The 63,875-nt window shown below is 30.1% G+C and overlaps 3 protein-coding genes and 1 long non-coding RNA gene across 7 annotated transcripts in view; 1 reads left to right on the plus strand and 3 right to left on the minus strand.

Moving 5' to 3' along the window:
* Positions 1-188, minus strand: part of LOC147808251 (uncharacterized) — a 1,587-nt gene extending 1,399 nt beyond the window's left edge. The window contains exon 1 of the mRNA XM_087166953.1: positions 1-188. This exon is cut by the window's left edge and continues 1,399 nt beyond it. Within this exon, the coding sequence (XP_087023079.1) occupies positions 1-188 (188 nt within the window).
* Positions 189-4,698: 4,510 nt separating this feature from the next.
* On the minus strand, positions 4,699-8,926 carry LOC147808252 (uncharacterized). Of its 2 annotated transcripts, XR_015434804.1 has the most exons (3): positions 8,207-8,913; positions 5,608-5,757; positions 4,699-4,822 (listed from the first exon to the last, which is right to left on the minus strand). It is a non-coding gene; the product is annotated as an uncharacterized LOC147808252 (long non-coding RNA). The 2 variants fall into 2 exon arrangements; XR_015434803.1 differs by having other exon boundaries at positions 5,608-8,926.
* Positions 8,927-18,413: 9,487 nt separating this feature from the next.
* LOC107449359 (E3 ubiquitin-protein ligase RNF13) lies at positions 18,414-38,648 on the minus strand. 3 transcript variants are annotated; one of them, XM_087166300.1, is made up of 10 exons: positions 38,592-38,648; positions 36,567-36,698; positions 33,873-33,953; positions 32,948-33,076; positions 31,403-31,484; positions 29,790-29,883; positions 25,147-25,270; positions 23,091-23,184; positions 21,785-21,865; positions 18,414-20,209 (listed from the first exon to the last, which is right to left on the minus strand). In XM_087166300.1, exons 2-10 carry the CDS (start codon positions 36,657-36,659, stop codon positions 19,665-19,667), a joined length of 1,323 nt encoding a protein of 440 aa, XP_087022426.1. In that variant the 5' UTR covers positions 36,660-36,698; positions 38,592-38,648; the 3' UTR covers positions 18,414-19,664. The 3 variants fall into 3 exon arrangements, with proteins under 3 accessions (XP_087022426.1, XP_015920350.2, XP_042903433.2); XM_016064864.5 differs by having other exon boundaries at positions 38,471-38,641; XM_043047499.3 differs by lacking the exon at positions 36,567-36,698 and having other exon boundaries at positions 38,471-38,612.
* Positions 38,622-58,679, plus strand: STUB1 (STIP1 homology and U-box containing protein 1). The gene is made up of 7 exons (XM_087166301.1): positions 38,622-39,037; positions 40,623-40,821; positions 41,609-41,774; positions 46,696-46,765; positions 51,282-51,338; positions 53,737-53,853; positions 58,337-58,679. The coding sequence occupies exons 1-7, from the start codon at positions 38,936-38,938 to the stop codon at positions 58,460-58,462; spliced, it is 837 nt and encodes a 278-aa protein (XP_087022427.1). The 5' UTR covers positions 38,622-38,935; the 3' UTR covers positions 58,463-58,679.
* The last annotated feature ends 5,196 nt before the right edge of the window (positions 58,680-63,875 follow it).

Genomic DNA, 63,875 nt, shown 5'->3' on the forward strand with positions numbered 1-63,875 from the left:
TTTAAACATTTCTTTTTTAGGTATTGAAAATGACCGAGGAAAGAAATGTTTGCAGTGTAATGGATGCCGAGAATTTTGATGGAATTAACTTGGGGAATTCGTTCGTTAAAAATTGTTAACTGAATCGTAGGTGACAGACGTTTGTTAGAGAAATTAATAGTTGCACTTTTTGAGGGTGAAATAGCCATTTTCCACTCTGTGCACCAAGTTTGAATGGTGATGAGGGCATCTTGAAGTTTAGCAATAACCCTGTCAAAAGATTTTGCAGCATAGTAAATGTAGATGTCATCAGCGAACACAAGAATTTGAACTCCAGTGGGAAGGTGTTAGTGAATGTCTTTAAGGTAAAACATAAAAAGAAGGGGGGAGAGGACACTGCCCTGCGGAAGGCCCTGGGGTTGCTGGAAATCTTTAGACCGGGTGTTGCGCCAAGAGATGTAGAAGGTTCTATCGGAGAGAAAGTTTTGTAAGAAAAGTGCTGTTTTTCCAGATATGCCGACCGAGAGGAGTTTGGTGAGGAGACCATCAATCCATACGTTGTCGTATGCCGAGACTAGATCGAGTGCAACACAAACGATAAATTTTCTCCGTTCACGTGCTTCTCGTATGTCATGGTAGAGTATTGAGTGAGTTGTATTACAGTCACGAAAGGGGAGGAAGCCAGTGTGGGAGGGGGGGAAGATATTTTGCTGAAGGCAAAAATTAAGGAGCCTTTGTAAAAGCATACGTTCGTAGACCTTGGCGAAAGTCGAAGTGAGAGCAATAGGTCTGTAGCTGAGAATTTCTGATGGGTTTTTTCCTGGTTTTAAGATCGGAACGATTTTTGCTTGGGTCCATGAACATGGAGGTTGGGCTGTATCTTGAACGACATTAAAAAAGTTAAGGAGCTTAGTTGGGTAACGGGAGTGAATAAATTTAATGAGAATAGCCGGAATGCGGTCTGGCCCGGGTGCCGTGTTCTTTGTTCGACGAATAGCTGCTTCCAGTTCGGTAGACGAGAAAGGGGTATCCAAGTGGCTGTAGCCTGTACCCCAGAATGAGAAAGGGATTGGACAGGGGCTTTGAGCATGAAAAAGGTGCTCCCCAAAAAGGTTCGCTTGGGCGAGTGGGCAGGTGATAGCTGTCGCTTGGTGGGTTAAAATCAGGTTTTCGGAGGGAGCAGAGGAATTTCGAGTTGAGATACTTTTTAAGATTTTAAAAATGTTTTTTGAGGAACCTAAATTGGAACAAATTTTGTCCCAATAGATTCTTTTTCTGATTTTAATGTATTGGCGGAGTTGAGCGGAGTAGTGTTTGTATTTAAGCCAAAATGAGGATGAGACTTGTTTTTTAGCCTTACGCAAAAATTTGCGCTTTTGACCTAGCAGAAACGCGCATTTTTTATCCCACCACGGGGTCGTGGGATGCGGGGAAAATTTTGTAAATCGGGTATTATCTTTGACTACGGAATTGCAAGTATCTTCTATGTTCTTTGCGTTGAAGTTGTTATTTGACAGAGCTTGAGTGATTTCATTTTGTGCGTTTTGCAAATGGAGGTACGGGCGTGGGATGTTAGGGTTGTTTAAGGAGAATTTAACTTTGGTAATAATTGGAAAATGGTCACTATCAAAAGGGTCTGGGAAGACAGAGTAAGAAGATTTCTGGTAAAGTTCAGGGGAAACTAGGGTAAGATCTAATAATGACTGTTGATGATGTGGGCCGCCAAAGTGGGTGGGAGTATTTGTATTCAAAATAGTAATATTATTTGTTAGGATCCAGTCGAGAAAGATGTCAGCAGTTTGGGAGCAAGAGGCAGAGCCGAGGGCTCGGTGTCTTACGTTAAAATCTCCGACGATGATGAAGGGTTTTTCAATATTGGGAAGGAAATTTTCCAACCATTGTGAGGAGTAATTACCGTCTGGTGAATAGATATTAACTACCGTGATTTGTCTATTGTTAACTTGAATTTTTACACCGAGGGTCTCAATTCGGGAAGGGGGGAGATTATGGAAATAAATTCTTTGAAATGGGATATGTTTTGAAATAGCTAAGAGGGTGCCACCACCTCTATGGTTAGGGGGGTCACGATCTTGTCGGAGAGTAATTTTATTTTTAAAGTTAATTTGATCATCGCTTTGAAGGAAGGTTTCCTGAATTGCGATAATATCGGCTTCTGAAAAGATGTTTTGACTCAGCCAGTAGCGTTTATTTCTAAGACTGCGAGCATTCCATTGCACTATATTAAATATCGGAATTGACATAGTTTATAAGAAATAAAAATAAAAGTTGTTTTTTTTTTTTAAAGTTTTTCTAAACGCCTGGGACAGAGTATGTATGTAGTAAGGTAAGAGTTTTTTTTTTTTTTTTTTTTTTAAATTAAAGCCTTTTCTTAAGGCACAAGAGATAATTCATCCTCATCGTTGTTCAACGGTATTAGAGGCATTGATAAGGAGTTGTCCATAGGCATAGGCAGATCTTGGACTATAGGGTGATCAGCTGTTAGGAGAGGATTTGTAGTGAATTGCACATAAGTTGGGGGTGAGTTCGATTTCTTCTTCTTTTTTGCCCGTTCTGGAGAGAAGTCGGACGAGTAGGATGAGATTTTTGTTTCTGTGATTGCACCCTGGGCAGTGGTGCTTCGTTGGATGTTAGTTATCGCGGGGATAAGAATATTATTTATGGAAGCAGTCAAATTCTCAATTTGGGCTGCCAGTATAGAAACTTGTTTTGCGCAGGTATTCTCGACTAGCTGTTGCATGGAACCCGCGAACTTGTTAAGTTCCGATTTTAGCTCTGCTCGGGTAATGTATTCTCCTGGCACAGACTGAGTTATTTCTGCGTATGAGGGCTTTTTCAAATAAGCTATTCTTCTAGCTTCACTCATCGGAACATGAAGGGTAGACTTAATTCTCATTAGTTTCTCAAAATTTAAAAATGCAGGACAATCACGCTGAATTGGATTATGGTTGCCGTTACAATTTCTGCAGCACTGGACCCTAGTACACGGGCCCTGATGTTCGGAAGAAAGGCCTCCACAGTTGTGGCATCTGGTTGGGGATTTACAGTATTTATCGGGGTGGCCGAGACTCCAGCAGTTTTTGCATAGGGTAACGCTATCTTGGAAGAGTTTAGTCTCATAGTATTGATACCACCCTTATGAAAAAATCGAGGTATAAATGAGGTATAAACAAGGTATATTTTAAAGGTATAAAGGAGGTTGTTATTTAAAGACGTCGTTGAGGTTGAAAAGGGTGCAAATGAATACCTCAAAACCAACCTCAAATATACCTTAATATATACCTCCAGAGGTATATATGTTTCAACTTGAGGTGTTTAATTTTACATCTTGGGAGAGGTAGATATTTACTACTTTAAAGTGTTTCATTTTCAACCTTAGGTTATTACTTATCAGCTTGAAGTAAATTTATTTACACTTGTGGAAGTATTTATTCAACAACCTAAAGTGTGTCATTTTACACTTCAGGTTATTATAAATCAACCTCAGGTGTATTTTGTTCCACTTCAGGTAATTATTTTTCAACCTCAGGTATCTAATTTTATGCTTGTAGAGATATATATTTTTCAACGTATGGTGTGTCATTTTACACTTCAGGTTATTTCAAATCAACCTCAGGTGTATTTTGTTCGACCTTAGGTTATTACTTATCAGCTTGAAATATATTTTTTTGCACTTGTGGAAGTATTTATTCAACAACCTAAGGTGTGTCATTTTACACTTCAGGTTATTATAAATCAACCTCAGGTGTATGTTGTTCGACCTCAGGTAATTATTTTTCAACCTCAGGTATCTAATTTTATGCTTGTAGAGGTATATATTTTTCAACCTGAGGCATGTCATTTTACTCTTCAGGTTATTTCAAATCTACTTCAGGTGTAATTTTTGATAGTTGGAAAGGTGATTTTTTACTAACGTAAGGTGTATTATTTTTCACCTCAAATATAAGTTTTTATGCTTGTAAAGGAAATTTTTTTAATCAAACTAAAATATGCCATTTTTCCCTTCAGGTTATATTTTTTTATGCTAATGCTGGTAATTAAATATAATTAAAATGTTTCTCCTTAGACTGCTAATTTTTAACCTAAAATATATATCTTTTCACTTGTAGAGGTATTTATCACTCTGATGGAGTTTTTAATGTTACACATTAGGTGGTAATTACTTATTAACTTTTTACGGTCTGTCTTAATTTTCACTGCTAATCCTGATGCTAAGAAACTATTTTCTAAACACATAGGCGGAATACGGATGAATCTTTCTTTCGAAAGAATTTTCGACTGATTTCCATGTATTGTGTGAAGAAAAGTAAAATGCAATGCAAAGAATATATCTTCCTTTAATTTTGAAATACAACCCATTGGAATGTATTCTTCCTCACACAATTCAAAATAGGAATTTTCACTTAACGCCTTTAATTTATAGTTTGTGAACCTTGTGCTAATTTGCAATTAAATAGTTCATAAAATTTATTAATCTTGAATTAACATGTAGAGTTGAATAATGTTAAGTATGCTGACTCATAAACCTTAAAAGAACATTTCAAATGTTTCTGTAATTTTAATAATTTCAATTAAACTATCGTGAAAAGAGGATACATTTGTTTCAGAAAAATGTGGGAACTCATTTATATAGAACAGATGTTAAAGGCGCTAATTTTTTGTAAAAGCGAAATAACAGCAAATTTAAATAATTTAGCCAGCTTACAAATAAAAACTTTTATTAACAAAAAAAAATTAATTTTTCGTTCAAGAAATCAAAATTCTTGACAATTACTCTGCTTCTTCTGCAAGTTTGCTGTGCTTACGTTATTTGGAGCATTGGAACCTATAAATAAAAAATTTGAATTAGCGAGAGTCATATTTACATTGATAATGACAAATTTTAAAAGATTAGAATAATATTTTAAAGCTTATTTCGTTGCATAAATCACCTTTTATTATTATTTCTATTCAATTTTGAATAAATAAATGGTTTCTTTAGTAACAGCAGATGAATAATAATAATGACCTGCAAAACTCTCCTCCCAGTATATTTCAATTCTTTATTTTGACTGTTTAAACATATCACTTAAAAAAGCTAATTTTTCTATAAGATGCATATAAAAACTGCTGTAGAAATAACACGCTTATTGAAATTCTTAATTTTCCAATAATTCAACCGACCATTTTTAATTATGGATTGTTATGCTGATATTTAAATTTTTTTCTCAGCAAATTTTGAATAAATTCAATTACACTGGCCTGCTTGTTTAAATTTTTAGTCCAATTTCGCAAAAGAAATTGTACTAAAACCAATTCTCAATGCTGCTGATTCCGAAAATAATTGTCTATCACGTAAGGTTTTTAAAAACAAAAGGTCATTTTCAACCTTTTATTTAATGTGATCAAGAATCAATCATCTTTTAATAAAAGAATGTAGAACATCAATGTTTTGTGTTTTTCATGCCCCATCGAAATAAAAGCAACATTAAGTTTATATGTTTACTTGCCTGAGGGAATAATTTAAGATAATGCTATAAAATAATGTTTTCAAAAATCAAAGATCATGCAAACTTTATCAGTAATTTTTTAGGTGAAAAGATTTCATTGAATCAAAGGAGAATAATTTACTTGTCTTTTTTCTTTTTGGTGTATATTTAGAGTTACTCCCAGGGGAAGGCTCTCCAGTTACTAGTCTCCACTTCCTCCTAGCTGCAGAGCACGTATTATTGACAGCCTTATTCAAACCTTGAAATTCTGGATGCCATTTACGGAGCAGCTCTGTAAAAGTTGCATGTTCAAGTTGAGTAAAATCAAGTTATATAAAAGTTGCATAGCAAGTTTCATTTGGAAATTTTCAGATGAGATTTTTTTTTAAGAAATTGAAGGAAATTGAAATATATATTTATATAACTTTGATAAGTTACTAATGTTGACAACAAAAATCCAGAGTCAATAATACTTTTAAACTTTTTTAACTACAATATAAGCAGATTAAGTATAGGTTCACCAAAATGATTTTAATATTTAATTGAAATAATAAAATTATTTTTTTGGAATAGCTGTCTCAGTAAATTTGTTTTATACAATATTCTTTGTGGATTAAAGATAAAAACTATTTTATTAGAGCACACTATTTATACGAAAAGTTTTCATGTTCTTTTAGTCTCTTTACGAGTCTTATTAAAAATAAATTGAAAATCATTCCAAAATATTAAACTGCATCATGTTGATCTAGAATAATATTCAAGATTTTGCCTTAGCGGACTAAAAACTAAAATAAAACTAAACACAGTGGCGCGACAGCCCATAGAGGGCCAAGGTCTACTGTGCCCATTTCAGTTTTCTTGACCTTGGGCTCTGGGATGCAGGAGCAGATGTTCCGGTTAGGTGGTCAGCCGAACGCGGAACCCCCAGTGTTTAGTTCCCAAGCATGCTTGGTACTCATTTATCGACCCACTGAAGGGATGAAAGGCTGAGTCAACCTTGCCCGGCCCAAGGATCGAACCCAGGACCTGTGGCACGGAAGAGCGGGGCGTTGCCTTAGTGGACTAAACGGACAAAAAGTTTGAATTTTGCATGAGAATTTTTTAAGTGGATGCCAGTTTTCCTTTACCTATAGTTGCCTTTTTGCTAACTAACTTCAGATATTATTTAATAGGTGATACACATACAAATACTTTTAAGATACTCAACTAAACCAAGCTTATGTATAAAAGGGCAAGTAAACTTAAACTAGGCTGCATTAATTTCTTCATAAAAATTTTAGTAACTTGTACTTGTCAGAATTCAATATGCTGTTGCTGGAATTATTATGGTGTTATTGAAGAAATGATTTCTGGTGAAAAGATGCGTTCTCTTAATCTTAATTTTAATGTTGAACTAAGCCATATTACACAAGTAACTAATTCTGGCAACTTTAACTTAATTCCTGTGACAAATATATCTTCTGTTTGTATTTCCATCCAGTGCGATGACACTGGAAAAATTTATTTTGCTAATGTGGTGAACAATCTAGAATTAGAATAACTTTTTTCTCTCTAGAGGCAATGTATATGTAAGTTCAGTAATCCCCGCTTATATATAATGTAATCGCTGCTAATATCAATCACTTATTATTACCGAAATTATTCGGTTCTGATTTTTTTTCATTGATATTATAGTTTTCTGTGATCCTTACATAATTTAATGTTATTAGAATTTAATTTTCAAAATTCTTTATTTATTAGCGTTATATTTTTATTTACTCTGCACATTTAAAAATAAAAAAAATTCTTTTCTTTCTCTGCGATAATGTTAGAATTTCCAATTTCTCATCATTTCTGGAGTTTAAAAACAAAATATTTTTCAGATTATGAAAATTTATGAAGTTTGCTTTATTAATTTGTGAGGGGGGTTAAAAAATTAGTTCACTAAAATTAGCTTGAATCTTATCTCATATTACATATATTTTTATTAAAAAAAAATTTCAGATTTTATTAGGAATTCTCATATATTTTTTAATGAAATTTGTTGATTTGATATGGTAAACTTGTTTCCTACCTTAGAATCACCTGTTAATAGTAAACATTAATTTAAAAAAATGAATATTTACTTCGAAAAACAGGATTGTTTTTTTTCTTCATGTTTGTAAATATATATTTTTATGAAAATGCAACTTTTGAAGAAATATTAAAATTTTTGTGTGATGTATTTACCCTGATTGCAATTTTTATTGTATATGTTTATTTTATTAGTTAAATATGTATGTTAGATTTTTGTTGAAGGCAACAAATATGCATTTCGTTCCTTACAATAGTATTGTTTATTTGTTTTATTACCTGCAATATATAGAAACTGTTAACTTTCAATTTTCAGTGATTTATTTATAAGAGAAATTATGAACCTTTTACTCAATCAGCTTGCATACTGCTACGTTAAAACATATACATTTAAGCAAAACAAAAAGAATAGTTATATTTGAATAAATTACAAACAATAAAATATACTGTGCGTAACCTGCTGTAACGATTCACCAGTAACGTTACCCTAAACAGCGACGAGAAATATTTAGATTGATCTGTCTTATTGCTAAGCCTACAACAATAGCCTCAAAGAATATCCTCCGACTTAAATAATGTAAGATCAGGACGCGTCTTTAAAACAAAAATAATGAAATTTAAGTTTGAAAGTTGAGGCATATTTGATTAAAAGTGACAAAGCTAAATTAATAAATGTCAAGCACACTTACCGAATTTTAAAGAAACTTTCGATTGTAAACACACACGCCATTTGCCGGCTAGCACGGAACTCTGGGAAGTGAGCTAGTTGATATGAAGTGTACTTTAAACAACCTTAGGTATAAATAAAATGACTTCATACATCTCAATAAAGACCTCACTCTCTTTAGTTGAAAAAAATTATATTTTTTATACCTCGTAAATACCTCTTTTGTTACAAGTGTAAAAAAAACAACCTGGTGAACCTTAAAAACTGCCTCATGATTCTGGTTGATATGAAGTGAATTTTAAACAACCTCAAAATAAGCTTAGGTATAAATAAAAGGACTTCATATACCTCAATAAATATCTCACTCTCGTTAGTTGAAATAAGGTCAATTTTTTTATACCTCAAAAATACCTCTTTTATTACAAGTATCAGAAAATCAACTTGATATACCTTAAAAATCACCTTATCAGTCTGGTTGATTTGAAGTGAATTTAAAACAACCTCAAAATAAGCTTAGGTATAAATAAAATGACTTCATATACCTCAATAAATATCTCACTCTTTTTAGTTGAAATAAGGTAAAAAATTTTACACCTCAAAAATACCTCTTTTGTTACAAATGTAAGAAAATAAACCTGGTATACCTTAAAAATCACCTTATCAGTCTGGATGATTTGAAGTGAATTTTAAACAACCTCAAAACAAGCTGAAGTATATATAAATCAACCTCGTACACCTTAATTACAACCTTTACGAGGTATAATTTTTATTTGTTTTCTCTGCAACCTTAAATATACCTCAAAACAACCTTAATACCTCAAAAATACCTCAAATCAACCTTAAATATACCTTAAATTTTCATAAGGGCAGAGACGTATTTTCTCAGGGACAACAGTACCTAAGACATTGAAAAGGATTGTGGTTGTCGGTTTCCCTTGTTTTAAGAACCGACGAATTTCTAGAGCTTGTGTCTTGTTTTCAAAATTGAACTCCCGACTAATGTCCGAAACCGAAGTTTCAACAGGAAAGTTCCCGAGAATGAATTTGGAGGAAATGCATTCTAGAAGGCATTCAACTGCTACAGGAATCTCTAGGATTGTTTTTATCTTTAAGATGTATTTTGCAGTTTCTAAGTCGTCACATTGAATAAGGAGCGACCCGCTTTTTTGGAATCTAATACTTTTAATTTTTTTTGTCGGTACAGAAGCATTTAGGTCTGCTTTAAGGCGTACTGGTGAGGTCTGAGGTATAGCACTAGATTTTTCTTTTGCTTCAATATTAAACCAAAAGTCTGCTGAGCCGTTGTTTTTAGCATGAGCCAAAATATCTTCTATGGGCTCCTTGGAGCACCACTGGTAGTCTAGGAGATTGGTCATTTTGACCAGATGGCCCCCAAAAGGTAAAGAGTAAAAGTGGCTTACCTGTTTTTTGGTAATCCTGAAATAAGGAGGGAGATTTTTAACATCTAACTATAAATGCATGGATGTTCGCTTATTATCCAACAAAAAAAAAATGATATTCAGAAAATAATAAAAATTCGAAATAGAAACTTAAACGTGGCTTTTCTTTAGTCACATTACTCTCGCTAAAACCTAGTTATTAACCAACTGACTTCATGAAAAAGCTTCGGAAAACATCAATCTCCAACTCTAACACTACTACGATCAACCTGCAAACGCTCTCGTGAGAACTCTGTGTCGAGTGTTGACGAGCAATGAAAAACGTACTTTTTCTCTAGAAGAAAAAAACCAACTTCTTTGCGATTTCTAAACCTTCAAAATATTAGCAATAAAGCTGCAATCTGGGTATATAAGACAGCGGTTAAAAGTTAAGTCTGTATAACATTTATATTTAATTATTGCCATGTCCATGTTCATTCACGTCGCACTAGAGCTGCACAATGGGCTATTGGCGACGGTTTGGGAAACATCCCGGTGGATGATACGTTGACATGCCATCACAATTTTGATCCTCTGCAGAGGGGATGGCACCCCCGCTTCGGTAGCCCGACGACCTGAAAGCGAAGTTGAGCACTGTACGGTAGAACAGTTTAACGAGGACCAATACCGCGCACCCTCGGTCCCAAAGCAGACTTATCCAAGCGGTCACCCACCCGCACACTGACCGCAGCTAGAGATGCTTGACTTCGGTGATCTGCTGGGAACCGTGTCTTAACGATCAGTCCACTGCGGGACGAAATATCTGTGCAACTAATTGCGTAAATCAATAACTTCTTGCCAACAATTACCTTGAACCTTGTTAACCCAGAGACATTTAGGTACAAAGAGTATTTCTAAGAAATACCTATTATTTAATTTAAGCATTATTGTTTGGAAAAAATGTTCAATTGATTCACGAATCATTTCTCCCTACCTGTGTCGGTCCCGCAATGGACTGATTGTAAAGACACGGTTCCCAGTAGAACACTGAAGTCAAACATCACTAGCTGCGGTCAGTAAGCGGGTGGGTGACCACTTTGATCAGCCGACATAGATACCGAGGGTGTGCGGTATCGGTCCTCGTTGAACAGTTCTATCGTACAATGCTTGGTTTCGCGAGCTGGTCATCAAGCTAACAAAGCAGGGGAGTCACCCCCTCGTCAGAGTATTAAAATTGCGATGGCGTGTCTTCGGATCATCCTCAGGGATGTTTCACAGACCGTCGCCAATAGCCCATTGTGCAGCACTAGTGCAACGTAAATAAAGTACCAACCTACCTAATTGTGTCGAGCTTGAACAGAGTTAAATGCCACAAAAAGTCGAAATTATAGCACGCCAAGAGAAAATTCAGATACGCAAATCAAACGATTGTATAAACTAAATTTAACGGAACGGAAATTTCGAAATTTATGTTCAAAACTTTAGTTGCTAAAAATCGTTAGTTTTATACTAAAAGACAAATCGTTAGTCAGTCATTAAGTGCTATAAGCATTTCGGCAGCATAAATCATAAAAGAATTTCGTCTTAAATACGTTGCGTGAAATTTTTTTGCGGATAAACGAATTTCATAATTTGTGAGAAAGAATTTCTGGATCTTCTTCATTTAGATTTAGACCTGCAGAAATAATACACACACAATCAAAACAATTGGAAAGAAAGAACACAGATATTTTTGATAGTTCTCCTAATGAGCTGCAGAACGGAGCTGGATGTTGCAAGTTCAATCTGACAGTCGACTCAGAAACCTGCGTATAAGCACAGCAAGTGTGCCATGGATAAATCTATCATGATCTTGGATAGAGGGGTGCCAGCTACGGCGCTGCCCACGTTTGACCGAGGTAAAAATTACGTGTCTTTTCTACCATGCCTTTAAAAGATTCCTAAAAAAACGAGGTTCTTTCCCATGTTTAGAAATTCTTATATTATAATTCATTCACGCCGCACTAGAGCTGCACAATGGGCTACAGGCGACTGTCTGGGAAACATTTCTGAGGATGATCCACAGACATGCCATCGAAATTTCGATCCTTTGAAGAGGGGACGACCTGCACGCGCAATCGAGCCCTTTACGGTAGAACAGTTTAACGAGGACCCATACCGTACACTCTCGGTCCCTACGCAGACTGATCCAAGTGGTCACCCACCCGCAGCCAGTCATGCTTGACTTCGGTGATCTGCTGGGAACCGTGTCTTAACGATCAGCCCACTGCGGGACGGAATTTCTTATAAGTTTCATGCATCAAAAATCATATTGTTTTGTAATGACTAGTCTTATTTACTTTATAAAATTCTTTGGTCTAATTATAGCACAGAATACAGTAAAAAAGATAGAGAAAAAAAAGCTCCTTTAGATTGATTACATAATATATTAACGGCCCCTACTGGAAAGGAATCAATTCATACAAAGTAAAACTCAGTAATTCATCATATCATCCACAGTTTCAGAGATGAAAACGCTAGCTCTTCAGTTTTCCCCATGGTGGAGCAGTATCACAAGGCGTTTTACTACAGTTAGCCTCCATTTCCTCAAACATAATTTCAGTGGCTTGCATGTGAAAAAACAAGGTTACAGATTTAAATAGGCATCCTGTATTTTAACCAATTATTACTGATATCATTTATTAAGGTTACAACATCCTCTGTTTTCACCCATTGCCTTTTAAGAGATTTTTTTATGGTCATTCCCAATCATTCGGGAAAAAAAGGTTTATGTTGTTTATGGGAAATATGACTATAAAAGTTTATTTGAATAATTAGTTGTTTTCTATTCCCGCAGTGGACTGATCGTAAAGACATGGTTCCCAGTCGAACAACGTCAAAGCCTCACTGACTGCGGTCAGTAAGCGGGTAGGAGACCACTTTGATAAGCCTGCGTACGGACCGAGGATATCGGTCCTCGTTAAACTGTTCTACCGTAAAGAGCTCGACTTTGCGCGCAGGCCATCAGGCTAACAAAGCCATCCCCTCTACAGATGATCAAAATTGCAATGCCATGTTTTCGGATTGTCCCCAAAGATGTTTCCCAGACCGACACCAATAGCCCATTGTACAGCTCTAGTGCGACGTAAATAAAGTTCCTACCATTATTAATTAAAATAGAAATGTTGTATCAAAAAACCTAATCTTTCAAAAGTCCTCTTGGTTGCCATGTGATCAAGTTAGGTGATAGGGGTTCCAGCTCCTGTCCACGTCGGTCAAAATGATGTGGCATTCCTATCATGGCTGTTAATAAATAGGTCGGTGGATGTGAGTGTGCGTGTAAATAAAAAAATCATTTACATAAATCCTCATTTCTTCAATTTCGACAACTTTTTGTTTTTGTGAAATAAAATATTAACCATTACTTGTTATTATGAACTACAATTATCTTTGAACCAATCTGAAAATAAAGAAAAGAAAATTCCAGTTAATACTGTGATCATAAAAAAAATTCTTTGATTATCTAGGGCAGGGGTTTCCAACTTACATGAGGCCGGGGACCGCAATTAAAAACACCAATCAAATTACGGGCTGCAACTTTATCAAAAAAAGTTTTTTCAACTTATAAGGAATTACAGCAACAAAAAAATTGAGCATCTGAAATTAATTTTTTTTTTCTTTTCTGCTCATGTCATATTCAATTAGAAGAATTTAAATAAAACATGATATTCATTACCTCCTTGATGCGTTTTAAAATTTACAAATGTAAATAATTTCGTCCAAAATGAGTGGTTTCAAAAAGTTAAATCGGAGAATTTCTTCGAGAAAATTTCTGATACGCACATGCTGAATTATATTCACAAAATACAAAAAAAAAAAAAAAAAACGAAATAAAAAAGAGCAAAACATACACGATTATTTTTGTCTTTGAATAAATATTTTCTTGGATGCAAGACCTGAGAAATAAATTTTTTTTGCACCGTTGGTATGTTAAATTTCGCAGAAACGAAGAAATTCGTTTTTTTAATTTTTTTTTTAACGAAAGAAAAGTTAATTAAGCCCATATATATTTGTTACGAAAATTGTCCACAAAAAAATGGCAATTAATATACTTTAGTTCGCGGGCCGAATGCAGCCCCCCAGTTGGTAACCACTGATCTAGAGCAGTATTTATCAACCCGATTGATTCGAAAGACTGGTAAAGTATTTAGTCTTTTATTGATGGTAAACTAGGTTAATAGTTGGGACTGTTGGCAGAATATTTACGTATACGTTCGAACTCGCTTATAACGAGTGCTATACTTGTTCGTATTAGTGCTATGGTAATATAGTACTTTATATATTTTTTTTTATTTCTGTTCAGTACAAAAGAAGTTAATATGCTTTGAACTTTATTATTATATAACCGTTATTGAACAGCCGACCCAATTTTGGGTTTACGACTACTAATGTTCAACTCCGTAGCCTTGTAATTTTGAACCAATCTAGAAGACAAGGAAACTCCAGGATCAGTACCCCCAGTGATATTGATTTGTTATGGGAACATGGAGGACTTTACAACTCGACAGATTTCAGTAATAGTTACACATGTACTGATTTGAGTAATAGCTATCTTTTAAGATAAATCGCTCTAGGAATGATGTTTTTTCTTTTATTTTTTGAAAGAACATGATAAAAACATTTTGCATTTTAATAAAATATGACTGTGAGTGAGGATCTTGTTACAAATTCGGATATTCGTAACACCATGAAATGGTGTGTGTGGGGGGGATTCCGTTTTAACACTAAGATTTTTTCGGCAATCTAAATCCATGACTTGCCAAGATTTCTTAAAAAAATAGTTAAAATCTTGACATTTCACAACAAATTTTGTTCAATACCAAAATTCATGAATTTCCAGGAACGTAGATACCCTGTTAATAGCTACACATGACTACCATTAAAGGTACTGCATCAAAGGTAACATTGACCTCATGACACATTAGGTCAATTAAATGGGGTTTAACAATTTTGAGTGAGCCAAAAAAATGTGATTTTCTTTCGGAAAAATACCCTAAGTCATATGAACCTTGTAATAATGAAACTCATTATTTCAATTCATAATAACAGTCAAAGCTCCAATAAATGGTTATTTATTATAAAATATTTAAAATAAAACGACATAAGCATACAAAGCATGTATAATATAGAACAATATTGCATTTATTATAGAGCTAAAAAAAAATAATTTGATTATCAAATAAAAGATTTTACGAAACAAACATACATTGTAGCTAAAACTTGCTTCTTTTTTAAGCAAATAAATAAGGCAAGACTTAACACAAATAGTGTTAAATACAAGAAAATTCAAATCTAACTACATATCTCAGCAGTCTCATATTGAGATAAAAATATCGGATTGTTTGAAATTACATATTTTAGAAAAATAATAATAAAAAAAAGAGTACTGAATACAAATCTACTACACCCACTTCGCTTTCGGGGATGGATTAATCATATATTTACATATTTTCATTAAAAAATCTAATTATATATACATACATTTGACTTCATTTACAAAAAAAAAAAAAAAAAAAAAATGAAGGACTCATTGTGATATAATGATAAGCCACCTGAAAATGTATAGAAATTGTGTTTCAAAGTTTTTAAAAAGCTAATCATTGTAACATAAATACATTTATTGATGTCGTATACATTGTATTTTTTTCATAAATAGAGAATTTTGTTCAACAAAAATTAATTCTTAAAGATAATTAGGATATTATGAGAACATTGTTATACATTATGTACAGTTTGCATGGTACATGATCTTTCAAAGTTGAAACTAATTTATTTTACTTTAATGGTATATTTAAAGGTATAGATGCATTCAAAAAAATAATTTTTATCTGGATTTATATACATATATACATGTATATATACGGTAAATTTTGTTTGATATTGAAAATATAAAATTGAAGAGCAGCAGAGATGCACTGGTGGTATTATAAAGCAACAATGACTTTTTTTAAACTGTTTAGTTTCTTTTTTGTTGTTGCTTGATTTACTATCAATAGGACTAAAAGCAATCTGATTTGAAGAGTTAATTATCAAGGTGCATAGCCAGATTTTTTTTTTAAAAAAAATAAGCACCTTTTAAGTACTTTTTAAGCACTCAAAAATATTTTTAATCACTTAAAAAAAATCATAATTAGGATCTGTGCAGAAGTAAAAGTTATTTTTTTCGATCATTTAAAGTTCTCTATTTATAAACATAAAATCAATAAAATTCAAAAACATTTTCAAAAACTTTACATTATCATTAAAAAGTAACTACTTTCTAATAAATATTGCAGAAAAAATCGTGAAAATCATGCATTTTTTGTAAAGTAGAATGACAATCGGCATGGTAAAGAAAAAATCTCTTTTTAACGATAGAAAATGAAGCAATTCTTACAAACCCAGAGTAAAAAAAAGTACCTTTAAGGGCTTTTAAAAAACGTAAATCAGAAATAAACAGTTTTAAGAGCGTTTTAAAAACGCTACGCACCCTGATTATGCCAATTTTACTCGCTGTGGCAGTTTTACATATCTTGCCAATTTGCTAAGAAAGTATGGCACCATCTCACAAGGATTATACAATTTTTACAGTAACTTGTTATACTGTCACTTAATTCAGAATAAGACAGTAGAAAATGTGGTACAAAAATAATGCTTTAACTTCAAGTGAAAGGATTGTCATAGACTGTAAAAGAGGTGCACGAAAGTGGAAAAACATTTTTTTAGAAGTTTGAAAAAGAGAAACATTATAAAGAACAGTAATTCTTTTTTGGATGCTGAAAAAAAGTTAGGACTGGCACTTCTAAACATGTGCTGCAATTGTGGCTAGTCATTATCTTCCAATTAGCTCTTCAAATATAGTTAAAAAAAAGAAGTCACTTTAGATAAATTCTAAAATCAAAAAATATCATACATACAACTAAATATATTAAACAACTAGCATTTTACATTTACACTTTTTTTTCATAAGGTAATTATTTTTCAATTACCTTTAATAAATTTTTTACAGGGCCCTGTAATAAATTTCAAAGCATTTATGTTTCCGCACAAAATTTGTTTAGCTTATAATTTTTTAATTATGGCTTTTTTTCTTCATAAAGAAACCTTGTTTAATATGTTCAGTGTCCAGGTGTAATAAAAACAGCAACTACAATGGGTGTAAAGAGGACAAAAGCATCACTAAGGCAACATGCATCGATAAAAACGCAAAATAAATTTCAAAAACTGGAATTACTTTCGGTTCCAAGGAAGTAGGAATATTTTTTAACGAACAGTTTTGTAAAATTTTGATTCTTGGGGTTGAATACTAAATAACTGAAGAGCTGAATAAAATGACATGTTAAGTTACATTTCAAAATGCTAGTCACAGATGGTAGTTAGTATAAAACCCAACCAAATTTGTTTCTTTCGCATGTTTTAACTATTGCTGGAAGAGCTCATTCAACAATTTCAGTCTGTAGATTGAAAATCTGTTTTGAAAAACATCCACAACTTCAGCAATAAAAACAGTTTCTGATTGATTTCATATTAAACCTAACTTCACTTTAGAACATTAAAGAAAGTTTTTTGTAAGTTAAATGTTTTAAAGATGCATCAGGGTTTATAGCAAGTATAATCAACCTCAAGGCCGAGAACCACATGGCACTGTTTCTCTTAGTCGTAAAAAACACTTGTTTTCAGAAAAGAACAGATATTTCAAGAACTTTGTGACTCAGATATTTCAATAAGTACAAAAGTATAACTTCTCAAAACACTAAAATTTATTTCCCTAAACTATTCAAAGCTTGGCATATTTGCATGACTCTTACATAAACATTAAAAAATATATATATTTTTTGGGGTCTATGTAATTTTGTAACAGGTTCTGTGTAATTTTTCAGCACTCTACCACCCATTGTGTGCCATTTTTCATTTTACAAATATAAGAACGCAAAAGCTTGAAAAAATTTTCAAAATTTTCAATTGTATGATCCTTAAGTTAACAGAAGGTATATGTTACTAAAAAACTACTGGAGCAAATTACATTAAATATCACAGACATATATTTCAGACCGTAAGAATGCATTTCCGTAAATGTAATGTTCATACCGTATATCTGTAAATGTGAGATTGATGCGCATGTAAGGTTGATACAAAAGTATTATTGTAAAAAAAAAATGCACTGAAAGATGTACATCAATTTAAACAACGAAATTTATAATGTTAAAACGTGAAGAAGTTTTTCTGATGGAAAAACCCAGACTTGATTTAATTTAAATGGTTAAAAGCAAAGAAAGAAGCCACAGCAGAAAAAATAATTACAAAGCTGAACTGCCTTCTAATAAATAATTTGCAGGAACAAAATAAAGATTTATTTAAAAACTTAATAATTGATTAAAACTTTTTATCTAACTTGAACTTTGAACAAATAAAATTTAATTTTAAAGATAAAAAAAAGAAAAAGAAAATTTTAATGTTTTAATAATAAAAATGTGTTTTAAGTTTATTTTATTTGGGTTTAAATATTGATATACAAAGATTTCCGTAATCACACTCTTTAATATATTTTTGGATTCCTTGTCATAAATATAATGAAAAAACATATGCTTAAGGTGTCGCAACTTATTATTTAAGCCTTTTGCGCCTGCTGATGTGCTGCAGCCTGTAAATGTCTCACTTCCTGATCGGTACACCAGCATGCGAGAGTGCTTTCTTGTTCACTCCTAGCCATTACATATTTTGTAACAGTGTTTTGGAATGTTTTAAGATCTATAATTTTTGGTAGAAGATGGCATTGCATTTCCATAGGATTTGAGATACATGTAGATTTAACCTTCTTAAACTGAGACATGGTTTTTGAATGTATAAATGTTGGAATGTTGCCGAATAGCAAGCTCTATGTTGGCTCTTTAAAATGAGCACAGGGTATAACTCAAATTATAAGAATATTTGAAAAAGTCAATATTAAGAAGCCTCTTACCTTATTTGTTTTTATTTTCTGTCATTTAATTACAAATTTAACAAGCCAAATCTGCATGTATCAGACTATTTTTATGCATTGAAGTAAAATTATAAAAATTGAAAGCTAAAAACATCAAAAGTCATTAAATGGTAAATAAACACTGAAAGAAATTGTTTAAATGTAATAAAACAAGAAAAAACTTAAGTAAATAAAGTATATGAGTAAAAAATATATGTAGTATAACTTGTTTATCTACTTTACAGTAAAATATTGAAAAATAAATTCATATTTCAGTAATTTTATGTATTTAGGCTTAACAGCAATAAAGGCGCAATTGCAACTCCCATTGCAAAAGGGTTAAAAAAGGAAAAACTCATCATATGTTCAATCACTAGTAAGGAAATTCCATCAGGTAATCAAACTGGTTTTCATAAAAAAAACCCATCAAAAACTGTTTGAATAACTAATGGAATTAGAATGTGTTTTGAATAGTCGCCTTGCAACTGCTCTCGGCTTCCTCAAGCAATTCACCGGTTTTGATGTTTTCAGCACCACCTTTCTCAGTACTGATAAGGTAGATTTTGATAGCGTTTTTGAAATTTCCTTCCTTAATTATTAACGTTCGACTCATAATTTGTAAACGAGCCTACTTCTTTAAATGAATTTTTAAAAAGGCTCCGAAAAATTTACAATACGAGCAGACATCATGACTCTGTATAATCAATGTATATATATATTTCTTAAGAAAAGTTGTCAGATAATTTTGAATTCAAACAATACTTATTTTAAAATTTCATTTTAGTTTTAAATTAAAACTACTTTTAACTGTACAAATCTCTATTTTTTTTACAATTTGAGATAAACAATACATTTTCAGGATTTAGCTAGTTAACAGTATTTAACTTGTTAACAATCAAATTTTTCAGATTGCATTCTCACAATGGTCTCAAATGTTCAACTACTCGATTGCACCCAGTTTGGTCCAGTAGTTTTCTAGCAAAATCCTTCCAAACACACATAATTTTTGGATCCCGACCTTTCAAATTGATTTTTGTATGACTTTAGAAGGCCTTTTTTCAATTATTTTTAAAGGCACATTCATTTTAATAATATTCAATAAGGGTCATTGCCAGAGTGAAAGATTAGACAATAAGATCATTTCCCGTAACCTGCTCCGATTCCACATTCTGGCTTGAGGTGTTATTAATAGAGAGCTGTACTGGAGGCAGCAGAGGCTCCTCATCCGAGAATGGCTGCCCGCCATCCGCAGCCACGGAAGCGACGTTAGTCGAACCAGAGGGAAATATTATGGCCAGATCCTGCAAAACTCTCTGCCTATGTATTTGTAATGCTCTTCTCACTGCAAGGCTATGAATAGCAGGAATTCCCGGAGTGTCATCAGGGTCAGTTGTGGTACCTGAATAGGATGCTGGACGTTCCGGTGCCAGTAGAGGGGTATTTTCGCCGGAGCAAAGTACCCTGTCCGACCTAGTCATGGTGGCATAAGCAGCCGAAGATGATCCAGGACGAGATGACAGCAGAGGTGTGTTTTCAGCTGGGGATGTCATCTCGGAATCGTCTGAATCACTGTCATCACCAGAGTCTCCAAACGTGATTTTTCGTTTGCACAGAGGGCAATTTCTACGATTGTGCATTAACCAAGGATCAATGCATTTTGTATGATATGCTAAAATTATAAAATAGAATTATTATTATTTAAAAAAAAATACACACAATCATCACACATAGCTGCGAACATAGATGGGAAACAAAATGCAAAAACTAGATTTATACCTGCCAACATCGGAGAATAAAATAACGGAGATTTCACTAACCTACCCAGTTCTTGGGTTTACGACTACTAAAGTTCAACTCCGCAGCCTTGTAATTTTGAACGCAATCCAGAAGACAAGGGAACTCCTAGATCAAGTATTGGGAGAAATTTACTTCATGGAGGACTTTTTGATAGAACTAGCCCGCATTTGAGTTACATGTTGAAGAAAACCACGAAAACCATCCACAGTTAGCCTGACAACAAGGGGACACTAAACTGTGATCCGTCTACCGCTGAAGATATTTCACTTTAGCACTGTGGTAGGCGCAAGCCAGATGCGGAATTCATATCGACTAGCCATCGCTGGGATTCGAACCTGGGTTCACCTCATTGGAAGGCGAATGCTCTACCCCATGAGCCATTGCAACTCGACTTAAACAATTAACACTCACCATACTGCAGTACTGGTAATTGCACCATCTGTTGAGGAATAAGAGAAGTATGTTTGCCATCAGTGGATATTTGATCACCAAAAAAAAAAAATTCTTTTTGAACTTCTTCAACAAATGCAGAGAAATTTGAGAATATGCAGGTAAACAGGAGATAGTCGTTGTTGTTGTGGCTTATCCTTATGTTGTTGTTGTGGCCTGACGAAGTCAGACAAAGTCCATCAGACGGTTGACCCTAAGGAAATCGAGGACCAGGAGGGGGGTTGAGTACATGTCCTGTCTGGAAAGTCCCAAGCAGTCGAGGATGTGTTCGGAAGAAGCCTGCTCAGTTTGACATTTGGAGCAGACCTCGAAGATTCTCCTGACTACGAAAAACGAGATACTTTTTTTGCAACTGCTTGCTAATCTGGAAATTGCAATCTAGAGATAGTCGTAAAATGCAGGAGTCTTCATTAAAAAACAGGAGACTTGGCAAGTGTGTCGATTACTCTTATAACTATACAAATTTAAAGTGACTGCAATATTTTCAGTTTATGCCTAGTTTTATAAAATATTCATGATGAATTTTGCTTAACCAATGTGGTGATACAAACAAAGTAAGTCCAGTCACACAATTAAGTGCAAAATCATCCTGACAGGAGATATCCCTACTTACTAACTATGGCAAAAACATTAAGAACAAAGTATGGCTGGTCAAAGCCAAAGAAGAATAATAGCTCCAACATTTTGTCGGAACTCTACGATATTTGTGCAAAAATAGCTAGTTTTTAGACCCAGAAGAAAGATACAAAAAAACCCGGAATTTCGGGGTACTCCTGGAATACAATGACCTCTGATTATCATCTAGTATTTCTTTTATGACTAAAAATAATTTTGCAAGTGCAATTAAATTTAAGTAATGTAGGAAAAATCTCTGTGAAATGCTTAAATTGGTACACAGAATGAAATGGATCACAGATTTAGCTTATGTTTTATGGCTTGTTTTTGAGTAGCAATCAGAACACCATGATAAACAAAATTGAAAGAATTTTGTACAAACCATGAGAACAAGGCAAGATTCTTAACTTATCTCCTTCATTGTAATCCTCTAAGCAAATTGCACAAACATCATATTGATCACCTAGGGGAAAAAATTCCTTTTAAATAAATAACTACAGTTGTTTAAACGCTGCAAAAAAATTCAAGTAATTTTTTAAAAGCACTCAAACTGTTTTTCTTTTCTATTTAGGTAAACTAAAATTACTAAAGAGATGGAAATGAACACCAATCAGTCTAGATTCGGGTGAAGATTCCCAGGTGACACCAGTTAATCTCTTAAAAGGGTTTAAGCCTATTTTTTTTACATTTTCTTGCAGTTTCTTCAGCACATGTCCTCCTTGATAATTTATTCTCAAGGAAAACACCCAGGTAGCAAAAGAACGAGAAGGACATTTTCATTTATCTTTGGATAAACAAATTTTATAGTTGTCTAAATTTTTTGATATGCATAAAAACTTTCGAAGATGTAGCAAAATATGCAAAAAGTAAAATTAATATTAAGCAGCTCAAGTTTTTGACTGCTTCACTGCCTAAACTTTAGTGGTCCTATTTTTCAGATTGAAGCAATCTCCCATATTTTAATGGTCAAAACTTCAAATCTGTTGGGGAAAAAAAGTATAGATATTGAGAGAAAGTATGTCTTTGTGTTTGATTTCAGAACTTAAATTATCGTCTGCACTAATTAGCATATTCAAGATCAATCTCCCTTTGAACTATTAAGATTTGCACTAGGTGGAAATCTGATAATTAGAACAACAAAGATTATGCGGGGAGATATCTTATTTTATCATTTATTTTTCCTTTTTTAATTTAACTTTTATTTTTGTTCCATTATACCATGAACTGGAAAACAAGTCTCAATAATCAGTTCCTTATTACTTAGATAAATAGTTTTAAAGAGAAAAAAAATTAATATGGCTCTAATTTGAATTTTATTTCTTTGAAATTATTCAGTAAATTTAGATAAAATCTTTAATTCCTTCATTTAAATTTACCCAGTTTTCAAGAGTGCAAATTTTTTATACCAAACACTAAATTTTTTTTATCATTATTCAATTATGTAACAGTTAATAGAATACACTATTTAAAAGTTATAAGAATAAGTGAGAAAAAATATTTTGATTTATACAATAAGTTCTAGAGAAGTAAAAAAAAAAAAAAGCATTAATCTATACCTAATTATTCTTATATACAAAAAACATGAGCACATGAACAAATAAGTATTAATCATAAAAATATAGCTCATATAGCTTTATTAAAAATAAATGAAAGCTTAGTGCATAGAATTAATACCATGCAAAAGTTACCTTTAGTGAATTTGGCAGTAGGTATTTGCTTTATTTGACGACTTGACAACCTATTCCGACGTCTGCGCCTTCTTTCTTGGATACACTTAATGAGCTGAAATAAGTATGAAAAGAACTAAAACTTTGCAATTGAAAAAAAATTATAATTGTTCAGTTTTACTTGAACTTTCATTAGGTATTTCAACAGTGCCCTCGGCTGAGCAACATTTTAATTAGTTAATTGAACATCAATTCTCCTCCTAGCCACTCGTAGCTTTTTGATTGTTAATTAGAGCTTACTACGATGTAATAATTTATAATTATGTAAATATTTAATAATTAAAATTTTCACAGCCATTACTTATTGCAATTGCCGTCAATAAGCAATAGATAACCAGCGCCTTTAAATTTGTATAAAAATGTTTCGGTCTATCTCACCAAAGTTAATTTCGATTTTCATAAGCAAAGGCAGTGGAATTACATAAATGCTTCAGCGGCTCAAATTAAAAATAATTAAACAGGTAGTTTTTTGTGCTTATGCATTTTTGTAAATAACTGAATAGATAGTTTTCGTGTGCATAAACATAAGTATATGAACTAAAATAACAAAAATCATCCAATTCTCTAAAAGTGAGAACATTGATAAGATATTAATAGATCTGAAATAAACACTTTAGAATTCATAAAAGTTCAACTTGAAGAATAACATGTGGACTATCATTGTGTTGTGCAAGACAACAAACTGCAAGAAATTGATGATATATAATAAACAATTGAAGAAGAGATCAAATGATTGAGAACATAGTTTTACTAACTGTTTTCAATTAACAGTGTTATTCGTTGAAGAAAATTGTAACTAGTTTTTAATGATAGAATAAATACCTAGTTTGTAAAGTTGATCCTTTAATTGATATTTCAAAAAATCAGTTATTTTCTGGGTAAAAAAAAAAAAAAATTTAATTTATACTTTCACACACACACACACACACACACATATATATATATATATATATATATATATATATATATATATATATATATATATATATATATATGTATATATATATATATATATATATATATATATATATATATATGTATATATATATATATATATATATATATATATATATAAATAAAAGAAAGAATAATTTTTATCACACCAGCTTGCTGATAAGTATAATTGACGAAGTGGGTGTTTAAAAACTGAACCAGCCTTTGCAGAGCCCCATTCTAAATCCCGTAGAACACCTTTGGGACGAATAAGAGATTAGGTAGCTAGCCAAATTGACCCTCCTCACTGCAAGCAAACACTTCAGCTGTTATGGAAGTCAATTCCAATGGTCACCTATCAAAAACTGGAGGAAAATCTTCCTAGACGTGTGCAGGCAGTCAAAGATGTAAAAGGGGAACCAACATCATATTAATATGTGCCAGGGTGCGTAGTCAAATCTTTCAACAAAAAATAAGCACCTTTCAAGTACTTTTTAAGCACTCAAAAATATTTTTAAGCACTACATGCATTAACAAAATGCAAAATAATTTTCAAAGACTTTACATGATCATGATAAAATAACTTGTTTCTGACAAAGAACTCTTTTCTTGATTATATTAGCCATTATAAAATATTCAAGAGATTTTTTGGTTTGATATGAGAGGGTGGAAAAAGAAGTCCGAAATTGAGAATGCAGCAGAGTTGCACATGAAAGTGCAACAATCTCACCGAATCCAGCTCAATAGACGTTTATGCAGACTCACAAGTATTTCATCAAACATGTAAAATAATGGGCGCTTTCATACGCTATGGACTGACAGTATGCCAAAATGGATTGTGGTTGAATGAGTTGTAAAAATGTTAAATAGACCAGTGTGAAAAGCACGCTTTTGCATAATACGTGGCAAAAATCGAAACTGTAAAAAAGAAAATATCATTTTCGAAAATTAAAAAATTAAGCACTTTTTAAAAAAGCTACAGAATTTTGATACCACTGGTTGCCCAGATAGTGTATTTCAAATTAGCAGTCATTTTCTAAGTAATATAATTGAGAGAAAAAAAATTATTCATAAATACACTCACCAGACACATCATAAAGAGCAACATGACAAAGAAACACACCCCGATGACAGCTCCAAACAAGTACATATAATAAGTTATATCAGGAGTATTGGGCTTGATTTTTAACTTAAAATTGTAAGCATAACTGAAAGTAAACAAAAACATGCAGATTTTAACACTGAATTTAGATGTTACTACAGTGATTCTACTAGACTTTGGACACTATGGGTCTTTTGAACCCAGGACTTACAAATTTCCAAGTCCGTTTTTAACTAAGAGCGAGTCCCAATTTAATAATAGAAATCTTACATTTTAAAAATAAAGATATAATACATAAAAAAGGAGATTTCGTGATTAGAAAAAAAAAATGCTATCAGCCCTGTGGCGGAATCGCAGAGACACAGCGACATTGTGGCAGAATGTCAAAGAGTTCTTGCAGAAAGATTTTTCTTTTGAAAAGTAAAAAAAAAAAGTTACTTTTCTATAGAAATTTGCATGCAATATTTGAATTATGCATTTAGATAATAATTTTTTGACGAGATCAATTAACGCCGATATTACTGTAATTTACACCAATATTATTGATTTCAGCAGTTATTCATATTTTACGTGGATATTAAACATCCTGATATGCTTCAAACAATATGGAAAAACAATATCGAGCATTTCAGAATTTACTTTTTAAGGCAATAATTCTATCGAATTTTTGGCAGTTATTGCTATTGATTTCTCTGTAGTACTTAAATCTGATACTTTTATATGATCATATTTATAACAACCTAATCTTGAAACAAAACACACGTTTGAGGAGTCGATCATTTAGGGCAATTACTACTACGGATTTCATGATTTTTTTTATTATGATTATTTACAAAATGTGAAGAAGGAAATAATTTGTGCATCCCTCCCCCTCCGAAAAAATGCGAAAATATCACGAATAATATTAGAATAAAAAATTATTACATGTTCAATTAAAAAAAATTATATGATTTTTCCTTTGTAAACACAGTTATGTTTCTTATTTTAAATTAGTAGCGTTGTTAAATTAGTAGCATATATGTTCGGTATTATTAAAAGCATATCTTGCATAAAGATACTAGTGCTAGAGAGTTTTGTCGCAGATAGTTCTGGAAAATTCTGCTACAGGGCTATTAGTAATTTATTCAATAACAGTTCAACGAAGAACAAAAAACCAAAATTGTCCTTAAAAGATCAAAATCAAGTGATCATTTTAAAAGATAGTATGACACACTATATTCTGAACTAACTCATAATGTTGACCATATCAATTAAAATAATACTTCACTAATGGTAGAATAAAACACGCAAAAGTGAAAACTGCATAGTATGTTATGTTCACATAAAGAGATAAAATAAAATTATACATTAGCATCAATAAGTTTTAATTACCATTTGTTTCTAATGAAAAATACTGCTATTAAGTTGGAAAACGTTTTTGGATCGATTCATAATGAAAATTATGCATTCCAGAGGCAGAATTTTTTCGGTCTTTCTGCAACATACCTCTCTAATACTAACATTTTTCTGCAAGATACTTTTAAAAATAACAAATATACATGTTACCAATTTAAAGTAACAAAAGCATTAACTTAAAAAAAAAAGAACTTTTCGGATTAAATAAAATAATGTTGTTAATTGAATATACAGTACAGAACCCGTTATCCAGAAATCAGAAAACCAAAAAACCGGAACAAAATTCGATACATTTTATCGCCATTTTTTTAAAAAAAATTTTCCTCATAAGATTTTACGATTTTTCTTTCTTTTTTTAAAGATGTTTACCCTAGCATCATTTTGGAAATAATCATTAGTTCATTACTTCATTGTTTTTTCTTATTTTTAAGATTAATTTTTATTTTTTTTTAGTTGGGTTTAACAATAAAAAAAACGGCTTTTTGTAGCGATTCAGAAAACCGGAAAAATCAGTTATCCGGAATACCGATGGTCCCGACCGTTCCGGATAATCGGTTCCCTACTGTACTATATTTTTTTATTCTAACCGATATAATACCGATGGTCCCGACCGTTCCGGATAATCGGTTCCCTACTGTACTATATTTTTTTATTCTAATATTATGGGCAATATTCTCGCATTTTATAGGAAAAAATCATCATCAGGAACAATCATCATCAAATTAAAAAGAATTAAAAAAATCATGAAATCCATAGCAGTAACCACCAAAAAAGGAAAAAAGATCAACTACAAAATCATGTGAATTGGACTCTTCAAAAAGAGGTTACTAAACGTGTGTTTTCATTTCGAGATTCAGTTGTAATAATATCGTATAAAAAAATATCACACCTGCAGAAAAGAAAACCAAATTTTTTACTTCATTTTACATTTTTCTTAAATGAGAATAGAAAAATCACAAGAACTTTTTTTTTAATCCGATGCGGGAGAAAGGCATCTTTTCAATATAATTCAAGAAAAGATAAAATCTTTCAAAAAATTTCTGCAGTAAAGATTATTCCCTCCTTATGATTTTTGGTGTATTTAGCATGTTAGAGCGTGTAAACAGAGTTACTGTTAACTACATATATTTACATCATTTGTGGAAGATCCCAAAACTGGAATTTTTAAAATAAGCATTCATATACAAATAAAGATGATACAAGATTTGCAATTACATTGTAATAAGTGTTATTGTAATAAGTGTTATTGTATTACATTGTAATAAGTCTATTTTAAGTATAATTTTTTCTTTTGCAATTTTTAGGACATTAAGACTGTTTTTTTTAAGGCAAAGAATATCCCTAGTAATAATTTAAAATTTAAATGTTTATCTCTGGTGGTGCAGTTTGTTAAGGCATGCTGGTGTAGAACTGATAGTCATGAGTTTTATTTCGGATGACAATTAAACAATTGGCGTGTGTACTCAACAAGGCGCACATTTCTCACGTTGGTTGTGGAAGTTCGGAGAGAGGGGTACCAGCATTGACCATGACCCCTGTGGCAGAGGTTTTTCAAAGCTTTCTGCGACATACCTCTCTAATACTAATTTCTTTCTGCAAGACACTTAAAAATTACAAATATACATGCTACAAATTTGAAGTAACAGAAGTGTTAACTTAGGAGACAAGAAATTACAAGAAATAAAATTTAAAACATCGGATCAAATAAAATAATTTTTCAAATTGAGTATGCAATATTTTTTTCTTATTATTATAATATCATGGGCGATATTCTCCCATTTTGTCGGAAGATAACACAAGAATTATTTTCTTTTTCGTATTTTGCAAGGATTCCTTTTTCACCCATTAAAAATATATATAAAAAATCGTGAAATCTATAGCAGCAACTACCAGAAAAAGTTTCAGCACTTTGTTTCGAGATACGGTTGTTCTAAAAAATAATGTGTTAAAGATATCGGAAAAATCTACGTGGAAATCAGTAGTGAAAAACCGCATGAAAAAATAGAACAAAAATTTCTACAGAGAAGAAAACCAATTTTTTTTCTTTATCATTCTTTATTTTTCATTATTCTCAAATGATATCAGAAAAATCATAAGCATTTTTTTACACTCCGATGCGTGAGAAACGCAACTTTTGGATGTAAGAAAAGATAAAGTCTTTCGAAAATTTCTGCAGCAAAGAAAAGCAAAATTTTTTACCTCCCAAATGAAAAATCTTTCTGCAAGAACTCGTAACGTTCTGCTACAATATCGCAGGGTCGGTAGGATTCTGCCACGAGGACTATGAACATTAAAAGATAGAACACGGAACTGGTTGGATGATGTTTACTTCAAGTTTATATGTTTACGTGATATGTGTGATATTTGTACTTTCTTTATACTGACTTATCCCCTTTTCCCTGAATCGCAGAATAGTTAATGATTTTCTGCCTCTCAACATTAGTTAAATTTTTCATTAAAGGTTTAAGTATCATGATGCCACAATTGGCATTACATATTTCCTAACTTTTAAAATATCTTTAATTACTTAAACTTACTTTTTTTAATCATTCTTTAATTGAATTATATTTAAATTAAATCAATTAGTTAATATTAATTTAAAGTGAACATAAAATATTTTATTCTTTTCTTATCGATCAATGTAACGGCTAACTTTTTATTTCAATATTAATGCAGACTTATTAATTCACTGCCGCGCCTAATCGAAAACAAAAATCTATTTATAACTCTTTATTCTTAAATTTCTTACCACAAATATGTTTCAGTTATATGGTTATAATAATTCTCAGTCTTGTTGGCGATTCGCGATCGCCAAGGTATTTTCAAACCTAATATTGATCATGGGGGGTTGGCTTTATTTTTGACTATGTTACTTTTCGATAAACTACCAACCTTGGATCTCTTCACATGATTCTAACTGTCTGTTGGGAAAAATTCAATTACTTTTTAATTTGGCTTTTGATTAGACAGGTCATGGGGGATTTGTCTCCCATGGCCTGTCCTTATTAATATTTTTTACGCAAAATTTATACAACTTAAAGTCCTATGGATAAAAATAATATTTTGTATCTCGAGCTCTACAAATACTACTAAATAAAAGTTTTATTAATTATGATCCAGTTTTCATCTTCAATTGGTCAATATTACTCCAACCACACCTGATTTTCCGTCTCTTCTAAATTAGGTGACATAATTACTTTTCAAGCACTTCAGAAAAGTTTTTAAATTACCTGTTATTATATAAATAGTTTTCTTTAATTGTAATCCCATCCATGAAAGAAATGAATACAACTTGAATGCTTATTTCAATTTTTGGATAGGAAACTGTAAGAAAAAAATTTTTATTTTCTCAAGCTATAAATATGGCCCTTTCAGTTAAAAAAAAATATGAGCATTGTTTATAAAATATACATAATTTAAGAAACATAAAGAAAAAACACCTTAAATTGGTTCAAGTAAACTAGTTCAGAGCAAATAGCATAAACTGTATCAAGAGAAGTACGTAAAATGAATGGATCATCCGATCACTGACAGGTTGAATAAACTTTATCATCAATTATATTGTTTAATTTTAAATACAACTTTTATAAAATTGCAAACATTTTCCTGCTTAACTTTATTTTCAGATTGAATAGGATGGAGAAAACTTGGAGCTTAGCAGGGTGCATAGCCAAATCTTTCATTAAAAAATAAGCACCTTTTAAGTACTTTTTAAGCATTCAAAAAATATTTTTAAGCACTATATACATTAACAAAATACAAAATAATTTTTAAAAACTTAACATGATCATGATAAAATAACTAGTTTCTGACAAAGAACTCTTTTCTTGATTATATTAGCCACCATAAAAAGATTGAGATTTTTCAGTTCGGTATGAAAGGGTGGAAAATGAAGCCTGAAATGGAAAATATCTTGCAAAATACAGCAGAGTTGTACATGAGAGTGCAATAATCTCACCGAAGCCAGCTCAGTAGAACGCACATGCAGACTCGCAAGTATTTAGTCAAATATGTAAAATAATGGGTCCTTTCATACGCTATGGACAGACGATACGTCGAAATAGATTGTGGTTGAATGAATTGTGAAAACGTTGAATAGAACAATGTGAAAAGTACGCTTTTGCATTAGACGTGCCGAAAATCGATATGGTAAAGAAAAAACTGTCATGCTTGAAAAAGGAAAAATTAAGCACTTTTAAAAAATGAAAATCAAAAATAAGCACTTTAAGCACTTTTAAAAAAAGCTACGCACCAAGCTTAGGCATATTTTTCTATTGAAAACAGAAAAAAAATATTTGCAGTTGGCACATAAACACTTTAATAGCTTAGTTGTCAACAGGAAAAGAAAAATCCAATAGATTTTACAAAATACTATAAATTTAAAGCGAACTATTACATAATATCTGAAATATTTTAAACACAAGGAAGTCAACATCTCATTTAATACAAAAACTATATTACAGTAATAACTATAAATTTTAACTGGGTACAACACCTTCCATTTATGATAGGCAGAAAAGGATTTAAAGGTATGGAGTATTTTTCAAAACTACCTACTCTCATTGAAATAGAATTCAATTTCTTTATCTATTACAGTTAGAAGTTAATTTTTCTCAAAAAGCTATGAAACTTAAGGACACCTTAAGAGATATTTCATGTTGAACTTATATATGTTATCGATATTTAAAAACATTTATAATCAGACATAATTTAAATGGAATTCAAAAATTAGTTTGCCTTGAGCCTGCTTGCTTTAATATGGTTGACTATATCAATATAATAAAACCAGATACTCAAAGATTAGTAAAATTTTTTTTTGGAGGAATATGTTTAAAATACTTACCAACTCGAAGGAATTCAAAGGGCATAGGGAATGGATCAAATATGATAGCTAAATCATATCCAGCTTTTTGAGCACTAATGACCTAAAAGAATCAAAAATAGTTTATTACTTTTTCACAGAGAGCTTTCTAAATAAAATATACAGCCAAATAAAGACTATGAATAAAATGTGTGGGGAGAGCTGTTTTCGACAACATAAACCTTGAATGGTACCCCAATGAAAAGGTACCCCGACATAGAGTCGAGTTAACATGTCTCATATACTAAAGAATTGGAATTATATTTTTGTAGTGGTAGCTACACTACAGTACTCCCCCACCAGAAATATATCTGTGATAGAATTCGATGAACCACTAGATGATGATGAATGTGATAGAACCACTAGTTGATTCATTGCTGTTTTGCTAGTAGCCGGGAGAGCTGCTGATTGTGAGAGCTGTATAAAGTTCACGGTCGTGGTCGCTCCCGAGCTGCCATTAACAGTTGAATGTATACAGGCCAGCACTGTGTGTGATCGAAACTCAGTAGCAACAGCGTGAGGAGGTGGATAATGTCGCAGTCACAAGTAGCAATGTGGATCATCCATCGAAGTAGGCGTGTTCAGATCAAAATGGGGATTACTGTCAAGAACGTGTTCATATCGAGGTGGAAGGTTTCTGCTAAGGTAATGTTCACATCACGTCCGAAGGGCATCTACGTGGGGAGAGTTGTTTTTGACAATGTCAACCTTCTTCTATGAAAAGATACCCCACCATAGGATCAAGTCAGGATGAATTTTTCTCCTCCCCCTACCCACCTTAATGAATGACGGGAATTTCCCTTTCTTGCTTGAATCATTCTAGTTAAAAATGGCGGATTATTATTTTCATATGTCAATTTTTTTTCGTTTTCTATATTTTAAGCAATAATACTTTTTTTCTAATATTTCATGTTTTATTGATTAGATATTCTAATACTAAAACATCATTCCCCTTAAAAATAATGTTTATTTATTTTTTGCTTCTTAGATTTAGATCATTTTAAGCTTTGTTCCAGAATGACATGAATTTCCCCTTCCTGCTTGAATCGTTCTAGTTCAAAATGGCGGATTAATATTTTCATAACTGTTAAATTTTTTTCGTTTTCCATATTTTCAGCAATAATATTTTTTTTCTAATATTTTATATTTGATTGATTAGATCTTCTAATGCTAAAACATTATTCCCCTTAAAAATAACGTTTACTTAATTTTTGCTTCTTAGATTCAGATCGTTTATTAAATCATTTTAAGCTTTGTTTACCTCGGGGGTCTATTACAAGGAAAAATCTATTATACGGACTTCTGGAAGTCCCACCGATTCCGGATACGCGACTTTACACTGTATAACTATAAAATCAGTGGAGTATGCAAGAAGTGCGTTAGTTTCAAAATAACCTTTTCCAGGCAAATATTTTAGGTAAATAAAAGTTATTTTACAAATCCAGATAAAAACATAGTTTATGGATTAAAACTAGAAATATATTTGGATAACAACCCATAGAAAAATCACTAATAATAAAAACTTACTTTTTTTGAGAATCCACAAGTTTCAGTGCCATTAATGAGAACAAATTTTCCGACAGTAAAGTTAGTTAAAAATGTGGGAGGGACAAGAGGACTGCAGGCATCAAGGGGTTCTGCTGCGACCACATAACCCTAGGAAAGAAAAAAAAATTAGAAAAATAAAAACCAATATAAAGTGAGAAATACACCACCCTGCATGACCTTTTAAAACTGGTTGCAAAGCCCGATATGCGAAAAGCTTCATTTGCAGCAATTATAAAGTGAGTTTGCATGGTTTTATCATAATTTATTTAGTTATTTATCAGTTTTTTGTGCCATTTCAACATTGATATTTTGAATACAATTACACCTTTTTTGATGAGCTTAATTTGCAATATAAAGTGTATGTTCTTTTATTGATTAATGTTTTTGGCAGTTAGATATCGTCATAGATTTCAACACAGTTTTTAAAAACCTATTTGTTTTTTTTTAAATACAATATTATTACAACACGTAAAATTCTTAAAATATAGAAACACACACATTTTTCAAAACACAAGAGTTTCGTTCATTATAAAATTGATATATAGATGGTATATAAATTTATCAAGAGCTCTCTTTGCTACACTGTTTCTGTTTTTTAAAAAAAAATAATCAGATTTTTCAATTTTTGATGAATAAATTTTTCGGCAGTTAAATATTGCAAGCGATTAAAAAAAAAAAATTTTTTTTTTTTAACAACCCAGATTTTTTTAAAAGAAGCGTTTTTTAAGGACCATACAAATATTGTAAAATATAATGCCTTTTCTAGCTGAAATGTGCTCCTTCTTTGAAAAAAAAAAATTCATTTTTGAGTTTGCAGCATCCTGCTCTTTTTTCAAATCTGGAATGAACCCAGTATTGTACAGAAAAAAATTAAATACAATATATAGAGAAAACTAAATATTACCTCCATTGGCATAAAATTATCATCATCGAAGGTAGCTTCTCGATCTTGGAAACTATCTATTTTTCTTCCAAAATGATCATACTGTAAAAATTAAATTAATGAAAAATAAGACAAAAGAAAGGAAAATATTTCAAGAAACCAGTATTTATGCTCAAAGAAAAAAAATTTCTTTTTTCCTTTCTCCAAGGCTGTTTCAGTAATGTTTGTTAAAATAACTTTTGGTCTAATTTACTCTTACTCAAATTTTTTGCAGCTATCATTAATTTAAAATTTTTTTAAAAGATAAAAACTAGGTTCCACAGAACGAACACAAAATGTGAAGTCTGTTACAGCCAGTTCTTAATTTTTCATTAATATTATCTCACAAGGTTAATAGTATGCAGTAAGTCCAAACGAAACAATATTTCAACAAAAATTAATGGAACAGTTTGAGTTTTTTTTATTTTTTCAAACTGAGGATTATGTATTTTAAATCCGTAAATATGGAATTCATAAATGGTAGGAATTGCCAATATACAACATTGTGTATACTAATCATATGGGAGTATTAGTATAGATTCTTACGTAATTTAGTGTTCTTAATATTATAGATGTATATTTTACTGTGTTATTAATCCAAATTTATTCCACATAAACTATAGAATAAATTAGTTCAAACATGGTAAGAATATGGTGAATAATAATAATGAAATGAAAAAAATATACTTATGAAAAACATAAGAAAATTTTTGTTGCTTCAATATTTAACAATGAAATCCATTTTAGAAGATTTTATTAGCATAGTACAAACAAAATTCTATTTGATTGTGTTGATTCTGTAATATTCTGTTAACAGGAAATGTCTGTTTCACATGTGTCCATACTGATTGTACATTATATCTTTAAAATTAAAACCAGACATATAAAGTCATTTGTAACCAAAAAGTTATGATAAATACTAAAAAACAAAACAAAAAAAAAACAAGAAGCAATTAGAGTACGGTTTCACAAAATAACAATTAACATAACTATTTTTTTTGTTGACAAGTTTAAAATAGCAACATTAAATCAGCAACATTTAAATTGTTAAGAATTCAAATATTAGCGAAGAATATCTTCGTATTTCTCCAAAAGTTTAGAGGACTAGTCACCTCCCCCCACTTTGATAAACGCTCAGGGTGCGTAACCACATTTTCAACAAAAAAAAGCACCTTTTAAGTACTTTTTAAGCACTCAAAAAATTTTTTTACTCACTTTCTAAAAAAAAATCCTAATAGGATCTGTGCAGTAATAACAAAATTTTTTTTGCATATCATTTAAAGTTCTTAATTTATTATCATAAAATCAATAAAATTCAAAAACATTTTCAAAAACTTTACATAATCATGATAAAATAACTAGTTTCTGATAAATATTGCAGGGAAAATTGTGAAAATCGTGCACTTTTTGTAATTTAGAATGACAATCAACATGTCAAAGAAAAAATATCTTTTTAAAAGATAGAAAATTAAGCACTTTTTACAAACTCCGAATAAAAAAAAGCACTTTTAAGGCCTTTTAAAATACGTAAATAAAAAATAAGCACCTTTAAGCACTTTTTTAAAACGCTACGCACCCTGGCACTTCAGTAATCTTTTGAGTTTTGACAGTTACATTCAAGACTATACTCAAGGGGGAAAAAAGGGGACAGGAACAACTGTCCCAGTGCAAGTTACATCCAAGATGTAAAATACTTTTAATTACAGATATGGCTTATTTAGTATCCAAAGTAGCACAAAATATTAGTTAACATCAGGAAATCTAACATTTTGCATAAATTTCAAATATTACAACAATACATACGGTTGCTGTTTTCTCTGCATTCATAACTTTAGATTTTATGCAAACTAATATAAACAAGTGTTCACCGTAAAATTATTTTGCATTGGCTTTGATGCTATATAACATTAGATTTCATATTTTGTGTTCTTATCTTGCTATTGAATTCAGTTACCATTCCTCTCCTCTTCCTTACTCCAAATTATATTTTGTGTACAGCAGATTTTTATGAATGAAATTATAAGTTTAATGAAGAAACAATACTCAAGTACCTTAACTTTTGATATTTTTTTCTTTTCTACGATACAAAGATTTTTCAGAAGAATTTTCTATAATTTCCAAGTGACTATTTTTAATTTTAAATTTATTTTCAAATTTTTCTTAGAAATTAGTCAATTTTCTCAAAATCTCAAAGTTGTTTATGAAACTTTTATAGAAGTCATTACTCTAGTCATCTCTCATTTTACTCTAGTCATTCGCAACTTTACAATTATCACACATGATTCCCATTATGAAATTGTATAACAAAAACCACACTACAGTTGTTAAGTTATATTTTCATGTGAACTGAGTGCAAATTTTACCTTCAAGAATTTTTTTTATTCTTATCTTGAAATATAATTGTGTCCTAATTTATTCTCATAAAATAAATTTGAAACTTTATTTAAAGATTTATTCAAGATTAAGATAAAATTATTGCTTAAATTTTTGAAGTGTGTTTTTTTTGTTGTAATAATTATGATAATAAAAAAAACTGATTTAAAAATGATTTCCTCTAACATATATGTTATAAATAATAATAAGTTTATATAACATATATGTTTATATATAAATGCAATATCATACAAACAGAAAAAAATAAAGAATTATTCTCAAGTAATTAAAGATACAACTTACAACATCTATAGTTGATTCTACTAGACACACTTGTAGAGAGAGGTATAAAATATAGGAAACTAATAAGACGGAAGTTATGATTCGGTTAGTCATCTTGAAAAGGCTGAATTCAAAATTGAGATAGACATAGAACTGAAAGTTTAAAAAAGAAAGTTACAGGATTAAGCACATAATGGAAAAACTAAAAAGAGAAACTAATCACAATATTCATTCTAGGTGGAGTTTACAAGACGAGCACCGTCGTTTCCCCTTTGAATGAAAAATTTCTCTCTGCAGGACCGTTAACTTGATTATGTGTAAAATATTACTTTAATGTCATTTCTATATGAACTAATTTTTAGTGTGAAATGATTTGACTTGCCTTGAGCTGGTTCTTCGGAATTATATTTTTATTAATAACATAGACGGCACGAAACACAAAGAAAAAGGTAAAAGATGTAGCAAAAGCATTCAGGCGTCTGGTGCCGCGCAAACGCTCATCAGCGTCACCAGCGGAATATTTCTTAACTATCATTAAATTACAACATTACGTGCCCTGACATAAATAAAGAGGAAAAAAGCCAATTTCTTAGTAAGTCCACATTGTGCTTGATTTCGGAAGCTATAATTTTTTTCGTCTTTTTCACATGGTTTTTCAAGTTAAATAATTTTAATATAATGTTGCTTTGGTGCACAAATTTTCCATTAGCGTTATCACATTTTCATGGGTTTGATTTGTGACGATTTTAGCTCAATTCTCTGCATTTGATTCAATTTTTATTTTTCTGTTAAACTTTTGTATATAATCCTTGCTTTTTATGATAGCACTGCATTTTTAAAAGTGTTTCTGATAGACACATTATATTTTTTAATATTTTATGCATAATTTTTATCCTTGGAAAATATATTTTTAGTATTAAAGTTTTATTTTAAGAATTAAGAGGATATTAATTTTCTATTTCTATTTTTTTTGCAACTTCACAACTTTAGTTTTTTGTAAATAGCTGTTAGTCAGTTTTTTTTAAAATCTTAAATCAAAAAACTGACATATTTAAAATCATATTTTGTCATCACTTGAAGCAGAAATCAAAGTCAAATCAGTATTCAAGGATTAATAAATTTTGTCACAAATATTTATCTGTACTGACAGTGTTTGACTTAGTTTGCATTAACCATATCATGGACCATATAAAGTTTTAAGGAAAACCGAGAAAATTTTCATGATTAAAATTAAACAATTCGAAGTTAAAATATATATACATAAAATAAAACCCTATTATTTAGATAATTCCGATGGACCTGAACGACATCTGTACTGGTTAAAAGAAATCTGGAACTGTTTCATCGTCGACAACTTCTGAAATAAAGCAAGATAATAGAAACAAAAGAGCGAAGTTTGCCATTTCCTGAATGCAGTTCTTAATAATTCGAGTAGCTCTCTTAAAGGGGGATACTGTGGTATTCAAAATCAATAAAATCATGCACATGAATGTTTTTTATACATGATTTGAAACTGCGTGTTACAAGGACAACATATCTTTATTAATAATTATGATGTTGAGAAAGAGTGTATGTATTTATTTTTCATGGTCAATAATGCATTTTTAAACTGAAATTAATTATGTTTATAACTATATATTAACTTGTAGAAGACAGCTGTAAATATTAAATATTATCGGTCGTCAATTTGTATTTATTCATCCTTAATCGCATATTGTCCGAAGACTTAAGTTTCGATTGCAATCAAATTTAATTTACATAGTTCTGATGAAATTGCAATTTTAATTGATATCGTATTATTTCTTGATAACATTCAATGGAGAAAAGAAAATAATCCTAATTCAAACTAATTATGGTAAAGGTAAATATAAGGATTTTTTTAAACAAAGTTTTAAATTTTCCTGTGAAAAATGAAAACTATATACCCATATCCTGAATCAAGTCACAGAACATTTTCTGTTGAAGTAGAACTGGAATTAAATATAGAACTCGCTTAATAAGTCACAAAATTAAAATTTTATTTACAAAATACGAATAACGCAATACCAGAAGTTTAGTTTCTGTCTCAAAATAAATAATCACAGCAAGCAAGAGTTATTGAATGTTGCCAACTAGAGTAGTTTATTTCAAACATCAAAAATTTGTGAAGGTCAGTTCAATTGGAACAAATTTTTGATTGGGCTAGCATCATACAAGAAATTTTTGCAAGAAAATAAGTGGTCGGAAGCGTTAACTTTCTATCAGAAATAACACAATCCAAAACAACTGATGTAATAATATCGTGAGAAAATGAAATTAGCTTGAATGCGGATTGATTTATAATAATGCGTACAATTTACTGTGCCGTTTTAGGTTCTCAACAAAGTGTAGTTTTTTGTTAATATAAAAGAATGAAACAGAATATGACATCTGTGGAATTGAAAGAACAAGGAAACAAGCTGTTTAGTCTTCGAAAATATGATGATGCTGTCTCCTGTTACAGTAAAGCAATCGTAAGCATAAAGCTATGGAAATTCAAACTCCAACTAAATAGTTGCATTTCAATAAATTATATGTTCAATTCAGAAACACCCGTTTTTGTCTATAAATTCATTGTTTTTAAGATTCGCTTACCTAGTTTTATAGGTTATAGTGTAGAATTGGGTGCTGCTTGGATTGACGACAAATTTCGTTAAACTTTGCTGAATATTGCGTTGTGTTTATGTTAGTTATTTTTTTAAAATTACAATTTTGTTACGTAAATTATCGTCAATATTAAATATTTTAATTGTTTTAAAAAGACTTGCAAAAAATCATATAAAAAAATTGGTAAAAAATCTATTTATTTTAAGAACCGATCTTCAATCTAATTCTCCATTTGCCTCTATCTTTAATAGGTCCTGTTATTTTCCTCAGAACCTTTTTTTCAAACAGCAGCAAGTCATTTTCGTCTTTTTTAGTCATTGTCAAGGATTCATTTCCATTTGTCACAATTGGTCAAATAATAGTTTCAAAAAGTAACATTTGTAAAGATTTTGTAAACAATTTATTTTTAAAAGGTAACTGTGTTAAATGTTGCTAATTATGTAGTTTTTTGGTATATATAAGGATACTTCAAAGATTGTAAGTTGTGCTCCCCTTATTAAAAAAAAATAAATAAGTAAAGTGTTTGATTAAAGTTTGAAATTACTTTAAAATGTGTGCGTTATGCAATGAAAAATGTATGTAGATTTTAAGCCCGTTAGCTAGCATCCTTGAAAAATAAACCAATGTGCTCCGTGGCGACATTGTCGCAGAACGTTACCGAGTTCTTGCAGAAAGATTTTTTTCTTTAGGGAAGTAAAAAGTATTTTTTTTCTACAGAAACTTTGGTAAGATTTTATCCTTTCTACAAAACTATATTCAAACGATGCCTTTCTCGCGCATCCGAATGGAAAAGAATGCTTGTGATTTTTCGATTCCCATTTGAGAATATAGAAGCAATTCTGCAGTTTTCTTTCCTGCAGAAATTTTCGTTCTAATTTTTTTATGCAGTTATTACTATTGATTTCCACATAGTTATTAAAATCCAATATATTTAATAAAATGATATTTATTACAACTACTGAATCTTGAAATAAAAACACACATTTAGTAACCCTTTTTTTGAAAAGTCCAATTTATGTGATTTTGTCCTCAATCTTTTTCCCCCCCGGAAGTTACTGCTACGGATCTCACAATTTTTTTAACTATTTTGTTTAATGTGATAATGATTTACAAAATGCGTAAAATGAAATAAATAGGGTTTTTCCCCTACAAAATGCGAGAATATCGTCCGTAATATTAGAATATTAAAAAATTATGCATTCAATTAAAAAAATTATTTCATTTGATCCGGAAATTTTTATTTAAGTTGACGATTCTGTAACTTTAGTTTAGTAATATGAATATTTGTTATTTTTAAAAGTATCTTTCAGAAAGATATAATTAGACAGGTATGTTGCAGAAAGCTTGAAAAAATTCTGCTGCAGGGCCAATGTATCTACTTATAGAACTATGGGCCAATGTATCTACTTATGTTATTAGAGAAATTTTTATTTAACCTTTCTTTTATTGCAGATATTAAATCCTCAAATTCCAACCTATTTTACAAATCGAGCATTATGTCATCTAAAGTTGCATCAGTGGGATCATGCATGCCAAGATTGTCGTAGTGCTCTTGAACTTGATTGTGCTTCAGTGAAAGGGAACTTTTTTTATGGTCAAGCTCTACTAGAACTCGAAAGCTATGATGAAGCCATTAAATATCTACAACGAGGTATTTGTTATTGCTTTTAAGGAACTAGAATTATTTGAATACAAAAAAATGCAATGAATTAAAAAAAATGCAAGAAATTAACAGATTTTTTATTTCATTAATAAATACAAAGAACTAAAACAAAACATAATACGCAAGTTCTAAGTGAAAATTGTATTTTTTTTATGCATAAAAGATGTTTAATTTGCTATCAGTTTACTATCCCAAATTATCTAGGCCAAATGAAAAAAGTTAATTATAAATCTTTGTATATGTTCACATTTTCATAATCTGAAAAATCACCACCAATCAACGCCATTTTTCGTACTCTATTTTCTGTGTAAATTCAGCAACCATCGTATATACAATGGCACAAAACAGATCTGCTGTCCCACAAACAGCAAAACTCCCAAACAAAAATTGGCAAACTTCCAATCACAGTAGATTATCATTATTTTTTGCTTTGCTTTCGGACGAGTAAAAATATGATAAAACAAAATGTATTGAAGAATTCTGCTGGGATTATAAATATTTGCAATATATACATCCGGGAGTTAACTCGGGGTAATCAGGGAAGCAGTTAACACCACTTTTGTCACATATCTGAAAATGCAAACAAATATAGCAACCCTTCTGTGGTATGTTTATTTTTTTCAGCACTCTACCTTGAGTTAGAATGAAGTTTAATCGTTTAGCTATTGAATTTTTGTAATGATATTAAAATTATACATTTCCATTATTGTTTTTAACAAATGAATAAAGTTTATTAATTTCTTTTTAAGTGTTCTTAAATTCATATTTTTTGCAGCTAGTGATTTAGCCAAAGATCAGAAATTGAATTATGGTGACGATATTGCCAGCCAGCTGAGAATCGCAAAGAAAAAGCGTTGGACTGTCCAAGAGGAAAAAAGAATAGCACAAGAAATTGAATTGCAGTCATACTTAAATCGGTTAATACTAGAAGACAAGGAAAAGTAAATAAGTTACCTGTCATTCATTTATAATTTTATATCCTGACATTCATATATAATTAGAAGCGGGCTCTCATGAGAACAAGTTTTGGAGAATGTGTAATCTCCTCAATACAAAATTTTTAATCAAAAAGACTCAAATATTGATAGATTTTGGTAATTATATTGCACAGTTTTTATTAATTTAATAAACCTTGATAGTTGGTAAAATTTTATCAAGTATACCCCCACCAAAGAATATAAAAAAGGAATAAAGAAAGCTCAAGGAAGTTAGTGTGATACAGGGTCAGGGGATTAAAACAGGGGTCTGTCTAGGTTTTTTTAAAAGGTACCTATTTTGTGAAAATTAAAAAATCAACACAACATGTACACAAAATACTTTAAATTAGTATTTTACCAAGTACTCAGCACACTTAGCATATTGAGATAAAAGAACAGATTTTCAATATTAACATACTCAGACAAGTTTTGATGTTGTACTCTGTTAATACTGAGTATAGCTGTAAAAATTAAATATTTATAAGTATAAATAAAGACGAAGATTTTTAGTAATGAAAAGAAAGAAATATATATTCAAACATAAATTTATCGCGTGCAGTCATTTACTACCGCTTAACTAAAAAAAAAAGGCAATTGTACCACAAAGTTTTAAAAGGCGTGGAGGAAAATCTTAAAATTTGCTTTTTTAAGAAAAGTATTTTGTGAAACTACCATTTTTCTGAAAGTTGAATTTGTGAAGGTACCACTAAACGGTAGTAAATTTTCCCTGGAAAGATCATCTGTAATAGCAATAAAACCTGTTATCAGAGTTAATCAGCTCTGCCTATTTATAAATGGGGTGCATAGAGAGTTCTATTGATGCCTAATGCTAACTCCTCCATTAGATGCCCCAAAAAGGAGAAACCACTGTATTTATAATAATCAAACAATATTTATAATAAATTTTTTATGCAAATGCAAAAAGAAGTTATTATATGGTAAAACATTTAGTTTTTCGAACAAAATTGTCTTAATTTATTTCTCTAGTGTAAAGAATATTTATACCTTAATGGACTACAATTTTATTATATTATTTGCTTAAAAATCATACTTTAATCTTGATAAATATTTCATTTGAACCAAATATTTACCTTTTAAAAGTTCTAATGTCCTTAGGCAGTAATTGATGGCCCCTTTTTTCTATAATCATCCAGCTTGCAAGCAAAGAAAAAAGATGACATTCTTGTTCTAAAACTTATTTTAACCCTTTCCGGTGCAGTGTAGCCAGTCTGGCTACACTAGTTCAATGAATCATTAGAAAAAAGACTGATTTGATTATCTTGAAAATTTAAATATTTTCTTGCAATTTTCTAAGTAGTTTTTTGTAAATTTGGAATGAAAGCTTTGAATCAGGGTTGGGTTTTTAACGTCAAAAAATGGTTTTTGACATGACAAGGGTAAAATACTGGTTTAAACCGTCAAAAACTGAAGTTTGCACAGAAAATATATAAACTTCAAAACTACCAACAGTTGCCATGCAGTATATTGAAATTTAATTATACTATAGGTAATCAGCAGGTTTTAAAATATTTTTTAATTAAAATTAAAGTAAAATAACAGATTTAAAATCTTAGAAATTTATATTCAAATGCATGTGCAGAAAAATTTCGCACAAAAATTGTTTAAATATTTATATTTTGAAAAAAAAATTTTTTTTTTGTTGATATTTAAGAAAATTAAAAGTTTATTACTATGCATTTTTGACATATGAGGAACATATAACTAATATTTATAAGGAACTTACAAGTTATGTTGTATAAATACAAACTTGATACAAGTGTATAAAAAAAATTTTTTAATGTTATACCGAATATCTTTATTATCCAGTATGTTAATTTGAATTTAAAAATAGTTATATTTATGAATAATGAAAAATATAATTCATATTGTTTATTATATTTATTTATAATTATTACACTTATCATTTTAAAACAATTTTTATCTCTTAATTTTTTTTTTCTCCACTTGTATTAAGAATACAAATAATGTATATCTTGAAAGCAAGAAGTAATTATTCAACAGCTGAATATTTAGATATTCAACAAAACTATATAGTATTCAGCAAAATGAAATTCACAAGTATTTGGATAAACTAAATTTTCAGCATAGTAAATAAATAAGCTGAATATACTGTAAATCGACACTAACTACTCTGTGTATTTAACAGAAAGCACTTAAATTTGTTTTGTCTTATGTTAACAAAAGATGTGAATTTTCAAAAATACAAGATTTTAGTTACTATTCAAAATATAAGTGTTTCTTCAAAATTTTAAATTTATTTCTTCTAGAACATATTTAGAAACACTATCCTTTATAAAAAATATGTAAATTTTATGTATTAATTAAATTTCATATATGAATATAGGTTTTTGACAGTGAGGTTTTTGATGTGACGTTTTAAACTGTCAAAAACTGTCACATGTCAAAAACCTGCCAACCCTGCTTTGAATGGTAAAAAGTCTACCACAAATTTTATTTTTTACTCCTAAACAAGATTTAGTTAAGCCAAGCAAAGATCGGCATTATATAGAACCATCCCCTGGTAAATTATGTTTTATTTCCCAATACCATCATATTTTGTTGTTTAGACCATCATTTTATTGTATTATCATTTGTCATTAAATTTTTTTATATATTATAAAATGAAATTTGTGTAAAACTCCTTGCCCTATGGAGCTTTCAATAAAAAAAAAGTACAAAAACTATCTAGAAAACTGCTGGAATCTTTTTAAATTTTCATAAGTTACCAAATACGATTCAAAACAAAAAAAAAAAAATACATTTTTATTCTAGAACTTATTTTAACCTTTTCTGGTGCAGTGTAGCCAGTCTGGCAACACTAATACAACAAATTATTAGAAACGTAAAACTAATTGCTTATAAACATTTATCTATCAAGAGCTAAGCAACAAAGAGCTCAAGTATGTCACTTCATTTACTGTCCAAGGTTACTTGCTTATGTCCTGCTTGACTTTTGATTGTATGTCCTAATTCAATTTTGATGTTGTGCAAAAAGTCAATAAATGGTTGTTTGATTGAGAACAATGTGACTTTTTTTATGTACATCTCATTTTTATTTTAATTTTTTTATGTGCATCTTATTGTTATTGTTATTTAATTATATTTTAATTGACATTAAAATAATATTATTTGAATCCATCAAGAAATATGTCATGAGAAGTGTCTGCTGGTATTAGATTTCCCTTTATTAAAAAAGCAAATTTGGATTATGTGAACACGTCTGGCACTGGTTTCCTACATTCACCTCAAAATTGGCTACTTCTCTTTTTATTTCTTGTGGTCTATGAGACATAATTTTTAATTTTAAGTCTATAGGAGTTTTCCTTTTTTTTTAATGATGCTTAGTGTGATTTTGCATGAGCGATGTTAATTAAACCTTTCTGTTCCATAGCCTTAAATTTCCAGTTTGAAATTTTCATTATGGTCAGATGTAACAAAATATATGTTACGTGATCTAATCGGCTACCAGAGCATTTTTAAATTTTTTGTTCGAATTTATTTTTTAAATGGTAATAAATTTTATACTGATAGAAGTGAACAGTAGATTTTGATATCTTGGTTTTTTTTATGAGTTATGGCAGTTTGGAAAATATTTGTTTTTATTTTCCTAAACTCTTGGTGTCAGAAAAAAAAAGGAGAAAGAATGGCATATACAAGCAGATTTGAAAAAGGTGCTATTTATGGGATTGGAGGGAGCGTGAAAAAATAGACTAGATAGCTTTTATGCCTTGATGAGCCTAAATAAATAATAATTCAATTAAAACTATTTTTACATAAACAGACTAAGCCTGTGCCATTCTATTCTTAGTCCCCCTCTGCCATTAGACATGGTGAATAGCGTTTTTAAAATGTGCTTAAAGGTGCTTATTTTCGTTATTTAAAAGCCCTTAAAGGTGCTTTTTTCATTGGGTGTTTTTAAAAATACTTAATTTTCCCTTTTCAAAAATGAGATTTTTTTTTCTTTACCATGTCGATTTTCACCACAGATTATTCAAAAGCGTACTTTTTACATTGTTCTATGCAACTTTTTCACAATTCATTCAACCACAATCCATTTCGGCTTACCATCGGTCCGTAGCATATGAAAGAGCCAATCATTTTACATGTTTGAAGAAATACTTATGAGTCCGTATGTGCGTCTATTTGGCTGGGTTCGGTGAGTTTATTGCCTTCTCATGTGCAAGTCTGCTGCATTTTGCAAGATATTCTCAATTTCAGACTTCATTTTTCACCTTCTGATATCGAATCAAAAAATTTCTGCATCATTTTATAATGGCTAATATAATCAAGAAAAGACTTCTTCGTCAGAAACTAGTAGTTATTTTATCATGATCATATAAAGTCTTTGAAAATTATTCTGTATTTAGTTAATGTATATATTGCTTAAAAATATTTTTTAAGTGCTTAAAAGGTGCTTATTTTTTGTTGAAAGATTTGGCTACGCACCCTGTTAGATAATTATGCATATTGTATTAAAACATGAACATTTCAAAGTCACTAGCATTAAGAAAAGAACCAGGTTCAAACTTTTTATACTTACCACAGTTGACACAATATCACAATTCATGAAAACTTCAATTATGATAGTTCAAAATATGTTCACAATCTTGGTGTGAAAAATTTGAAAGGACAGTTAGTTGCATGGTATTCAAATCTTGTTGTAGGAAAAAAGCCTGTACTCCATTTCCAAATTGTAGTAAGAAATATGTTCGAAATTTGAATACATTAGTATTTAAGAATATTACCTAGCTTTTTTGATCCATTACCTTTTTGTTTTAATTTAATATTTTAATACGGAAATTAAATTAGATATCTGAATACATTATTGCCCATATCTCTTAATTTCTGTCTATTTTTATTGCAGAGAAATTTCCCACCTTCAAAGTTTGGGACTAAAAAGTAAAAATGAAATTGCAAGGCTCACAGAAAAATTTGTAAGCTCATTTATTTTTATTTTTTTGCAAGGATGAATTTTCTTTATAATTGTTCTATTATTTATTTGCTTGTTTTTATTTAAAATTCTAAATTATCAGAAAAAGTAATACATGATATTATATTGCAATTAATAATAAGTTTTTTACCCATTTGATTTTTAAATAAGTATTACAAGTTTTGATAAGTTGAAGTGGGAAGACGCCCACAAATTATACAAAAGTGATCTGTTCTACTTGATTTGCTGTTTTAGAATTTTCTGACTCTTGAATAATATTGTAAAGAAATAAAAGCTTGATTAATAAATTTTAAATGAAGCTTTATTAAAAATTGCTATTTTTGATAAGTTGAACTGGGGAAGATATCCACAAATTATACAAAAGTGATCTCTTCTATTTGATTCGTTTTAAAATTTTCTGACTCTTGAATAATATTATAAAGGAACAAAAGCTTGATTAATTAAATTTTCTTATCATGAAGTTTTAAAAGAAGGTGTCCAATTATATTTATTTATTTACTATTTTTAGAAAATCAATGTAAATTGTTTTTTTTATGGGGATTGTTTGTTTCAGAACTTTGGATTAATGTCTTTGTATTTTGTGTATAAAGATTTCAATCTATTTAACAATTCAATAATTATAGAATTTTTAAAGTGTTGGACTACAGCAGGGGTCGCCAAACTTTTTTGGTCATCGACCCCTATATAATTTTTCGAAATCTCCATCGACCCCCCGCAAAAGTAATTTTCTGTTAATTAAAATAAAACTATATTAGATTCTGTGTTTGTACATTTATTTTATGATTTTAAACATTTATTAAAGTAATAGTACATTGTGAAACAATAGTTTTATGAAAAATATATTAATATTGAAATTTAAATACCTTATTATTAAATAATAAGTAATTATGCATAAGTAGATATAATAAGTAAAGCAACTAAAGATTTACTGCTTCTTGATCAATGAGATGGGTGTGCCTGGTGTATTTTTGCAAGGTTCGCTATATTGGGTTCAAAATTGGTCAATTTTAATTTTCGTCAAAATTGGTCAATTTTGTAATTTTTGTAAAAAAATACAAAGTGTGCTATAGTTTTGTCGCGGGCTGTACTAATCCATATTATTAATGCTTACCTTTTTTTGTGCATTGATAATTAAAATTGATATCTAAACCAAACGAATGGTTTTATCGAAACAATAACTAATTATCCAAAACTGTAAAAATTTTAATAATGACACTGCAAATATTCAACACAGTTTGCAAAGATAGCTGAAACTGCGTATGATATTTGCATTTGTAACGTCAATGCTCGTCACACGTGACATTTGGACAAGCGCACATATGCATATGACTTATAAACTGCGCTGAGTTCGTGCCACTGCGCGGTGGTACATAAATACTTGTTTCACCCCAATAAATATACGTTTATTAATTTATGTTTTATAAAGAAACTGATATTGAGTCAATTATAAAAAAAAATCACAAATTTCACATACTTAATTAGGCATGTGTGATTTGCGTATTGAGAACTGTTTTTTTTTTCGACCCACAAGCGACCCTTCCGATTCGGATCGACCCCCATTCGCCCCCCTGTCTCAGATCGACCCCCGCTTTTGTTAAATAGACCCCTGGGGGTCTATATAGACCACTTTGGCGACCTCTGGACTACAGAGTCATTCAGAAATTATTTTCTATTTATGCTTTTAAAATTATTGAGAAACTTCTGCAAATAAAATCATTTAGCTCTGATTAAAAAGTAATCATACCAATTACAATTTTCAATGGAATATTAAATCTTGATATTGACCATTAACCTTTTGCCTATGGTGCCTGCAATTGTGGACCATCAGTTGTACCAGCCATAAGCATAAATAAGAATGGAATCCAATTGAAAGTTCAATAAGAAATGATATTTTAAAACATGACAGAAAAGTTATTTTACTTAAAAGTAAAACTATACTTGATATATGCATAAATTTTTTTTTAAAAATTTCGCAAGTAGTTTATTTATTGTAATAACTGCTTTGGATAAAAAAAATTTTATTGCATATTTTAATTTGTAGTTAATGCGGGGCTGATTGTACTCCGGAAAAAATCCGGATTTCCGGAATTTTCGCTTGCAGTGATCCGGAAGTTTCCGGAGATCGAAGCTCCAGACATTTCAAATAATCATTGATCACAGAAGTTTCCAGAAATCAAATTTTCAAAGGTGGAACTTAAAAACACAGTTTATTTTATTTGTTTGTAAGGGAGAGCCCGAGAGATACTTTATAAGCTCATATTCATGATTAATTTTCATTTTTTATCAGTAAATAGTTGTTATAATCATAAACACAAGAAAGAAAGACATATTTGTAAATTTTAATTACTTCTCCAGGTATGTGTAAATGGTATAGGTATGTGTAAAATTTTAAATATTTTTAAGTGAACTGAGAAATATTGAGAAAAAGGAAAAAAATCTTGTTTAAATTTTTTTCAATTAAACTGTTCTTTTTCTTTTTTTTTAACTATTTAACTCAATGAATTTTCCGGAATTTTGACTTGGGCTCACAATCACCCCTGTTAATGTTGTTTAATTCATAATAATTTGGAATGCATATTTCTCAAGTTTTGTGTTATCATGCAAACTAAAATATTTTTCATTAAAAAAGTTGTAACATGTGCAATAAAAATGGATAAGTACCAATTTTTTTGGTATGAGTTACCAACTGATTATCAGTTACCTTATACTTTTTGTATTATATACACATCGATCTTAAATTTAGGTCTGAGCTAATAAAAGTGATTAAAAAATATTCAAGAATGTGCATAGTTACTATGAAATAGGTTCACACGTATCTGCTACCCAAAACTAATAATTGTAACTTCGCTCAAATAGAACTTATTACTGTATTCGCAGTATTTTTCACTCCCCACTAATAAATTTTATAAAATTTGTAGTATTGCGTTCAAAACCATAATGCTTATGTTTACAGTAAAAAATAGCTGTGAGTTTGTAGTAGTTCAGCTGTTGTAACTGTGTATATTGCTGAAACCAAGTGATATGTGTTATTAAAGTTAAGTACTTGTCTTGTCCATGTTTTTGTTTGTGATTCAAGTTAATATCTAAATTTTCAATATTTTCTGGAAGTTTTTTTTCTTTTTTTTTACGTTTTTATTATAAAAATTTGCAATTAACTGAGTCTAAATTATTAAAACTTCTTAAGATGGATTCTAATTTTTCACTGAGATTTTGATTTAGGATTTTGCTGATTTTTTTATGTAATGAGTAGACTATTTTATTATTATTTTATAACCGTCGTTGAACAGCTGACTCAACTTTTTGGGCTTACTGATGTTCAACTCCGTAGCCTTGTAATTCCGAACCTAATCCAGAAGACAAGGGAACTCCTGGATCAAGTATCAGAAGAAATTTTGCCTTTGTGCAGAACTTTTTAATGGAGCTAACCCGCATTTGTGTTACATGGAGAGAAAGACCATGAGAACCTCCCATGGTAAGCCTCACGGCAAAGGGACTGTAAGCCATGATCCGTCTATCACTGAGGATATTTTGTGTCTACACTGTAATCAGTGCAAGCCGGGCGTAGAATTCTTATCGACCAGCCACGCAGGGATTTGAACCCGGTTCACGCCATTAGAAGTTGAACGTTCTATCCCCTGAGCCATCAAGGCTCAATAAGTAGACTATGTTCAGGATATCTGCGCACCTGGAAAGTCATGGATTTCGGTATTGAACAAAATTTGTCATGATTTTAAATATTTTTTGAAAATATGGAAAGTCATGGATTTTGGTTGCGGAAAAATCTAATTTTTAAAATGGAATTTACACGGTGTTCTGAATACCTGAATTTGTAACAAAAAACCCCACTCAAAATTATATTTTATTAAAATATAAAATGTTTTTATCCTGTTCCTTTAAAAAATGTAAGAAAGAACATCATTTCTAGAGCAAATTATCTTTTAAACTTCTGTGATTTCAGAATTTTTTATTTATTTACTATTTTTATTTTATCAATTTAAAATTCTAGCTGAAGCAAGCCAGTCATTGTCGGATAAGGAGAAAACAATCTTAAGAATATAAAATGAAATGATTGCAGAAAAAAAAATGAAAAACAAATTTTCTTTTGTATTTTTTTCCAGCTATTTTATTGCTTTAACGCTTTCTTAACTCTGTTTTTTAAATATAAAATATATAAATATGAAGATGCAGAGTATAACAGTTTTGGTTATACCTATCATTTCAATTAATGTTATTATAATGCTTTTTAAATTTATTGTTGTGTTTTTTTTGGAGAAAATAGTAACTTCGTTAAGTCGTGAAAAATTCTTGTAATAGTCATGAAAAGTCATGGATTTGAAAATCTAAAGTGTGGCAGATACCCTGTATGCTCAATGCACCTATAAGTTTAAATGTTTCCCCTTAGAGAGTCTCTTCCTCTGTATATAAACCTTGTATGCCTATTGGCAGATAAAAATTTATCAATAACTATATAATTATTTACTTATTTATTTTTCTTACAGGACCAATATCAAAGAGACCTAAATGGTATGTTTGACAAGCTTGATGAACAAAGAATGGTACATACTGTTTTATTTTTGTTATATTTAGTTTTTGATTACAATAAATAATATTTCATGAAAAATTTAGTGCCTACTCTAATCACTTAATTTTTACTGGTAGATTTCTTTGATTAACTGTATAACATGGTGCGTTGCATTTGAAAGAAGTGCTTATTTTTGTTTTTTAAAAGCTCTCAAAGGTGCTTTTTTGCATTTTTAAAAAGTGCTTAATTTTCCCTTTCCGAAATTAAGATTTTTTTCCTATCTTGTCGATTTTTGCTCCGTATTATGCAAAAGCTTGCTTTTCACATTGTTCTATCCAATGTCTTCACAATTCATTCAACCACAATCAATTTTAGTGTGTCATTCGTCCGTAACGTGTGATAGCGCCAATCATGTTACATGTTTGATTAAATATTTGGGAGTGACTACTTAGCTGGGTTTGGTGAGATTATTGCACTCTCATGTGCAACTCTGCTGAATTTTACGAGATATTCTCAATGTCAGGCTTCATTTTCCACCCTCTGAAATCGAACCGAAAATCTCTCTATCTTTTTGTAATGGCTAATATAATCAAGAAAAGAGTTCTTTGTCAGAAAGTGGTTATTTTATCATGATCGTGTAAAGTGATTGAAAATTATTTTGCTTTTTGTTAATGTATATAATGCTTAAAAATATTTTTGAGTGCTTGAAAAGTACTTTAAAGGTGCTTAATTTTTGTTGAGAGATTTGGCTATGCACCCTATACAACTTTCTATCTGAAATCGAAATTAGAGTTAATATGTGATTGCTTCCCTGCTTAGTTATTTCTTCCCATGGTATGAAATAAAGAAACTGCTTGATTCAACAATAAGCTTGTATCTTGTATCAATTGCTTCGGTTATTACAAGCAATAAATGCACAAAAAGTCCTAAACCTAACTTAAATATGGACATTTTTATTAAAAAAATTTATTTTCCCCTTACGTTTTCTTGTTCTAACTGCAGAATTTCTTATTGTAGCTGAAAAAATTTCTGTAAAAATTGCACAACATGAGCATTTAAAGACATCCTTTCATACTATGCAAGTGCGGAAAATATTTAATTTTTTTCATAATTTTGTTCTGAATTGTATTTGGTAATTTATGAAAAAAATCTGACTTGAATACCTTGAAAATGTAAATACTTTCTAGCCATTTAAATACATTTTGTGAATTTGGAACAAAAACTTTGTCTGGTAAGAAGTTTACAACCAATTTTATTTTTTACTATTAACCTAGATTTATTAAAAATGACATCGGAATTATGTAGGACCACTCACTTGCAAATTACGTTTTATTTCCCAATACCATCATATTTTGTTGTTTAAACCATCATTTTATTGTATTATCATTTGTTATTAAATTTTGTTATGATACAAAACGAAATTTGTGTAAAACTCCCTGCCCTCTAGAGCTTTCAATAAAGAAGTACAAAAGCTACCTAAAAAATTGCTAGAATCTTTTTACATTTTTAAGGTGTTCAAATCAGACCATTTTCTTAAGTTACCAAATACGATTCAAAATAAAATTGTGAAGAAAAAAAACTGAAATGTTTTCTGCGCATTTGCAGTATGAAAGAATTACTTTGTTAAAAATTTTTTAAAATCTCATATCTTAAAAAAATTTTAACGAATATTTTTCTAATTTGAAAATTGGTAATTTCATCATTAAGTAAAAATTAATCTAAAAAAGTTGTTCAATGTTATTGAATATTTCTGATATTTTAGTAAGGAAACCCACTGCAAAAAAAATCAGTTTTTTAAAAAAACAATGTCTATATTTCCATGAATATTTCTGAAATTTTAGTAAAGAAACCCACTGCAAAAAAAATCAGTTTTTTAAAAAAACAATGTCTATATTTCCATGAATATTTAAGCTAGATTTACAAAATTTTGTGCAGTTTTTGCATATGATGACCCAAGTAATTAGTATAAGTTGAAAGCTTATCGTTATATATTTTGGCTTAGGGTGTTCAAAAGCATTATTTTTATTTTTATTATTTGAATTTATTATTGTCCTTTACACTTCTAAAAGCTTTAAACTTTATTCATATGTAAGAAAAATTGCATGACCCTTAAAGTTTTAAAGTTTGATAATTTTAAAAATATTTCTTAAGAAATATAAAAAAAAATGAGTTAGTGTAAAAGTGTTTCCAAAACTTTGTCCATTCCTCTGTATATTGCTAGTCACAGTATAGTTTAGCAGCAATTAAGTTTATTTTGTCGCTGTTGTGTTGTGTAATTTCTGATTTATGATTAATTACTGTAAGCAGTTTATGATGCCTTTTAGAACTGTCCCGAGAAAGAACTGTGGATGCTGTTGGGTTTAATAGCAAAATTTATTTTTATATGTTTTATAATGATATCAAGTCTTTATTATTGAATTGTGTTTTTTCAGAAAAGAGATGTGCCTGACTACTTGTGTGGGAAAATCAGCTTTGACATAATGCGTGAACCAGTTATAACACCCAGTGGTATCACTTATGATAGAAAAGACATAGAAGAACATTTGCAGGTTTGTAATATATATATATATATATGTATATATTTAGCATACAATTTAGCATTCTCTATCATTAATACACTCAATGTCACTGCGTAAAAGAAAATGTAATTTAATACGAAAAGAAAATAGCAAAAACATAGCTGCTAACTCTACTGGATATATCAGTAGACTACTGGATTTTACCAGTTTTTCCTGGTCAACAGGTTTGATAAAAGTTATCCTGGTTTTTGCACATTTTCAAAAATTTCCTTAATTGAGTAACTTTCCTAAAAAAATCTCTATTAAAATAGAATTTTTTGCTTACTTGAATATTTAAGTTAGTACTGCTAATATATAATGAAGTGAGCCTCGCTGTTAATAATTAGTTAAATGCTTTTTTTTTTTAATTTTCAGTTTATTTTTATTCAAAAATACTTTTTAAGTTAATTAAAAAAAATTTTACTTTTTTTAAAATTACTAACTAGCTTTATTACTATTAAAATGAATTAAAATAATAAAAAACATATAACGTTCATTGAAGGTCGATCATAAACAGAAAATATTTCAGACCATTTATAGTAATTATAGTGATAAAGTTTTTGTATTTTGATCACAATAAAAATCCTTAAAATTCCCTATATGTAAAATATTTAGTATATTATGCTACAGTTATCATGAAATTTACATTATTTTTTGTGAAATCTACTGGGTTATTTCTTATCCATGTTAGCAGCTATGCAAAAACATTCTAAATTGATAGTTGTCTAAGAAACACAACTAAGAATTTAAAAATTTCATTATCTATTTTTTTTTTAATTTTTAATTTCAGGTTTAAAAAAAAAATGCAAAATGAAAGTATTATTTTTTATAGTTAAGAGTTATTATAATATTGTTAATTATTATTGTTAATTATTTATACCTTAAAATCCAGTATTGTACAAATAATTAGAAATTTTGTTTTGAAGTGAAATCTTTTCTTTAACCCTTTCGCGATGCAAAGCGCGCTTTCCGCTGAGGCCGGCAGTCTCTCTAGCGTGTGTCTCCCCAGGGCCGGAGGTTTTTTTGATGTTAAGCCTAATTCCATGAAATTACCGAAATATCAGGGCGTTGTTTAATATTGTTCTGTAGAGTATTTAAGTGACATATGCTTTATATATATTTCTATGGATACTTTATTTACTTAAGTTATTTCTTGTTTAAATGTAATATAAATATTAATAAGTTTAAATATTTTGCATAATTTCCTCTATTTCCAGCTCAGTTAAAATTTTTCGACGCTTCGACATTCTAACGGTAAAAAGAAAAAAAATTCAAGCCTACAAGATCTAATTATCCACTAAAAACTAATCCGAAAATCGAAAGTAGCGAGAGATAAAAAAAACTCCCTTACTTACTGTAAATAAATATCACGTGCTAATTTAAAGAGCCCTCATAAAACATTCCCCCCCTCCACTCTTTCCCCTAGAAACCACGTGAATGTACTTTCATCTTGAGTAGAAGGTCAAATCTACATGTATCTGAAACCATATGGACATACAATGCCATCTTTTGGAAGAAATTTAATTTTTTAAAACGTTCCGAAACGCTGGCACAAATAAGTGACGGTCGGGGGTGAACGAGAAAACTCTCTGACACGCGGGTGTGTCGGCCGGGAAGTGAGCGCGTTTCTTGCTGTCACATATATGTGACAGTCGGCTCGAAAGGGTTAATTGCATTTCTCTTGTACAAGACAAAATCAGGTTGTTCAACAATGCCCAATTACATAACTGAATCCATTAGATAATTCGAAAAATATAAATGTCACACTAACTGCTAACTATTGTGTAATATTTAAAATATTTTGAACACATATATTTTTTGGATTTTTATACTCAATGAAATAAAAAAAAACTGCATTCCACTAATTACTATAAACATAAATTTAATGGCATATTTTCTGTTTGTGATTGACAGTAAATGAACTTGGATATAGATTATTATTATTTTGAATTCATAAATTTCAATAACAGAGAAATTATAATTTTGAAATACTGAAAGGAAGAAAAGTTTCAAACTGATCTAAAATCAGCTTACTTCATTATTTAGCAGTAATACTTATTTTAAATAGTCAAGTGAATAATGAACGAACAAATAAAAAAAAAATTTGTATCTTTATAAGGTTTTTTTTTAAAGGGATTTTCTGAAATGTACAAAAATTAGGGAAATATTTTATTAAACCAGTAGACCAGGAGAAAGTGGCAAAATCCAGTAGTCCAATTCAAAAATCCTGAAAATTTCTCGAGTAAAATCATTAACGAAACATTTCAAAAAATTAATGTCTTTATAAATTTAAATCATTTATATTTTCAGAACATGAAATTCTAAATAAATTATATGCAGCATAATTTAAATGAATAATTATTTATAAGTTTACTTTTATCTCTAATCACATTTATTATTCTACCAGAAAAAATATTAACGAATGAAAGAGATGCCAAGTATAAATTCTAGTTCTAATATTTTTAAATAAAATATACAAGAATTTTTATACATAAATGTGATCGATGATTTCTTGAAACTTCTGTATCTTGGATTTCCGGATCGCGTTTTGCGAAAAATCCGGAAAATGGGATTTTTCCGAAGCACAATCATCTCTGCTATAGGAAAAACCAGTAGAGTTGACAGCTATGCCACTAGATCGCCCATTTGAACCTTAACAAAACCTGTGTCTCTCTACACTCATTGACATCTGCAAGCAACCACCTAGGGTAAAGTTTGCTGAAGTACTGAAAAAAACATTATTAGTTCTTGGTGTTTCATCATCACAATTACCCCTTTTCCAAAAAGAGATATTTTTTTGTTCATCAAGTCGTTTGTGCTCACATTGTTTCATTTCATTATTCATTCAACTGCAATCCATTCTGGTGTACAGTTGCACCGTAGCATATAAAAGCACTAATCATTTTAAATGTATGATGAAATAGTTGTTGGTCTGCTTTATTCCATGGGAAGGATTCTTGGACTCATGTGTGCAACTCTCTTACATTTTGCTTCATTTTCTGCCCTCAGAAATCGAACTGAAAAATCTTTCAAAATTTTGCTGATCACGGGGACCAACCAAACCAAATTTATTTCCCTAACAGCAAAAGAAAATTTTATTCCTCTTGTTAACTTGATTGTTGGTGAAGTGTCACTGTCTTCAATGCTCGTTGTATTTACATTGCAAAAATATTGAAAAAAAATTATTATCTTTTCATTGAAGAAATACTGAACCAAGTAAGAAATTTTTATAAAAATTAAATTGGGGCTGTTCACTAATTTTCATTAGAAATATGAATTTATTAATGTTTTCTTATGTTGCTTCATTCGTTGTATATCTTTATAAGTTAAGTATGATCAATAATATTAATCTTGTTAATATTTTTGTTGAATATGCTTCCATAAATAACTTTTATTTAAATGTAAAAAATCCAACCAGTAACTTTCTTAATTTTTGGTTTAGTTAATTATAATTTTATATACTATACTAATTAATTTTATAATTTTTTTTCAATTTCATATTAATTATAATTTTATTATTACTTTATTATTTAATTTCATGAATTTATAATTTTATTTTTAATTTCATATGATTTAATTTTATTTTAATACGCTTTCATAAATAGCTTTTATTTAAATCTAAAAAATACACCAAGTAACTTTGTTAATCTATGGTTTAAGTATTTGAAATTTATTTTTTGTATAATTAAATAAAATAATTATTAATTTAAAAAATAGAATGAGCAACTCAATTTTGAAAATTTTTTTTATTGTGGCTAATATGATCAAGAAAAGAATTTTATATGATGACAGAACTGCCTAAAAACATCCTTACAAACCAGCATTAGCTGAATCCAATCATTGATTTTATTTTTAAAGGCTCCAAAGCATAATACATACTTTCCCATTCTCCTCTTTTTTAACGAAGGCTCCTGTAATTTACGATTATCTCCTGTTTACCCATATATTCTCAAATATCTCCGTATTTATTGAAGAAATTTATTTAAAAAAATTTTGCTAATAAAATATCCGATGATGTCAAAAATACTTCTCTTATTCCTCAACAGATAGTACTATTGCCAGCACTGCAGTATGTTGAGTGTTAAAAGTTTAAGTAAAAATATCCTAATCGGTAGATGGATCATGGGTTAGAGTCCCCTTGCCGTCAGGCTAGCCGTGGCAGTGTTTCGTGATTTTCCGCTCCATGTAACGCAAACGCGGATTAGTTCTATCAAAAAGTCCTTCACAAGGATAAATTTCTCTCAATCCAGGAGTTCCTTCGACTTCTGAATATGGTTCAAAATTAGTTGAACATCAGTAGTTCAAAAAATTTAACTTTACTAGTAGCCTAAGAAATGTCACTAGTAAAATCTCTGTTATTTTGTTTCTCCAATGTTGGCAGGTATGATAATATGCTATGCAAGTGGCATTTAGTGTCTGATAAAGTGAATATTTTTATAAAATCAATTGTTTTAAACTTTTTCTCCATTTACAGCGAGTCGGACATTTTGACCCAGTCACGAGGACACCTTTGACACAAGACCAGTTGATTCCAAACCTTGCATTGAAAGAGGTAGTGGATGTCTTTATAGCAGAGAATGAATGGGTTGTAGATTATTAGCCATTTTTTATTATTGTTATTTTATTTTTTAAATAATGAAATTTCCGTTTTTTCATGACGACACTGATATCCATATATATTTCAAATTAATTCCTTTTTTAAAATACAACGTTTGTGAAATGTTTTTGTTTTGATGCATATCATTTAATGTAAAATAAGATAAATTATATTCCTGTTCGTATATAAATGAATAAAAAGTCTTCACGTGTGTGTTTAATATCTCTCTCTCTTTAGTCCTTACTTAATTTTATTAATACTTATTGTCTTTTTTTGAATGCATTTCAAGAAAAAAGTTAAAAGCAGCAGTTTCCAATCTTTTTAGCTATAAAGACCACCAATTTTGTAAAATCAAAAATTGCAGCCTATTTACTAGTAGATATGCAAGTAAAAAATATAATGAAAATGTTCCTCATATATGTATGATGAATATGTATATAGGTAATATTCAATAGATAACTTCTTCTTTGTCAGCGCAACAGCCCCTTGCAAGCCTTGGCTGCCTCAACAGCTGACAAACGCCAGCGCCTCCTATCCAAGGCAACTCCCTTCCAATTTCTAATCTTTAGGGTTTGCAAATCATTTTCCATGTTGTTGAGCCATCTAGTATGGAGTCTGCCTCTGGGGCGGGATCCCTCGGAGTTCTCAAAGGTGACGATTCTCATGGCGCTATTTTCAGGACTTCTCCATAGATATCCCAGCCATATCAGCCTACTATTACAGATTATTTGAGTAATTTGGGGCTGTTTATAGAGTCGGTAGAGCTTGAAGTTATATCTGGTTCGCCAGCATCCCCTTTCTTGAATTGCGCCGAAGATGGTTCTGAGGGTCTTTCTTTTGAAGGTGTCTAGCGTCTGCTGTATATCTGAGTTGAGTTTAGATAACTAGGACTTGTAAATAGACAGGGTTAGTCCTAGGTCACCAAATGAAATTACAATTGCCACCTCCTTGCAGCATTCCTATAGCAATATGGAACTGAACTTTTAACATGGCATTTTTCATTGAACCTGAAGTGACATATGTATTTTGTTGAATTTTAATAAGATGAAAAAAATTAAATATATTAAGAACTTGGATTTTTGATAGAAAATAATCTGTTTGATAAAATAGCATCATTGATTTTTAGTTTAAGGGTTCTTTAAAATGTGTGTGTTCGGTAACGAAGGATTGGTTACAATTTTTAAGGTGTTCCCAATTAATCTTACAAAATTTATTATTTCATTAATTCTTTAGCAGAAGAATCAAAATTAAGTTGAGATAGACGAAAATGCTGTTTAAGCTATTCATGTGGGTTTGAAGGGCAGAGAATAATTAAGAATACAAACACCAACAAAATAATAAAGTTATTTACTGAAATGAAACTAAATTATAGGTTTTAAAACAGATTTTGTTTAAAAAAATATTTATTATAAAGTTTAAGACTGCTTGATTATCGTTTTTTTTTTTTTTTTTTTTTATGTATGGGGTAAAAAATTTTCAAAGACTATAACATAAATTTTTTCAAACCTTGAAGAAGTAAAGTTGAAAATATTGCAGGTTGCAAGCTAATACAAGTGTGAAAAAAATTATCTAATTCTAATGACTCGAAGACAAAAACAGTTGATTTACTAATCTAGTACAATAGCATATACTAAATTTAAAATGAAAATATTATTAATCATCAGTAAAAATAACAATAAACGATCATATTTTTATGTGTGAGAATGTGGGTAAGTTTGGAATAATTTCGAGTTCATAAATTTATAAAAACATTTCCATTTTAAATAACAATTAGATGTTATTAAAAATTTCTATGCATGTAATATTTAAAAAACACAGTTTATTATTTATAATTTAACTTTACAATTGCACAATTCTACCTCTTCTTCATTACAGTTTAGAAAAAATTTAGCAACAATAAGTGATCATATTCTATATTCAGAAATCATACTTAGTATAATGGAACATAGTACTATGTTTCTGTTTGTAAATTTATTACTTAATAACGCACAATTTATTTAAATGTGGGGCTGTATGAGGCATTAATGTTATTATGGAATTCATAAAAGCCTGAGAATGATTTTAATGAAAAATTAAATCATTTATGTGGATTTAAACAGAGCCTGACAAAGGCAGGGGCATTTGCCCCAGATCAGAAGGGGCCCCCAAATGGAATAGAAAGTTAATTTTAGGTTTCCTTCGTTAATGAACTGTTTTTTAAACGAAATAGCAGTACAGTATAAAATTCGTCAGTTTTATGGTAACTTCTTCATTAATCTATCGTATGAGCACAAAAAATCCATGTAAATCCAGGACTTTCTAGTGCTTTATGGAATTCAGCTAAATTTTCGTAATTACGATCGACAAATTTGACCAATCAACTTTATTTTTACGTATCACAAAATGCGATATATTTACAAAAATACAGGCTTCTGATTGGCTTAAGTGTGCCATCGTAATTGCGAAAATTTAGCTGAATTCCTCCCTAATGTCAGCAAGGATATGAATTTTTTGCAGCTAAATGACAAAGTTAACAATCAGAAAACTGCTAGGCATGATAGACATAGAATTGTCAGAAAATCAAAAAAATAACACAGTACGATATTTCGTCCAACCTTTGGAGGGGGGGGGGGACTTTATAGCTATTTTAGGTTCTAGTTAATTTTCTTGTTATATACGTAGAATGAGGTGAAAAATTTAAATAGCTCCATAAAGTTCCCTTCTTCATTACTGAAGCAGAGGGGGCCCAATTAATCTAAGTCGGGCCCTGGATATGAAAGATGTCTCATAAATTGTATATGAATATAGGCTAAGATAAAACAATTATTTTTGGTCTGCACACAGTATGTTGAGGGTTAAAATTATTGTAATTAGCAGCGATTTAAGTGCAAATTATGAGGAAATAAATTTCCGTCTGTCTTCATTCTGTTATTGTATTTTAGATAATATATTTTGATACAGCAAGTGTGAATCCAGATAAAATTAGATCCTTTTCTAACGTGATAAGTAGAAAAATTTCGTTTCCAATCAATTACATTCTTATTGAATTGTTATAGACGAATTGCACTGTTACAGACCGTTTTTAACTAATTAATATTTATAATTAATTTTCTTTCCTTAGCACTTAATATGGCACATCTTAAAATGATTTAAAATATTTTATACATTAACCTTCAACGCACAGCGGTCAGGTTCAGGGATGAGATTGGCAAAAAAGCTGAATTTCCATGTGAGTAAATTTTACGCGTGTGCAATCGCTTAATAAATTCCTGACAATTTAAGATAACAAACAACAAAAATTGCTATTTTAGTTTGAAAAAATTACATGATAATCAGCAACTGTTTCGATAATTATTTTTCATATGATAAGAAATTCGCATTTTATATCATAAATAACAGCAGCATTATTTCTTATATATCGGTGCTGAGTTAATCAACTCTTTTTCCACAAAAAGTTGAAGAATTTTTTGTGATTGCTTTTGTTTGCTATGTCTTTTTTTTGTTGCCTAATTTGCTGCAAACGTTTTACAAAACAAGCAAAAATTCCTTTAACAAGGTCAAATTTCTCATAATGCAGCTTGTTAATGAATGAGGAAAAACAGATTGGTGATTAATTTAGTCGTTAGCCCATCTTCAAACATATTCTCACAACTCCTATTTTTTCTTTCTTTACCTGCCTTTGTCACATTCTTCTTTGCAAGCACAGAATGTAAATTTTAAATATGCCTATATATGCTAATAATTGTTGATAGAAAAACAGTCACATTTATAGTAACTAATTTTAAAAAAACCTACTTCTTACAAGAATCGCGATAATTGATTTTAAACTCGTGTGAATACGAATTGTCACATAGGTTTTTAAAAACGCATAAATACAAATAGTGATATTGGATTTTTAAATGTCGTAAATAAGAATCATATTGTAGTATATTCAAGTCGCGTGAATAAGAATCGAAATGTTAGCAAATTCCGGGCTTGAGACTTTTAAAAAGCTTGTTTGAATTACGAACTATCTGCCGGGCGGGTAAAAATGAGGAAAATCGTATCTTCTGTGAGTAAAAGCAGCGAAAATAGCTAAAATGTAAAAATGTGGATGGATTGACAGATATGTAGATTGAATTTTCTGTTTATCTTTGAAAATCGGAAATAAATATAATTCTTTTATTTCAACGGTTAAATTTTTCGAAAAAGCAAAATATTTATTTAAAAAAAGTGAAACTTTTAGATACTCGGAGTTTTTGATAAAAAAGCTGATATTCGAGACACAAAAGTAAAAAAAAGCGGAAAAATCTCAGCCCTGCAGGTTGGCAGAAAAGCTTAAAGCCAACTTTTTGCGACATAACCAAGATTTTGTGATGGCCTCTCTCAAAAAATATATTCCTTTTAATTGTCTTGAGAATGAGGGATGTTTTATTTTTATAAATAATCTCATTCAGTTTTAATTTTAATGTTTCACAATTAGAATTTCAAAGAAGGATTAAAATATTTAGATAATGTGTATAAGCTAAATACAAGCAAAATTTTAAACAAAAATTATTAATATATATATATATATTTTTTATGTGTGGAAATGGGTACAGCTCTATCCATCCTCGGAAGTTCCTACCTGGGTTTAACCCCATAATTATCTCACACCACCTGCCTTAGATTACGTCCCCTCCTATCAATTCAAGATCGACTGCCGCATAAAAATTTTAAGTGTGTGCGCCAGAATAGCGAAATAAAGCCAAATCTAGATGGATGAAACTGATGGGCGCCTTCTTATGAATGACTTGTAAAAAAATCGTCTTCAATGATTTGTAGTTACAAAAATGTTGCAGCTAAGAAAATGCGAAAAAAATTTCGATGCCGAATAAAAATAAGTACCAGTCAAGATATCTGTACGTAAAAAATATTTCTTAATGTGTGTGTGTTTTTTTTTTAAATTTAGAACTGCAATGTAAAAATTATTTTGACAATTAAAAATTTTCTTCGTATATTTCATACATTTCTAATATGATTAATTATTAATTTTATAGGATGGTCGAATTCTGCTAATTAACTTTGTGAAAGTTTTCTTGAGTAATTTTTCTGAATTTAAGGAATTAATTTTTTAAAATTTTAATGTTGAAGTTTTAAATGCTGTTGATAGAGGATAAAAAATTAATCCGATCAAAACTATTGTAATTTATCATTTTTTAAAAATATAAATATTTCTTTTTATCAATTGAATATTTTTATTTTCTGTTTTAAAAATGACAATTTTGATATAAATCTAGATCAATTAAACTGCAACAAGATGAGAAAAATACTATACATAAAGCTGTTTAAATTTGATTTATTTTACCCCTTTTTTTACTTTATTTTTCACTATTTTATTTTTCACTTTAAAAATTCGTAGCAAATAAAATTTACTGTCAAGAAAATAAAATTTATTGTCAAGACAAGCCATTGAAAA

This window comes from Parasteatoda tepidariorum, chromosome 6 (assembly GCF_982258835.1).
Source record: "Parasteatoda tepidariorum strain Cologne lab strain chromosome 6, Ptep-v5.0, whole genome shotgun sequence".
Classification (NCBI taxonomy): Eukaryota; Metazoa; Arthropoda; class Arachnida; order Araneae; family Theridiidae; genus Parasteatoda; species Parasteatoda tepidariorum.

What these genes read in the sequence shown, in the direction of transcription:
- STUB1 (XM_087166301.1), top strand. Translation starts at nt 38,936, where the DNA reads ATGAAACAGAATATGACATCTGTGGAATTGAAAGAACAAGGAAACAAG. An exon ending in CAAGGCTCACAGAAAAATTT is followed by an intron (nt 46,766 to 51,281) that starts GTAAGCTCATTT and finishes TTTTTCTTACAG; the next exon opens with GACCAATATCAAAGAGACCT. An exon ending in ACATAGAAGAACATTTGCAG is followed by an intron (nt 53,854 to 58,336) that starts GTTTGTAATATA and finishes CTCCATTTACAG; the next exon opens with CGAGTCGGACATTTTGACCC.
- LOC107449359 (XM_087166300.1), bottom strand. Translation starts at nt 36,659, where the DNA reads ATGACTAACCGAATCATAACTTCCGTCTTATTAGTTTCCTATATTTTA. An exon ending in CTTGTGGATTCTCAAAAAAA is followed by an intron (nt 31,485 to 32,947) that starts GTAAGTTTTTAT and finishes TGATTCTTTTAG; the next exon opens with GTCATTAGTGCTCAAAAAGC. An exon ending in AATCTTGCCTTGTTCTCATG is followed by an intron (nt 20,210 to 21,784) that starts GTTTGTACAAAA and finishes TTATAATTTTAG; the next exon opens with CATATCATACAAAATGCATT.